Source organism: Lygodium microphyllum, chromosome 11 (assembly GCF_053477565.2).
Source record: "Lygodium microphyllum isolate KBCC chromosome 11, Lygodium_microphyllum_v1.1.10, whole genome shotgun sequence".
Classification (NCBI taxonomy): Eukaryota; Viridiplantae; Streptophyta; class Polypodiopsida; order Schizaeales; family Lygodiaceae; genus Lygodium; species Lygodium microphyllum.
The window spans coordinates 122,240,037-122,312,125 of record NC_141145.1 but is presented as its reverse complement, the minus strand read 5'-3'; the positions used below and the strand labels follow the sequence as shown (position 1 = coordinate 122,312,125).

The 72,089-nt window shown below is 40.6% G+C and overlaps 2 protein-coding genes across 2 annotated transcripts; both read left to right on the top strand.

Moving 5' to 3' along the window:
- The first annotated feature begins 21,564 nt into the window (after positions 1–21,564).
- LOC148029317 (gamma carbonic anhydrase-like 1, mitochondrial) lies at positions 21,565–40,346 on the top strand. Its single transcript, XM_087688092.1, has 2 exons — positions 21,565–22,039; positions 39,512–40,346. The coding sequence occupies exons 1-2, from the start codon at positions 21,661–21,663 to the stop codon at positions 39,886–39,888; spliced, it is 756 nt and encodes a 251-aa protein (XP_087544218.1). The 5' UTR covers positions 21,565–21,660; the 3' UTR covers positions 39,889–40,346.
- Positions 40,347–59,655: 19,309 nt separating this feature from the next.
- On the top strand, positions 59,656–63,036 carry LOC148029316 (uncharacterized). The gene has a single exon (XM_087688091.1). It carries the CDS (start codon positions 59,676–59,678, stop codon positions 60,198–60,200), a length of 525 nt encoding a protein of 174 aa, XP_087544217.1. The 5' UTR covers positions 59,656–59,675; the 3' UTR covers positions 60,201–63,036.
- The last annotated feature ends 9,053 nt before the right edge of the window (positions 63,037–72,089 follow it).

Genomic DNA, 72,089 nt, shown 5'->3' with positions numbered 1-72,089 from the left:
AGTTAGGGGTTCAACTATGAGCTTTGTGTGCTCTGGTGTTGACCTTCTGATATCCACATGGATGTACACACATGTGATGGCTGTCAGCTTGTGATCAAGCTTCATCATGCACTTCATATTTGGTTCATTGGTCAAATGCGCCATCTCCTTGGCCAAATCTTCAAGAGAATTCTCCTCAAGCCTAGGCTTTAGGTACTTGAGAAGTGCTGGAGGTATCAAGGATATTGGTTGAGACATCTCTTTTGCAGGTGAATTGCTAAGGACACGTTCTGCAAGGGGCATCGCCACGACCAAAGGTTGTGACTGTTGTGATTCATGATTCGAAGTAGTAGCAGCTAGTTCGATGGACTGGCTACTATTGGTAGACTGCGATGTCAAGTCCTTAGATAGATCGGAAGTTGTCGTGTCTTTTTTTGCCCTTTGAGCGTTCATTTGTGCCGATCGAGCACCAGTTGAGCTAGCCACAGTGGATTTCACAGGCATATCCTTAGACTAAGAGCTAAGGGTGGTATCATGTCCTGCATCTTGGACATTTGGAAGCTCAAATGGAGATAGAGATTGGGATTGAGTAGTTGCACTTGATGATTGCTATTGTGCTTCTTGTGTCCATTTAGAGAAAGAGGGTGTAGGAGATTTGGGACTCCTAGGTGGACTTGGCACTGGCCGAAAGATTTGCTCGTGGCTATTAGATGATTCTGCCATTTCTTTATTGAGCAATCAACCTTATCATGAGCAGCATTGTGCTTGTGCTTGTGGGAAGCCAAAGGCTCCTTGGGTGCTAATGGTCTTTGTGCATACTCGACAGTTATATCTGACATCCGCTCCTTAAACATGCTAGATTGAGGATCTACCTTTCAAATAGTCCTGTTTGGTCTCTTAATTTCACTCGTGAGGGGATCAGTCACACCAATGTTGTTGACCTGAGACTTGGATTTTTGTTTAGATTTCCTCTTGCACTTCTTTGCTTTTGATACATTCATTGACTGAGGTGGTTTAGTAGGGGGTTTTGGTACCCAAATCCATCGGTTACCTACGTAATACCCTTGAGCACGTAGCAACACTTTGGATATCCATCACGGCATTGTGCTGGCTCTCCATCGATACCTTTGTCTATAAGGCTTGGGTTTCTTTTGTGTTCTTCTACAATATTTGTAAGTCCAAAGCCTATCCTTGGCATTGTCTCATGACCTTCTTCTTTCAAGCATGGCCTCACTAAACTGGTTCTCTTTGTTCAACATGCGCTTCTATCAACTCTTTCAACAAGTCCTTGCTCTCGTTACTAGGCTTGTCTGGTATGTCAGAACATTCTGTCTTTCCCTCGAGGTTTGATGAGGTCACCCTTACTAAAGATTATGATTATCCTCACACCCGGTAGTGTTAAGTGTATCCTCTATGCTACATAATCGGCATCACACTTCGTCGCCCTTTTGAAGGGTCTTCCTAGGAGGGTTTCCTTTCCACAATTAGCACTATTTGGAGGAACATGTATTAGGATAAACAAACTTTCAGTTTCAATAGTTACAAGGATTTTGCACTTCCCTATAAGTGCTTGTGGGTGTCCCCTGTAAGGATTAAGAGTTGCATTAGTTGGTGTGAGCTCTGGTTGGCCTAGTAGGGTCCATGCTTCATAGGTCAAGATGTTAAAATCATCTCCTTCATTGATGAGAGCATCGACACAGTGCTCTCTTTTTGTGGTGAGTTTGACCCTAAGGTAAGCAGGTGATACTATATCTTCATCTTCCAGGTATTGGCTTATAAATTCAAGCCTTTTGATACATGCCTTTGAGTCTCCAATTGCACAACCAAATGTGGATCCTCCAATGGTGTCTTGGGTCATGTGTGCAGTGTCATTCAAGGTGCATCTATCGTCAGGACTATCATGTCTAGTCATCCTCGTAGTTGTAGCTTGATGTTGTTGCATTCCACTTTGACTAGATGCAGTCCGAATGCAACATATACATGTTTTTGTGGTGTGGCCTTTTTGCCATTGTTGGCTAGATTACCCCATTGAGATTCTAGGGTCTCTGTTTGTTTGGGTATGGGCTTTTGGTTGCTCTTTTGCAAGTGAGAATTTATACTTGTGTAAAGCCATTACTACACTAGGATCTAATTTGGAGGACCTATCACGGCACGTGTTTTCTCTCCAGCCTACTTGGGGGAGGTGCAGAGGGGGCAAATCCCCCTCCTCTAGGGGAGGAGGGGGAGGGCAGTTCCCCCCGACCGGTAGGGCCGTTATGCTAAATACCATGCACGATTTGAAGGACTGTTCATAGCCAAATTTTGAACTACTTGCTCTAGATTTCAGCCCAATGATAGATTATGATATGCTTTCGCCTCTATACAGTCTTTGGGTCAGTTTCAGGGCTTAAATGTGTCAAATTTGCATTTTGTTCACCTGTCCAATTTTGATAGTTTTCTGTCCAATTCTAAGAGGTCCGATTATCAGAATCGGACGTCCAATTCTAGGTTGGTCCAATCAGTCGATCGGATCCGAGTGGTCCGATTTGATTGGTCCAATTATGGGTTGGTTCAATTTTCATGCGTCTGATTCTAGAAGTCAGACGTCCAATTTGACAGGTGTCCAATTTGAAGTGTTTAATTCTCGTGCATCTGATTCTGGATGGTTTGATTTTCGCGTCCAATTCTAGATGGTCTGATTTTCGTGTCCAATTATGGGATGTTCGATTTCAAGATCGAATAAGGTATGTCTAATCAGAAAGGATGGGTTGGCCCGAGTCCGATTCTAAGAATCGGACCGTCCATGTCTAATTTTGGGAATCGGACCCATCCGAGTCCAATTCTGGGAAATAGACTCTAGTAACAGTGTTTGATTCCTCTACGGACGAGTTTCCAACGATAACAAAAATCAACATTCTAGTGATTTTGGTTATGAGGGGTTACACTAACTTCCAAAATGTAAGAATAGACCCTAATGAAGGATTGTATATACATGGAATAACAAATAAACTCTAAAATACAAATCGGCAACAAATCAAACCCTCTTTCCCTGTTATGACAGTAGAAACCCTAATGCATGTTTTCCTTTTTTTTTCTTTGTTTTTTCCTACCCTAATACATCCAAATCACAAAGAAAACACCTACACTACTCCATCCATTGCTGCCTACCTATCTACCTTAAGCATCAGTTCAGGGAAAACCCTACTTCAATGCTCGATTTAGAGTGCGCAAGCACTTAAGGCTTGAATCTATTGGTCCCGACAATGGAAGCAAGGCTTGAATCTGTTGGTCCCGGCAACGGAAGCAAAATGTTGAGATGAGCTCACACTCAACCGCCAAGACCCACAAACCACTTATTGTTCCAAGCATTTCAAGCTGAGCACTAATGGCTACCTCTCACATAGCCGACACGGTATCTCTCTCTACAAGTATAGTGAGCTTACCTCCATGCCTGATTGAGATGCCCCCTCTCCCAAGCACTCCGGTAGCTCCATGATCCAAGTGCAAGCTTCAAGCGAGCTCTATCCTCAAGCTCCATGCTCCAAGCTCCGTTGCCACGAGTAAGAGAAGAGAAGAGAAGAGAAGAAGAGAGGAGAGAGGAGGAGAAGATGGAGAGCTTCTCCACCATTATTCCTCACCCTCACACATTCACTCCCTCACACTCTCACACTCCCCCTCTCAAGCACAAGCTCAAGCAAGCAAGAAGAAGAAGAAGAAAAAGAGAGCTACTTTTGGCCACATACAAGAACGAGCTTCTCATTCACTTTTCAACTTTATATACAAAACCCTAAATCCCTTTTGGATGGTCATCCCCTTATCCCCTTTTTTACATGGGCAGCTGTGGCCTAGGCCCTTTTTCCCATTGTCCTCCTATCTTCCTAGCTTCCTTCCTACCGCCCATCTACCTTTACAATTTGCATGAGTGAGAGCTCGACGCTATTTAAATAAAACATGATGTGCCTTGCACTCTTTTACAAAAGTATTGACTTGCGCTTTTTCTTGTGCGACTTTCTCCTTGATTTAGGACTTTTCTGCACTTCTTGTGCAAGCCATACTTCAGGGCTCTGGTGGCCATCTCTAACTTCTTTCTCATCCTCTCCACAGAATCCTTGCTATCCATTGGTGTTACATGGAGCATTGTACTTAAGTAGCTTGGTGTTACGCATCTAAACTTGCTTCTATGGCTTCGATTTTGGCCTCTGCCAACACCCACTCGCATTCTGCTATGGCCAAGTACTCGGCAAGTCCAATATCATTACCACCTACTATTGTTCATTCCATACTTCTAGCATGTGTGCTTTTTCCTTGTTTCGACGGTTAAACTGCTCCTTAGCTATCTTCTGGGCTTGTTGCACCATGGAGAGTTTCATGGAAGTTTTTGATAGCCTTTTAAATAGATCTACGTTCTTCTGCGTGTGGGCTTCTTGCCTTCCCTCATGCCACTGTCTTTCAAATTCAGCCATGGTTTTTATCTCTTTCACCTCGTGCTCTAGGTTCTCTAGCTCTTCTTGTAGCCCTTGGGTTGCTTCTTCGATGGTTCCCCCTTTCTCTTTCTCCAAGCATTCGATTTCCCTTTCTAGTCTCTCCTGTTCCTCCAACTCTAGGGCAATCCTCTTATTCAAGTTTTCTATTTCTTCTTGATATCTGTGTGCCCTCTCTTCTGTTGTTGCCTCTAGCTCCTCCGTGGCATCTAGGACATTTTTCATATCTCCTTGCAGCTCTTCATACATCTAGGCCAGCTCCTTGATGCATTGCTACATCCTCACCTAGTCTTGTGTCTCTTCACCTAGTTTTGTTTGCCAACTTGCTTCTCCCTTGTTCTTAGCTTTGAGCTACTCTTTTAGCTCTCGAATTTCTCGTTGATGCTTTGTTGTCTAGCGGGTTGCTTCCAACTTGAGTGCGGTTGAGGTTTCTCTTTTAGTCTCTAGCTCGCTGCTGCTACTATCACTCTCTTCTCTTCCTTTGCCTTTTCTAGCTACGCTAGAAGCTCTTTGACGTACTCATCATATGTTGTGGCCGTAGGTGTCGTGGGAGGTGCTGTAGTCGTAGAGAATCCTAGATTTTGCCTCTTGGGTATTCGGTGTCGGTTGCATGGTCAGTCTTTTAGCTCCTACGGTGGGGGGACCCCTGCTCCCGAATCCTGGGCTATCTCTTGCATCTTTGTTACCAAAAATAGCATCATGGACATTAACTTGCTAGTGTCCATGGCAACTATAGTTTCTTGGGCAGTCAAGGTGGTCGTGGCGTGGGACGTGAAGATTGATGGGAGGCGGTGCATTGGGGCCTTGTCCTTACTTCCTAATACTATCGAGACTGCTTCAACCTCTGAGGCCTTGCCGCTACTGCTTGGCTCTCCTTCCCTTTAAGAGGCTCATGGTGGCTAGCTCTTCTGTGCCAAAAGTCTCCTCCATTGACCTGTGCATGGCCTCAGCCATGTCTTCATCTTACTTTCTCCTCAACTATGTGTACGATAGCCTTGCTCACCCCCAACATGTTATACACATCCCTCCTTGGGTGTTTCTTAGTCATGTTGGCTAAACCCACGGCCTTCTCCACCATCACAAGTCTCAACTCCACCTCTACTTGGTGACTTTCTTCTCCTCTTCTTACCATCACCATGCCACAACTTCTTTTGGCATTAAAGCTCCTCAGAAATTTTGTGCACTTGATGTAATGGATGGCCTACCCGACCTTTTCTACATACTTCTGTAGACTGCATTGGTCCAAGAGTTGTTTTACGGCTGGTTCCTCCGTGGTGGTGTCTTCTAGGTTTAGGGTAAGCTTGAACGTGAACTAACTGAAACCCCTCGTTCAAACAATCCACATGAAAAAATATCCATGATAATTTTTCCCACATTTTGAGTCTTGTCATTTAAACATTGATTGATGTTTAAGGCATGTTTGTTTTCTTTTTATGCTTGTTTCCTTTCCACCTTACCCCTCCCTCCCCCAGGAATGATTTGAATCCTTCCTAGGATTGGAGAGCAAAGGGTTAAGGGCATAAAAGCGTGCGTGGGCAAGACACTACCTTGCTGAAGCCAGGCATAGAATTGTGGGTTATATTCCAACTCAACGTGGTGGTCCATATCGTGAGGTGGTCTGATGCCTATGCATGTGATATAGGTGAGGACATCAGTGATAAGATCACCAAAGTCGATCATGCTAGCAATGTATAGCTCTTCTTTAGTAAGGACTCGATATAGGTAAGGGTGGCTCATGACATGATCTTCCAATGATCAATTGCAAGTGATGGCCAATACCCTAAAAGAGGTAGGAGCTACATAAGTGGAATCATACTTGGAGGTCTTAATGGTGCGTTGTTGCTCAGCATTGGTCATGATTTGGCAGCCTTCTTATTCCCACTGGAGTCGAAGAGCATACCACTTGCGTAAGAAGGATGAGTCATTATCGGCTAGCCTACGAAGTTCATCTAACTCTTGGCTCATGGTGGCAGTGACTCTGCTCTTTCTATAGGAGGTGATCAGCTGTTGTTTAAGGGCTTGGTCTCGAGATATCTTAGCATTGGCGATCAATTCCTCTAAGACCATGGGGTTTTTTATTGTCACAAATTCGTATTCCTCCCAAGTGCATGGCAAGGAGCAGACATTCGACTCTAAGGATGCATCAAGTAGACCTAGGTCTAAGTGCTCATAGCTCTTAGCAAGTAGGGTGAAAGTGGCATCTAAGCGCTTGATGCAGGTGACCAGGTTGTCTCCTATGTTTTCAGCTAGGTCTTTAGCCAACATAAGGATCGATCGTCGTTCGTAGGATGGCTTAAGACCTACTGGTAGGTAGGGTCGAAATGAGCTAGACAAGGGAGCTTCTAGTGGTGGCTATCCTTAGGAGTAATGACATCCTTAGCGACCATGGGTTAGGCTTGTGGCTCAGAGGATGTGCTCAGCTTGAGAAGTAGCTAGGCCACTAGGCTCCTTGCAGTTGTAGTTTTGGTCAATGGACTTACTATAGTGCCGATGGCTTAGTGATCTTACGCTCTATGGGTTTAGTAGCTCTAGGCTCAGCAGGCTTGGGTATGAGGGTCTCTTTGGGGCCTTACTTCCTTAACTGTTGTTCGAACTTGTGTAGATGGGTTTGAGGGTTGCACTTGAGTAGTGCCCTTAATAGTTTTGGCTTTAGGTACCCATATCCAGGCATTGCCCTCGTAATAGCCCTGTGCTTGCAAGAAGGTTTTGGAAACCCATCGTGGCTTGACCGTTTATCTTTGCATATATCGCCTATTCTATAGCTTCCTAGCTCTTGGGTGTGAGTTTCTAGCGTCGGAGGTTGTGTGTGCCTGCTTCTAGGAGGTGGGCCTTTGTGCTTAGGCATCCATTTGAGCTGTGGTTCCTTGGCCTTAGCTTTGATTTCAATGGTTTGCTAGCTTTGAGGTTTGGTGGGTTGTGACAAATCATGACCCCCCTCCTAAGGCTTTATGGTGGGTTTCTCTACTGATGGCTTGGTGAACTTTGATGGAGTCACGTAGCCCTTACTGAAAATCATGACTATACGTACATTGCTGACGATGGTTAGGTGAATGCATTGTGACTGGTAGTCGACATTGCACAGTGCTTGCTTCTTAAATGTATGTCCTAACAGTGATTTTGTACCCACATCCTTCGTATTTGGCAACACATAAAAGATCATGGGCATGCTTTCAAAATCAATAGAGATAGCAACCTTGCACTTTCCCAGAAGTGCATATGGTCAGTCCCCCATATGGGCTAAGTTTGGCGTTAGTGGGTTGTAACTGTGGTCGGCCAATTTGAACCCAATGATCATGAGTCAAGATATTAAAATCAACACCCTCATTGATCAATGCATCAAATGTATGTGTTTCCTTGGCAGTGATGACATTCATGCATAGATAAGATGGAGCTATGGCTTCCTCATCTTCTTCCTCAATTTTTGTTAATGTGGCGACTTGAACTTTCACAGGGGGCTCTAGCATGGGAGGCTCGTGCAATGGATGCGTGGGAGGGTAACACTTTCTAATGTGGCTCCCATTAAAGAAGCCTATGCCCTCTCCATCTAGGGTTTCGAGATCTACCTTGCCAGTCTCCTCTTTACTGTCCTCCTCTTTACTATCTTCATTCATGGAATAGCAGTCTTTATAATCATCATATGAATTGTCCTCATCTGACTTCTTGTCATCTCAAAAGTCTCGTTGCTCCGTTTCTTTCTCATCGGTGACTAGGGCCCAATGGTACATCAAGTTGAGATCGTGCACCTTGGTCCACCTCCACTTGGGTTCATCCAAGAGATCCTTGAGGGGTTCAAGTTTGGCTATTGGGTTGCCGACTAGCTTGTTCATCAGATGCTCTAAGATCTCAAGGAGGTCTTGCTTGTTGTTCGGGACATGGAATGAAACAGGGGTGGGTCGTCTCTGTGCAAGCTTCTAGCAATCATACAAACTAGTACACTGAGGGCATGTCACTAGGTTTACCAGTTGCCTTAGCAGCTTGCTTGTACTCCTCATTATCTGAGAATGGCAGATCGATCATGGCTAGCACGTGCATCCAATCTTGCTTATTCTCAGGACAAGGGATATACTTGGTGAGTGGCCCGTAAGAGTTTCTTACTTGTGCATCGCCCTTCAACATGGTAGAGATGGCGTCCAAGTCGATTGAAGTGGTCTTCCAAGTGTCCATCTCCACTCTCACTACTTCCATTTGGTTACCTAAGAAGATTAGACAGTCGCCTAGTCCTCTATGACTCACACATTCCTCATCCAGGGTTGGCCTAGCAAGATATCATAGTCCACTCCCTTCATGACAATGAAGTTCATAGAAAACTGGACACCTACGATCTTCAACGGCCAGTTCTTCAACATTCCGAATGGCCTAACCTTCATTCCATTGGCCAGTGTAACATTAAACCTAGCATTCTTGACAAGTGGGTTACCCCAAGCCTCGAGTACCATGGCTAAGCACACTAACTCTTGCCCTTGTGTCCACGATCCCTTTTTGTGTGGCATCTCCTAATGCTAGGACTAGTAGAACTGCATGCATCTCTGTGCCCTCCCAAAAAGCATTTACATGTAATGAATTGGGTACTGAGTGCAGTGTTAGACTGGGTATATGAGTTACCACATCATGATCATGTAGGTCGGCTGCCCCTTGCTCCATTGGTCCTTCAACCCACTGCTTCAATCCTTGCCACAGTGTTGGGTGCTACCTAGGGCGAAGAGGAGCCGCCAAACCCTTCTTCGAGCCTTTACGGTGAGTGCATTGTCCATTCTTGCTTTGCTTTTGTGTTTTCTCTCTCTCTTTTACTTGTTTTTTTGTATAATTCGTGTGTATTGAGAGAGGGAGAGGAAATGAGAGAGAAAGAGAGGGAGAGGGAGAGGGAGAGGGAGAGGGAGAGGGAGAGGGAGAGGGAGAGAGAGGGAGGAAATGAGAGAGGGAGAGGGAGAGGGAGGGAGAGGGAGAGAGGGAAACATTAAACATAATAGGGAAAGAGAAAAAGAGAGGGAGAGAGAAAGAGGGGGAGGGGGAGGAAATGAGAGAGGGAGAGAGACATTAAACATAATAGGGAAAGAGATAAAGAGAGGGAGAGGGAGAGGGAGGGAGAGAGAAAGAGAGGGGGAGGGAGAGGAAATGAGAGAGGGAGAGGAAGAGAGAAAAAACATTAAACATAATAGGGAAAGGGAGAAAGAGAGGGAGAGGGTGAGGGAGGGAGAAGAAATGAGGGAGGGAGAGGAAATGAGAGAGGAAGAGGAAGAGAGAAAAGGAGATGAGAGAGGGAGAGGAGAGAGAAAAAGAGAGAAAAAGCATTAAACCTAATAGGGAAAGAGAGAAAGAGAGGGTGAGGGTGAGGGAGGAAGAGGAAGAGAAAAAAGGAAATGAGAGAGGGAGAGGATGAGGGAGGGAGAGGAAATGAGAGAGGGAGAGGAGAGAGAAAAAACATCAAACATAATAGGGAAAGAGAGAAAGAGAGGGTGAGGATGAGGGAGGGAGAGGAAATGAGAGAGGGACAGAAAGAGAGAAAAGGAAATGAGAGGAGGGAGAGAGTGAGGGAAGGAGAGGAAACGACATAGGGAGAGAAAGAAAGAAAAGGAAATGAGAGAGGGAGAAAAAGAGAGAAAAAACATTAAACCTAATAGCGAAAGAGAGAAAGAGAGGGAGAGGGAGAGAGGGAGAGAAAGAGAGAGATAGAAAAGGAAATGAGAGAGGGAGAGGAGAGAGAAAAAACATTAAACCTAATAGGGAAAGAGAGAAAGAGAGGAAGAGGGTGAGGGAGGGAGAGAAAGAGAGAAAAGGAAATGAGAGAGGGAGAGGAGAGAGAAAAAGAGAGAAAAAACATTAAACCTGATAGGGAAAGAGAGAAAGAGAGGGTGAGGGTGAGGGAGGGAGAGGAAATGAGAGAGGGAGAGGAAGAGAGAAAAGGAAATTAATTGTTGTTGTTTGTTGTTGTCGTAGTAGTAGTAGTAGTTTTTTCTTTTCTTTTCTTGTTTATTGTTATTTAGTTTTTTTTTGTAGTAGTAGTAGTAGTAGTAGTTTTTTCTTTCTTTTCTTGTTTATTGTTGTAGTAGTAGTAGTTGTTGTTGTTGTTTTTTTTTCTTCTTTTCTTGTTTATTATAGTGGTAGTGGTAGTGGTAGTCGTGGTTGTGGTTATGGTCGTTGTTTTTTCTTTTTTTCAACGTTTTATTATACTGGTAGTGGTAGTCATAGTCATGGTTGTGGTCGTGGTCGTGATCGTGGTCGTCGTGGTCGTCGTCGTCGTAGTCGTGGTCGTGGTCATGGTCGTGGTCGTGGTTGTGGTCGTGGTCGTGGTCGTCGTAGTCGTAGTCGTAGTTGTAGTCGTAGTCGTAGTCGTAGTCATGGTAGTGGTAGTCATAGTCTAGTTGTAATGGTAGTCATAGTGATAGTCGTAGTCGTGGTTGTGGTCGTGGTCATTGTTTTTTCTTCTTTTCTTGTTTATTATACTGGTAGTGGTAGTGGTGGTGGTGGTGGTGGTGGTCGTGGTCATGGTCATGGTCATCATCGTCATCATAGTTGTAATCGTAGTCATAGTCGTGATCGTTAAAGAAAATGAGAGAGAGGAAGAGAAAAAAGAAGAAGGAATGAGAGAGAGAGAATAAACATATAGCATAATAAAGAAAGAGGAAAAGAGAGAGAGATGGAAGGAGAGGAGATAATGAATGGATAAAAAACAAAGAGAGAGTGGTGGCGAGGTCCGGTGCAACACCACAAGACGGGAAACACTCTGACATATATACATTAATTTGTGGGTGTGTGGGTGGAGACTTTACATACGTTAATTTTTACTGAGCTACAAGAGAAGAAATCCCTTCTCAAACAATTTAAGAAAGGAAAAAAGAATGATAACAAAAACAAATTGTTTGTCGTAACATAGACAAATGGAAAAAGATGGTCTTGTTGTTCAAGATTACGAGATGTATCTTAATCAGCGTGTCCCATGTCCTTACTCTCAATGCAAGCTGGCAATTAGACGAAAACATCGATTGTCTATAGAACACGTACGACGCTTCGGCGAGTTTCAATCTAAGATCATTGATCATGCGATCTTGGATTTTCAACAAATGGTAAGAAAAGTTAATATCAATCATGCATTGTACTCGCAAGCTAATTGAATACCATATACAAGAAGATTGGGTGTGGCTGGCAAATTTTCTATCCAGGGAGGTGATGTCTCGTCCCAAGGAGGAGTGCACCCTTTGCGGCCAATTAGAAGAGTTCGTGGGCATGCAATGGATGGAATGCCTAAGCCAATCCACCACTTGGAAGATACTACCCAATCTATACCGTCAATACTAGAGGAGACAGGTAGCCTTCCAGACCTACCTACAATCTTGGAGTCTGAGATGGAGGCAATGATCGATGCATTGATTCCCATGGATGTCGAGACTTCTGATCCGCTTAGAGAGGAAGCATCCATACCATTATATGATGGGTGCCGAGTATCTCGCCTGAAGACACTGCTTTGCACTCCTAAGTGTGCAAGCAAAGTACGGGTGGAGCGATGCGAGTGTGACCGAGTTGTTCAGGTACCTTGTACGTATGCTGAGTTGATTTCTTTTCGGCACTATCATTAAAAACATTTGTGCTTTTTCAAGGTGTTTTATGATTTTTTTTTAAGGTTACTGAAATATCATATATTACCACTCGCAAATACCATACCTTGGTCTCGTGATGATACACAACATATTTTACGAAAGCTTGGCATGGATTACAACAACATCCATGCATGTATCAACGATTGCATACTGTTTCGAGGAGAATACGAGACTATGGAGACATGTCCAAAGTGTGGTGCTCACAGGTATCGACAGGACTTGTAAGGGCTAACCATCCCTCAAAAAGTTCTTAGACACTTTTCACTTATCCCCTGTATAAACCACATGTTTCGTACGTCTGGCATGGCGAGCTTGACAATGTGGCATGCGCAGAATAGATCCACAGATGGAGTTCAGCGGATTCACGCGCATGGAGCCACATTGACTCTACCTTCCCAGGCTTTGCCCAAGAGCCAAGGAATCTTCGGCTCGGTCTTGCAATGAATGGCATGAACCCATTCGGTCTACGCTCAACTTCTTACAGTGTGTGGCCTATAGTCCTTGTCAACTACAATATCCCTCCATGGCTTTCTACGAAGAAAGGACATCTCATCCTTAGCTTACTCGTCCTCGACCGCTACAAAGTCAAAAATATGGACGTGTATCTTCGTTCATTAGTCGATGAGCTTAAGATTTTGTGGGAGAAGGGGGTCACCGTGCAAGATATGAGCAAGCGCAATGGTCGACGGTCCGCCAATATTCGAGCCATTCTCATGTGGACGATGCATGACTTTCCGGGATTTGGAGAGTGCTCAGGTAAATAGGCTTCCGTTCTCGTTGGTAATATCTATCATAGCTCATTCAAGTTTGTATTCACTGGATAGAGGTGTTGGAACAGGTCTGGTTACCTCAGGTTATCATGCATGTCCATTGTGCGGGCCATAGTTAGACTCCCGAAGGTCACGAACCATGAAGAAGATGGTATATCAAGGACACGTCGCTTTCTTACCAGAGGATCATGAACTCAAGGAAGGTTTTCTTGGATGACCTCAAACACATATAAATGCCGCAAGCTTGTACGAGCTGAAAATGGTCCACGCGGAGTCACGTCCAAACAGAATGCGACGGTTCTCAGTTTTCTATAAGTTGCCATATTGGACCCACTTACAGATCAACCACTTGTTGGATCCCATGCATATTTTCAAGAACATGGGCAGCTTGCTATGGGACCACATCACCGGAAAGAGAGACATTATAGGGGCACGAATGGATTTGAAGGAGATAGGTAAGATGGAGGCGCTTTGGCCGCAGTCGAGTGCTGATGGTCGCATGCAACTACCTCGCGCTCCTTGGGTTTTGTCCACTAAAGAAGAGCGCATTGTGAAGCAAATAGTCAAGTCTATCTGCACTCCGATGGGTATGATGCGTTCTCTCAGGTCTGCGTTTTCTAAAGATGACCAATTATCAGGGCTAAAATCTCATGATTAGCATAAGATATGCTAGGTTTGTACTACAAATGGATTGTAAGTGGCATGCGCATTTTGCTATTTGGAGTGTAGTCATTGTTCATAATGCTTTCTCATTTGTGGCAGTTTGTACTACCGATCCCGATCGCAAGATGCCTTACTCCAGAAATACGCGGGGCTATTTACAGGTTGTCGAATTTAGTGCAATGGATCTCACAGAAGGAGATTAAGACGTCCTCTATTGAATCCGCGAGGCGAGGAGCAGTGGAGACGGTCTATCTCTTTGAGAAATACCTGCCTACCAGCATGCTCACGATACAAATCCACCTTCTTGTGCATCTTGTAGATGAAGTGGAGATTGTTGGACCTGTCCATACGCGATGGATATTCTTCTTAGAGTGCTTCATGAGAACCCTGAAAGGCTTTGTGCGACAACGAGCTCGGTCAGAAGATAGCATGGCTGAAGGTTGGTTGGTATCTGAGGCGCTAGTACATATTTCACAATGGCTACCAACAGTGGATCCAAACAACAAAATGCTATGGTCGTTGAAGGACGATGATAGACTGACCGGAGATGTGGTGGTTGGAAACGGGGTAGAAAAAAGAATGGATGTTGTAGTGGAGAAGAAGGTGAATCGCTTTTGTATGTTGCACTATGCCTCTATGGAGACGTGGCTCGCCAAAGTACTAGCAAGCTAGGCAAGATCGAGAGGAAGCGCGATCTGAATTTCAACGTAGTACGCGCCATTGACCGATTCGATATCCTGAGGGCATGGAGAAGATGTCGTGGTTCATGTCAACATGATGGTTGCAGGGAGCTTTGACCGCATCGTCTTGCGAAGGGACGGATGTCTTAATTAGGAGTGGGAATTCTCGAGGGGATGTAGTCCAAAGGCGATGACGTGTTTAGGATTTGTCGTATCTATATTTTATATGCGACAACTAATTTGAGTGTTTCAATGTACAATACAAAATATATAGTGCAACGTGATCGCACAGACGGCATTTTCACATAGAGCATATTGACAAAATGCGCTCCACAATGGACTGTGGTATCATGGCAAGGTTCGAGCAAGAGAGCCGACGACGAGCAACAGATCCAAACACGGTTATAGATGAGATGGAGTATTTTGGAAACTTGCAAAGTATTATTACGGTGGATTACCGTAGCTTCTCCATGATACTATTCGATGTGTAGTGGTTCAAAGTGGTACTTAAAGGAGCTGGAGCAACAGTTCGACGAGGTCCATTTGGATTTCTCAAAATAGATTCCGTTTGCGCGACACCTTTGTGTTGCTGGTCCATTGTGAACATGTGCATGAACTCATTTGTTTGTTAATTGTATTATGACATGGTACATGTCACAATAGTTTAATCTCTCTTGTACGTATTTGTGAACATGTAATCTTCTATCCAAACCCCCGACAACCTCGATGGTGGTATGTTATATCTTCAGCTCCCCGAAGTGCGAGAGTATATTATCAAAGCGATGTTCCAAGCATAGATGAGGACAATATGCAAATAGAGTGGTCGATATTGCAAGGGGTGGAGGCCATCGAAAGCTTAGAGCATGTAGAGGAGCCAGCATCAGGTAACAATGATGGAAATACAGGAGTCCAAGAATTCTTTGAGAACGAGGTGGACTCATCCTTTTGTGGTGACATGTCTACTATCAACCTTCTAGTGTATGCAGAGTTGTGCCAGGAGATTGACATGGGACCATAGGATACTTCATACTTGGAGCATCCACTTACTCAATTTGTTGACTAATCGCTTATAAGGGTACATAAGATATGCATTTTAAGTGAGATCATTTTTTAAGGATTTATATTACCATGCTTTGTATGATTTAAATTGATTATGCTAACATCATTTTTTGTCTGTGCAACTGACCTTTTTGGATACTTAGAGGCCAAGAGGGAGGGAGTGCTTCAGGGTCAGGGGGATCTGTAGAGATACAGAGGCAGTAAGCCTACGGTTGGCATGGGATACAGGTGCTACTCCTCGCTCTCGTGGCGGTTCCAAGGAGCGTAGCTCAGGTGGTTGCTGTGGAGGCACGGACACGGTGTCTCTGTCTCGTTGTTCTGCTGGTGGAGTTGCGTCACCTCGAGGATTTGTTACACTTGTGGGGACGTCTACTCCAGTTACTTCGGCTTTTGCTCAGCCGTCTGCAGGTGGCATCCCTATGGGTGTTACACTGATAGATACTACTCCGATCGGTACACCAGATGTACAGGGGTCTCCAGGATATGCCCAAGAGCGTAGTCGCAAGTGGAAGAGGACCCATCTTAGGCATACCCTAGAGGGATATACCTATCTTATCGATGATAGGTCAGGAGCCATCATCATGAATGATGAGGGGAGGAGGGTGATGGCTCGCATGAGAGAGTTGTGCCAACAAGTTTTTCGGTACAACGTCTTAGATCATTAAAAAAACATACCGGAGGAGAGCAAGGACTACATAGTAGCATCCTTGCATGAGGAGTTTCTGGTTCCAGCCCACAGCAGATAGATTTTCTACGAGCTGGATGATGGACTGCATGCATGCATAAATGTCACACAGACGATCGGACGCATACAAGGCACTCAAGAGTGGGGCTGCAAAGCCCAAGTGGCTAGACGTGGACGACTAGTGCCGATTGAGAGAGGAGGCTACAGATTCTCCAGGACGTTGGAGTCAACAGCGCGAGGCGACGAGGGCACGACTAGAGGCCGGAGTGGTCAATCATCTTGGGAGTGGCAGCCACAGGACATATCTAGAGAACTTTGTAAGTTTTTCTTTTGTTTTGCTTGCTTATTTTTTTGTAATATCCTTTGTACTGACAATCATATTTCTAACAATTAGTATTTTGTTTTCTTTGCAGCACTCCATTACAAATTGCGATCCAACCGGCCTTGAGACTCGATATGCAGAGAGGCACGGTCTCACTACATTGATCGACCGATTGTATAGACGCGGCGGCCCTGTAAGTCACTCATCTTTCTTGTCTGTAGTTACCATGTTTAATTAGAATGCATTATTGTATGGTGGACTGATGTGTAGTTGTTTCTTTTTTTGTAGAGTCCGTTCGATACTCCTTTGTGGCGGGACGAGCTTTCAGATGGCGAGGATGTATAGCTTGACCTTGGATCCCTGGAGCTCACACACCCTTCTTTTTTTATCGCCTGATCTATGTAGATAATTTGTACGTAGTAGTGATATCTTGCCATGATTGTACCAATCGCTTTCATTATGCGATCATGTATTTATTTCATGTATCAGTGTTATGATTTAAGTACACTTTGTTTTTGTTTACACGAGCATTGTACACAGCGCAGAAACTATTTTGTATGGCCCAAATAAAGCACACAGTGCTATATGTGGCAGGGCAGCTTGCTGCTCATATCCATAAGCGTAAACCAATGTGCGTGAGCAACACATATATAGGAATCTTGAAAAAACTTAATTAAAAAATCTTATGCAGTCTCCTAGATGCAATTGAGAGCTGTCCTTGTCTATCTAAAAATAATTTTTTTCCCTGTTACCGTCGACATTAGTGTCGCAAAATAACCTACACGCGTCGTTATTAGTGTCGTAGAGCGTCGTTATTTGCACCGGTATCGACGCTGATACCGACGTAAATAGCGAGCTGATAACGACGCTAACACCGACTGTTCTATGGCGTCGCCAATAACGACGCTTTTTTCGACGACGGGAGCAAATTTCTTTATTTATATTTTTGTCACTTTTAACGTTAATATAAGGCCTATATCTTGTAGTGACACTTGAATAAAGGGAAAACTGGTCACACTTTGTGATTGTTGGAGTTCCCATATCTTGTGTATCTCTCTCTCTTACTCTTACTCCTTCCACCATAGCTCTTGCTTATGCTCTGTGCTTCCACCTCAAGGCTCACTCCCTTCACTCTTGTGCCATATTACCTTTTAGCCTTCACTTGTGTTATGGCTTACACAATAAATTAGCTCTTAATATTTGCCTTTGTACCTTGCTTATGTGTTTGTAATTTTATTTCCATCATAAGCTATATCCCTCTATGGAATAGTTCATTGATATTCTCTTATTATTTATGTTTGCTTATTCTTTATGCACCTAACCAGATCCCATTAGTATTCGAGCATTGTGTTCACGTTTCTATTATTATCAACATCGTGCTGATCATTGCTATGGAACCCACAACTCCCATTATGGAGGGCATGGATCATCATTGTTAGATCATATGCCATTGTCTATTGAGGCCATGTTGTGTGAACTGCCACCTTCTCTTATGAGGCATGCTCCATGTATTCATTTGTTTTCAACTCACCACATCATGGACATTGACCTACTAAGGCTAAAGGGAAGTGCACTTTAGTTGAGGAAATTAGTGTGGCAAGATTGTTGAACTCCCAGTTGGGGAGATAGTCTAATTTTGGGACAACTAGCAAGTCTTCTTATGAGCTATTGAGCTAGGCCTAGTGGAAATTTTGTATATGCATTCTTGTTTGTATAAGCCATAACATTTCTTTGTTGCTTATATTGATGTGCATATGTATAGATTCCAAGTCACCCTAGAGACATGGACATGTAGCAATATGTCAGCTTAAAAAGAGGTAGAAGTACTCTACTAGATCTCAAAGTTGACACTATACTTCTTATGAGCATGTTTAAGTGCATACCAATTTTAAATACCACCACGCCCACCTTCTGTGCATAATCAAATAGAATCCTTGGCTTTGTCTATAGGCTCCTTAACTAGTCAACCAAGGACCCTTGAATAGTTGTCCAATATGACCCTTGGCTAGACCTTCATTAAGATCCTTCTAAGCCTTGTAACCATCGTTATTAGCATCACAAATTTACTGCACGCGTAGCTATTAGCATCGCAGTTAGTGTTGCAAATCGTCGCTATCAACATCGCATATGTAACACAAATAGCGACGATAATAGTGACTGTTCTATGGCATCGCTAATACCGATATTTTTTGTGATAACGGGGGTAAAGTTTTTTATGAACATTTTTGTCACTTTGAATGTCAGTTTGAGGCCTATATCTTGTAGTGTCTATGCCATAGTTGGAAAATTTTATTTGGAAAAACCAGCATCATAAATTCTTGCAATTCTTAAGACAAAGAGCTAAGCATATAATGCAATGAATTGAGTACACAAAAAGATGGGAGCACATGAGAAACAACCACAAATCATTATATAAAATCAACAAAAATCTTTCATATATAATATTAAAGATTTTGAGAAGATCACTCAAATGGGTGTCATGAATCACCATGGGGCTTTCCCCATGCATGCTCGTTATAGCTCCACACGTATTTGTGTTGTGTGTACATACTCTTAAAAGATAAAATTAAATGATGATTAACACTATTATTCCATGTTAACTAGTATAACTCTCTCTTATAAATATTTTAAAATAATATGATCATGTAGTGCATTTAAAATAGATTTTGGTACTAAGAAATGTCTCATATGCTGTAGTGATAATGAGCCAAAACCCCGTTTGATGAGTTAGTGAAATGCTAACTCTTAGGTACTATAATTTTTGCAACAACTCATCCTTCCCTTCCATTTAACTAGCCTCAAAAGGAAAGAAATCATGCTTGCGACCGATATATATGGGATTGCTCCAATTATCAAGAATGGGATGATGACTTACTATTATGGCATATAGTTCAAAAGAAATAACAAAGTCTTTGAACTCCTTAGGTGCTAAGTTTGTCAATGCCCTAAAATTAGACCTTTTAAATGTAGGTAGATTCCAAATGTAAGAGCCTTTAAGATCGATATAGGTAGATGCTAACTCTAAGAGCCCAAAACATGAGCATGAGAAGAGAATCAAGCTCCAACAAATCGATGGAAGAGAGAATCCCATCCAAAACAACCAAATTGAGTAGAATGCAAATTAGGGTGCTGCAATCTTGATGGAGATTAAGAATTGGATTCAGCCAACAAGACAACAAGAGAGTTACTGAAGTGAATCATGTCTATGAAGTCATGATGCTAACTTTCATTAGTAGGCTCTCCTACAAAAAACCCTCTCTGCCTACTCTGTAAATTCTTACCTTTCCTACATATTTTAAAGTTCCCGCAAGAACATATTGATTGCATAATTTGTGGTGTTTGACACTTTGTATATAAAGACATGACTATGAGCCTTGAGGCCTAATCTGTCGTGTTTGATGGCTCATATATAAAGACATGACTATGAGCCTTGAGGCCCTCAAGGCTCATAGTCATGTCTTTAAATTTTTGAAGGGCTAGTCCATATTTTCTCCTAAAGGTCTCTTTATGATCTTGCCCTTCCACATGAAGGTCACTTTTCAAAATATGGCCTTCGAATGATGTGTGCAATAGATATTATCTTTCAAGATCTAAACTTTGTGCAAGGAAGATTTTTAATCAAAATCACTTAACAACGATAAAATTCTAGCAATATAAATTTTCCATTCAATTTATACTATACATATTCAATTTAATCAGCTAAGAAATCAATGATTTCTACAAAATATATGATGCTACTTCTAAGCCTATCTCCCTTTACATGTTTCCAATTGAGATGCACTCCTCTTTATGAGGTACTCGACACCCTTATTACCAACATTGACTCTATTAGTTGATGCTTGAATGACTTTATGAGAGTATTGGCCTCGCTACTTATCCTCCTCCTTTAGCATAGAATTAATGGGGTGAGAGGCTATTCTTGGTCATCCTTCGCCTTCACCATAAACTATATGGTGAGTTGGGGCGTTTCTCCCTCTTTTTACATGCTAGTTTAGTTTTTTGTGTCTTTAACATTGGTACATATTATTTTAGTCTTAAATTATTGCCCACACATTTTGTAACGAAAAACTTATGTGTCAAGTGAAAACACCTTGAGGGCACTAATCCCATTGCAAACCCAGTGCACAAGATGCCCCAATTTGCATTTCCCTTACATTGAATTAAGTTTGTGATTTTGGTTCTTGGTTAGTTAAAAGTCCCATGGGCTGGCCTTCTAATAAGTAAAGCCATTGTATGTGTACAAGCATTCTCCTTGTATTACAAGCTATTAATGAGTAGTCAAAACCCCATTAGGTGGCCTTCCAAGTAAAATCCTTGCATGTATGTAAGCATACTCTTTGTATTGTGATTAGTAGTCATTGGCTTCATTGTTTCACGTACTTTACTAGAGCAAGCACACTCTTCACTTGGACCACATTCACTTGCCATTGCATTTGCTAATCACCTCCTTGCTCTATTTAAGGCCCATCGGAAGTGCTTGCTACTATTGGCTAAGTTTAAGTTGTTCCAGTAGGAAGTGAGGCTTGTTCAACAGTGGTAATGATGATTAAAGCACATGCAATGATATTGGTTCAATATCCATGCTTGTACTTGAGGTTTGTACACTAGTTTGTTTTGTACAAAGTGACGAACCATTCTAGCTAATTATCTTAATTTTAGTATGTTCCATCCTTCATACATGAGAGAGAGAGAGAGAGAGAGAGAGAGAGAGAGAGAGAGAGAGAGAGAGAGAGAGAGAGAGAGAGAGAGAGAGAGAGAGAGAGAGAGAGAGAGAGAGAGAGAGAGAGAGAGAGAGAGAGAGAGAGAGAGAGAGAGAGAGAGAGCCCCATGATTTTTTGATTGTAAAATAGGCGGGCAAATGTTTTGTTGATCAAGACAATAGAAACATGGTGAAACATTGCTAAAAACCTTGATTTTGAGCGCTTTGGGGTGAATCTTTGGCAAGAAGAAATTCTACTTTTTTGTATATGCGGGCCATCTTTCCAGTCCTTAAGCCAAAGAATGTAGTCATCTTGTCAAGCAAGCCTCCAAAAAATACAATTCGATTAAAATTTACCTGCAATTTTTACGATAGTGGTAGGGGGAGGTAGGGAGAGAGCAAAAGCAATCCTACCTTGCATTTCAAAAATATAATTAGTGTTTGCACGAAGAAGCATTCAAAATAATAATTAGCATTTGGACCATGTAGCATTAGAAAAACAGTAGCTAATTTGTATGAACTAGCATTTAAGTTCAAACCAATGATTAAAAAGGATAATCGTCATTTTGTATTGTGATACTAATTAGAGATTGGGCTAAGTTAGTTCACACGTCCAAACAAGAATTAGCGGTCGAGGGAATGAAATGGCTACTATTCCCACTTGGCCTTACGATTGGAGCTACATTCCTGTGCACTGGCTCCTCGCGAGCGAAAATACTCTCGCATTGTTCTTCTGCCCGAGAGCCCGATCATGGCGGCAGCGGCGCGCGCCATAGCTCGCAACTCCAAGCTAGCAGCCTCTCTGCTGCGCCTGCCTGCCCCCCGCTACTCCCCCCGTCGCTCCTTCTGGGCCTACAACTCCGCCTCCCCCGTGAACGCCTCCGGCCATGTGGAGTGGGACTACCGAGGCCAGCGCCACATCCTCCCCATCCAGCACATCGTCCCTTATGTCGCCGTGGACGCTTACGTCGCGCCGAATGCCGTCATAGCCGGAGCTGTGGACGTGTACGACTTCTCCTCTGTGTGGTACGGCGCCGTCCTGCGCGGCGACCTCAACAGGATCACCGTTGGCCCTTTCTCCAATGTCCAGGACAAGTGCGTCCTTCATGCTGCGCAAACTTCACCTACAGGCATCGCTTCTCTTTCCTTACCGTTATCGTAGTTTTTTCTTTCATTCTTTTCAGAGATCTTGCCGCATTGGCCCTTTGTGTCACGTTTTTGTGCATTACTGCCATGTGAATTCTCGATCCGACCATGGAAGTCGTGGTTGTGCTGCCAAAGTTGACTCCCTAACATTGCATTCGCTTTCCAATATCTGTGCAATCAAGAAACAGCGAAACACTGCACGTTAGTTTTTTACCCCGCTTCTCACAATCGTGCTACATTGCTTTCGTGTCATGATTTTTACAAAAGTCTGAGAACACCAAACCGCTGGATTTTTGGTTTTTCCTCTCCTTTCCACAATCATGTCGCATAAACACTGTCATGCCACGATGTTTGCAAAAGTCCAGTCTCAATCCAACCCCCGTGGATGTGGTTGTGCTGCTACATTTCATACTTGAAACACGATCCACGCACTGTCAAGGAAACAATAGAGCATTCTGAAACAACAGTAGGTTTATTTGTTTGATCAACCGACATTTCAAAATGTCATGGTTCGGAATCGCAGTGCATTTCTTGGATTTATCTACCTTCAATGTAGTAGCAGTCCATGCAGAATCTTTTAACAAACACAATGGAAACACTCCATCTTTTTTGATTTATTCACATCAAATGGCACAAAATGTTGAAGCTGACATCAAGGATTGGAGATGCATTGAGAGCTGAGAGTAATAGCAATCTGATTGGACAAACTGTGCCAAGCATTATGGACACCATGGAGACGGGACAGGGAGCAACTTGATGCTTGATAGATTGCTGATGACATGGTGTCTGATGATCTGAACAGGACTTGACCTGTTGGATGGAGGTGGAGGAATTCATTCATGGCAGTAAATCATCACTCTTTGCTTTCCATCACTGTTACAATTGCCTTTATGATCATTTCTTTCCATACATGAACAGCCCGACAGGACACTTTACACAAAGCACAGTTTCCTATGACTATGACACAGTGGACATGATCTGCTTGCACGAATGGAGAGGTAGAAACTTAAAGCAAACTTGTACAATATGTTTGGAGGGTTGAATGATTAAAAAGGGCCAATTTTTTTTACATTTAACATTAGTGCATTATAGTAGCATTCGGCCTCTTATATGTTACATACACCAGATTCACTGAATCTCCCCTCAGAAGCTGTGTATACTGTAAGATATGAGTGCTATTATATGACACTCTTGTTTTGCATAGTAAGTTAGTCAGGAACATTAGGAGCTCTATCTAATTATGGTCACTTAGTTCAGTTTGGTTCACTGGCTAGTGTCATTTCTTTTGGACCTTCTCATGTTGTCAGGGCCTTGGGCACATTTTGCACTTGTATTTAGGCCTGCCTATTTATAGGACAGCCTGTCGGTTGGGAGTGCAGGGTGCCTTGGTCTTCAGCACAGATGGTGATTCGGAGCTGATCTTGATCTTCTTTGGGATTCTGCAGCTGGATCACTATTCCGAGGTGGTGCAAGCATGAGTGTGGTTTGAGGAGTGCGGGCTGGTGTCTGTGACAGAGAGACTGAGCAGAGGCTGAGTGTCACTGATCAAGGTACTATGCTGAATTGGACAGGGGTGTTGTATGGATATATTGTGTGGGAGTGTGCTGTATAGCACATGGGGCTCAAGCATAGTGTGGATACACTGCTAGCAGCCATACTGCATCCACACATGAATCACTACTGTAATATGAGAATTGAAGTTTGTTTTCACGTCTGGGTCCTCTTATCTTTCCTTGAGTTTTGCATTTAGAACCTAGGGTCCTACGTAATACTTCATTCAAGGGTTTTTATGGCAAGAAGCCTTCATCTTCCCACTTGTGCATCTTTGGTATTGTGCCTACATGCACATGTGATAACAAGCAGGGCAAGCTTGAATTATTCATCTTTTTGGGTTATTTTTCCAAATTAAAAGCCTATTGGGTGTTTGATCCTTGTACAAATAGGTCTTGGTTTGTAGAGATGTGGTATTGATGGAAGGACATTCTATATTCTCTATTGCCCACTCTTGACTTAGACCCCCTTCGTGTGCCTTCTTAGCCTTGTTCTCTTAAAAGGGAGGAGGAAACACCTCCTAAAGAGGGGAAAAATGTGCCTCGGTGGTCATTAGTGTGTTTACATACATCACTACCAAAATATAGCAACAAATCCCCACGAAGAGTGATGCGGTGAATAAGAGCTGGCACTTATGTATAGAGAAGTGCCATGCCTAGTGGATTAGATTAGTCCACAAAGGGAAGTAAGCCCAAAGCTTTGTGGAAGGCTTTGAACTTCTCACGAGGCAAAGGCTTTGTGAAATGACTTGCAAGGTTGTCTTGTGTTGGCACATAGACCAAGCTGATCTCTTCTACAAAGAGTCTCTTCTTGACATAATGATAGTACACCTCAATGTGCTTAGTACGTGCATGGAACATTGGATTCTATGCAATTGTGAATATACTCTTATTGCTAGTGAAAATGGTGGTGGCAGATGACAGTGGGCTGGGCACAATAGAGTATTCTAGGTACTTTTTTGGTTCTTATATATGAGGTTTCTAGCATTTGTTGGCTAGCAGATTGCATTGTGAGGCCATTATTGTACTGGTCGACCTGATGCTTGTTTGGCATTATTTTATGCCTATTTATTCAGGTTCTATCTCCTCCCGTGTCATTTGCTCATCTGTATACTTCCATAGCAAGTATAGGTGGAGAGAGAGCCAATGCAAGTGTTCCACACAATTGGTGACTCATGTTGTTTCTGTATTGTCTCGTCTTGGTATATGGATTCCATTTCCGGAGCATCTCTTTTTTTCTGAGTTCTTGTCCAATATTCTTTTTTTCTTTGTAGTGTCTCTCTTTTCTCTTTTCTTGTGTTACGTAGTCTATTACAATAGTGTTCTATGCTTCTATTGTTGCATCCACTTCAGACAATGACGACCAGTTGTATATTGGTGATTGACATTTCTTTATTATTATTTTGTCGATTATCAAGTTGGCGTGCATTTTTGGCCCCAGATTTTTGTAGTTGGCCAATGTTGGGAAGATTTAGCTATTCATAACTGCCCCCTACTTGACTGGTCATCATTCTTTTGTAGATCTTTAGTACACTCTGACGTCAAGCACATTGGGGATCTTCAATAATGGGTTCCTTTGGTTCTGGTCCTATGTAAGGTTTTAGCAAACTTACATGAAAAGCATTGTGTATTTTCCAATGAGCAGGAAGCTCAAGTCGATAAGAAACTTCATTTATTTTCTCAATCACTTTGAAGGGTCCAAAGTATCTATTGGAGAGCTTTGGAAAAGATGAATTTTGACCGGAACCTTGTTTGAGCCTGCTTTTATCAAACTTTAGCAAGACATATTGACCTTTTTCAAAAGCCAAATGTCTTCTTCGTTTATCTGCTTGCTTCTTTTGTCGCTCTTGGGCAACTTTGATAGTGGCTTGAACTTGATCCATTGCTGTTTTTAAATCTGAAGCAAACTCATCAGCAGCAAAAATCTTATCTTTAGTGCGAATAATTGGAGGAGGAATCACTTTACCCTGTACTATTTCATTTGGAGCTTTCCTTGTGGATGAGTGCACTATATTGTTGTAAGCAAACTCCAATAATGGAAGATATTTCTCCCATTGTGACTTATGTTCACTAACATAAGCTTTCAACATATCCAAAAGAGTGAGATTCATCACCTCTGTTTGGCCGTCAGTTTGAGGATGAAAAGTTGAGGAGAACTTTAAAGTGGTTCCCAAATTCTCAAATAAAGCATGCCAAAAGTTACTTGTGAATTTGGAGTCTCTATTTGAAACGATCTCAGAAGGCATACCATGTAATCTGAAGATATGTTGAATGAAAAGTCTTGCAGCTTGTGCGGATTTCAATGTTTTATGACATGGAATAAAATGTGATTGCTTGCTGAATCGATCAATTATGACCCAAATCATATCATGACCTTGAGGTGTTTTTGGAATACCTGAGTTGAAATCCATTGTGATAGATTCCCATGAATCTTTGGGCACTGGAAGAGGTTGCAATAATCCTGGAGTCTTCTGCCTATCAAACTTGGATTTTTGGCATACTAGACAAGCCTCAATGAAGTTATGTGTATCTCTTCGTAATGTTGGCCAATAAAAGTAGCGCTCAATTGCACTTAGAGTGGCTGCCCTCCCTCTATGCCCTGCATAAGGGGGTTCATGACTTTCTTTAAGCACCTTTTGTCGAACAGGAAGAGTGACACAAAGGCGATTGTTCATGAGAAGCTAACCGTCTTTGATGGAATAATTTGGATGAGAACCTCCTTGCTGTAAATTTGACCAAATTGTTGCAAAATCAGTATCTTCATCATAAGTATTCTTTATTGTCTGAAAATCTTCATGATGAGCCACTATAATAGTTGCAATGCGAGGCACTCTAGAAAGTGCATCAGCAACTACATTTTGTTTCCCTGAAGTGTACATAATTTGAAAGTGAAACATAGACAAGAAATTTTCCCATCTTGCATGTTTCTTCTGCAAATGCTTTTGAGTCTTGAAATACTTCAAGCTCTGATGATCAGTTTTAATGAGGAATTCATTGCCTAAAAGATAATGTTTTCATATCTTCGAAGCATGAACCATTGCTAAGAGCTCATTTTCATAAATGTCATACCTTTTCTCCACATCATTTAGACGGCGGCTTTCAAAGGCTACGGCATGGCCTTCTTGATTTAGCACTGCACCAATACAATCACCGCAAGCATCTGCTTCCACCACAAATGGTTTTACCAAATCTGGAATGATAAGAACAGGTCCAGAAGTAAGAGCTGTTTTAAGCCTTGTGAAGGCTGCCTTCTCTTTTTCCTTCCATTGGAAAGAGGTCTTCTTCTTTATATAAGGTCATGAAGTGGAGAAGCCATTTGTGCAAAATGCTTGATGAAGCGGCGGTAATAAGAGCATAAGCCAAGAAACGATCGCACCTCATGTACATCATGAAGATGAGGCAATTCTTGGATTATCTTGATCTTTTCAGGATCCATCTGAATCCCTTCAGAAGAGATGACATGCCCCAGGTAATTTATTTTATGCATGAAAAATTCACTCTTTTTATCATTTACCAAGAGTTGATTTTGTTGAAGTAATTGTAGAACAATCTCCAAGTGTTGATGATGCTCCTCTTCATTCTTGCTAAAGACAAGAATATCATCAAAGAAAGTACCGACATATTGTCGATGCTCTCTAAAGATGTGCTCCATCATTCGATTAAAGGTGGCTGGTGCATTGGTTAATCCGAAAGGAACCACCAAGAATTCATAAAGACCGTATGAAGTGCGGAAAGCAGTTTTGTGTACATCTTGTGGTATTACCCTAATTTGATGATAACCACTCTTTAGATCAATGCGGCTGAAAACCTTTGAGTCTCCTAGACGATCCAAAATGTCGTCAATTCTGGGAATAGGAAACCGATTCTTCACAGTGATTTTGTTGAGGGTTCGATAATCAATGCACATCCTGAATGTGCCATCTTTCTTTTGAACAAGAAGAACCGGTGAACAAAATGGTGAGCTACTTGGCCTAATTAGCCCAGGGTTGAGTAGGTCTTCGACTTGCTTTCTGATTTCTTCTTGTTGAGGACGGCTCACACGGTATGGTGCTATATTAGGAGGAGAACTGCTCGGAATAATATCAATATGATGGTCTTCTGGCCTTTCTGGGGGAAGCTGATAAGGAAGATCTTCCGAAAAACAATCTTTATACTTTTCCAAGAGCTGAAGTCGCTCTTGGTTTTCAGCATTCATATTATCTTTTACATCAGTGACATAAAGCAAACAACATTGAACACATTCCTTAATTGCTCTAGAGACTTGCATATGGCTTACCATAGATATGGTGTCTCCAGAAACTCCAGCTTGGATCTCGTACTTCTTGCCTTTGTTGGTGAGTTCTACCTTCTTTTTCTGAGAGAAGATGGCTGAATGTACTCTATGATTCCAGGGCATGCCAAGAATCACATCGCAACCATCAAGGTCTCCGATACAGAAGGTATCTTCGTCACTGTAGCCTTGAATTTGAAACTTGAGCTTGCCAATGTAGGGTGTCACAGTCTTCACTGTGTCACCTTCATTTGCATTTAAAGCTTGGCGAACTTCTGTCGGAGTGTCCATCTCTTCATTCTTTAATCCAAGCTCTTTAGCTAATTGCAAGGAAATGACATTTTCATTCGCCCCAAGATCTATCAAGAATAGTGCTTGCTTACCTTGCAACTGTCCCCAAGCTTTTAATAATTTGCGCATCTCTGGATTGTGAGTTGTGTTTGCAACTACATCACTGATAGCATTGATTTTCACTGGCGACTTAGGCTTGTTGTCAGAAACCTTGCTTTGCCCTTTGTTTGGACATTGCTTCGCTATGTGGCCTGTTTGTCCACATTTAAAGCACTTCCCTTCTTTCATGAAGCGCTGCTTTTCTTCTTCGGAAAGTTGCTTTGGTCGTGGGTATAGATTGGAGCGAAATTGAGGAGCATTAGGAGGTGCATAGGGCTTCATCTTCTTTTGATTTGATGGCTGCTTTTGCCGCTGTTTTTGTCCTTCATTTGGGGCTGAATACTCCTCATCATCAACTACTCTCTTCTTATCATTCTTTTGGAATGATTTGTTACCATTGTGCTCCATTTCCCATGTCTCAGCTGTCAGAGATCATAGCCTGTTTTCAGGCAGCAGGTGCAGGCAGCAGCTGCACAGTCCAGCTGCACAGTCGGACTGTGCAGTCGGACTGCCACGTGGCAGTCCGACTGCCTGCAGCCATTTTATTTCTGGCTGCGCCCTATTTTGGCGCCCCATCCTAGGCAGATTTTCGCCTATTTATTGCTGACGTTTTCAGCAGTCTGGCATTCATTCTCTGTTGCAGATTACAGACCGGTGCCGTGCAGATCTCTGTCTCTGTTCGCAGATTTCAGACAGCAGACAGTGCAGACTGCAGCAGACTTCGAGGTGGACAGCAGGTCGCATCGTCGAGGTGGAGACACGCAGTCCAGCGCACTGCGCCCGTGTATATCTTTGTATTCAGCATTCTTTATACAGCAGATCTTCAGTGTACACTGTCTCTTTCTCTCCCTTCTCTCTCTGCGTTCTCTCACTCTCAGTCCTACGCTTCCGCACCGCTGCACTCTGACATGGTATCAGAGCAGTGTTTGAGGGCTGACTGAGCGCAGAATCAACCTGAAGAGGAGTTTCCATCGCGACACAAATTTGCGTTTTTTGCGTTTAAGGGCAGACAGGAGGGCTGCGCCTTGGAACAAGGCTGAAACGAGTGTGGGCGCACAGGAAAGGAGTACAGGTGGTGGATTTGCTGCTGTTTACTGCTGTTTGTCGCGGAGAAAGTTTGAGTTTTCAACCTAAAAGTGCAGGTTTTGCTTTTTCATCGCCTCCGGCGGATGAAGGAGCTTCGGGACGCTGAAGAGCCTTAGCAGGCTGAGTCTACTCAGTCAGAGGGGGCTGCTTTTTCGTTTGAGAAGGCATTGCAGGTGAAGATGTCTACAGAGATGGACTTGGAGTTCCAGGCGATTATGGACCGGAAGGTGCCTGTCCTACCGGCTCTTCCTACAGATCAGAAGCTCGACGGCGACAACTACCGCATTTGGCGCGTTATGATGTTGGCCATTCTGGAGTCCTATGATTTGGCGGAGTTGGTACAGGAAGATATTGACCGGCCCTCGGTAAGAGATGAGTCCAAACTCTCTTCCGATGCTCGTGCGGAGTTGGCCAGGGCCCAGTCTCATTGGGACAAACTGAATGCCAGGATTCGATCCTTTCTCTTTCTATCATGCACTACAGCCGTGATCGCTCACATCGAGCACTTGACAGTGGCTCGTGAGATATGGCTGGAGCTTGATCAAATGTACAATCGGATGACCCTGATGAAGAGGGTTTCTTTGGAGGTACAGATGCGGACCTTGTCCGTCAATAAGTCTTCTTCGCTAAGGGAACACATTAACAAGCTAAGGCAGCTACAGATGCAGGTTCAGAATGCGGGGAAGCCGATCTCCTCCGAAGACATGGCGATCACACTCTTGTCCCAGTTGCCGCCACGATTCGGTACATTTTACTTTGCCCTTATTGCTTCGGGGCGAGAGTCTACTCTTCGGTGGGAGGAGTTGGTTCCTATGGTCTTGGACCAAGAGGAACAGTTAAAGGGACAGAATGCTTCCAAGACGGAGGCGTTGACAGGTCAAGCCTCTCAGAAGAAGGGGAAGGACCAAAAGAAGAAGAAGGGGGATAACAAGTCCAAGAAGGACAAGGAGAAGGACAAGGACAAAGACTCCACATGCCATATTTGTGGAAAGACTGGCCATTGGAAGAAGGATTGCCCTGATAAAGACTCGAAGGACACCAAGAAGAAGGACACCAAGGATTCTGGAGCGGTGGCTGCACCCTCATCAGCTGCATTTCTACATTTAGTTGTCATTGAGGACGCTTCACCGAATGCTTCTGATGCTGCGATGGCGGCTTCCCAATCTCGAGAGTGGATTATTGATAGTGGTGCCTCACGGCACATGACTCCTTCATCAGATGGTGTTGCCCAGCTGCGACCTTCGCGTGGGCAGGTTCTCATTGGAGACAGCTCTTCAGTTTCTATTGCAGGTCGGGGTAAGATGCAGCTTATTCCGGATGGACGAGGTGGCACCCATACTTCAGAGGTTTTGCATGTACCCGGATTGGGGTACCATCTCCTTTCAGTCCATAAGATTTGTTCCCTTGGTCTTCTAGTGGAGTTTGACAGTTCTACAGTGCGAGTCCTTGATCGTGAATCGAGGAAGGTTCTATCATGTGGATATGAGGAGAACGGCATTTACAAACTAAAGTCTTCCACTGCCCTCTCTACTCTTCTTCTTACCTCACAGTCACAGTCTGAATTATGGCATGCTAGGTTTGGTCACCTGAACTATGACTATCTTCGGAAGGCGTCACGGGGACAGCTTGTTCGAGGGTTGCCGGATATAGTGGTGAGCCAGCAGCCATGTGTCTCCTGCATAAAGGGGAAGCAGCATAGGGATGCAATTCCCCACACCGCTTCGCGGCGGTCTACTTCACCGATGGAGTTAGTATCTACGGATCTATGTGGCCCTATGAGGAATGAGTCCCTGCGTGGGAGCTCGTACTTCATGCTGATCGTGGATGACTATAGCAGGATGACATGGGCCTACTTTTTGGCACTAAAATCAGAAGCTTTCTCACACTTCAAGGATTGGCTTCTCTTTGAGGAGAACCGATCAGGCCGGAAGTTGAAGACCTTGCGATCCGACAAGGGAGGTGAATTTGTCTCTAATGAATTTGCTCGGTTTTGTGCAGATAGAGGAATTCACCAGGAGTTTGCCAATACAAATACTCCACAAGAAAATGGTATTCTCGAACGGAAGAACCGCAGTGTGATCGAGATGGCGCGCACCATGATGGAGCACCGACAGACCCCCCAGGTTCTGTGGGCCGAGGCTGTGGCTACTGCAGTTCACATCCTTAACCGATCTCCTACTTCGGCCGTGGAAGGGATGACTCCATTTGAGGCGTATTTTGGAACGAAGCCAGATGTTTCTTACTTTCGGGTCTTTGGGTGTGATGCCTATGTTCACATTTCCAAAGCTCACCGTGACAAATTCGAAGCGGCTTCCCGCAAACAGGTATTTGTTGGCTACAGCTCCCAGTCCCAAGGCTACCGACTCTATGATCCCGTTAAGCGGGATGTATATACTAGCCGTGATGTGCGGTTTGTGGAGGTTCCGACTTCTTCAACGGGTGAGGAGCATCCCGTTCTTGGAGATCCAGGGGAGAGTTTGGCTCCTTCTACAGTTCCACTGGAGCCTGTGCCGTTTGATTATGATTCTGTTTCTGACACAGAGTCTACTGTTCCACCGGATCCTTCTGAGGAGTTACCACTGGTGGACATTCCAGAGTCTTCTACTGATGGAGAACGACGAGGGGAGGTTCGGCCTCCTCCTCGCTGGGCCCGTGACACACTCCGTGATTCAGGGATCGAGGGGGTTCCTGAGGAGTGGGGACCGCAGAATGGTCCGCGGTGGTCACGGAGGCACCAGGTGCATTCTTCGGAGCTTGTGTGCTCCAATTATTGTTTGATGTCCCGAGTTTTGCAGGATCGAGAGCCCACCTCCGTGAAGGAGGCTTTACAGTCCGCCCCATGGAAGAAAGCTATGGAAGCTGAGTTGGAGGCTATTGAGAGGAATGGCACTTGGTCACTTGTGCCACGCCCCCCGAAGAAGAAGGTGATTGGAGTCAAGTGGGTCTTTAAGACCAAATATCTCAGTGATGGTACTTTGGATAAGCACAAGGCTCGCCTTGTTGCTAAGGGTTTTGCCCAGCGCCCAGGGATTGACTGTCATGACACCTTTGCCCCTACAGCTCGTATGGCAACCATTAGAGCTGTTCTTGCTTTGGCTGGCCATAGGAGATGGCCTGTTTATCAGCTGGATGTGAAGTCGGCCTTCCTGAATGGTGATTTGAAGGAGGAGATCTACGTTGAGCAGCCTCCTGGCTTTGGTTCTTCAGATGGGAAAGTCTACAGGTTGAAGAAGGCCCTGTATGGTCTCAAGCAGGCCCCGCGAGCTTGGAACGAGAAGATTGATTCGTTCCTCCAGACTCAGTTGGGATATCGGCGGTCCAAGGCCGATCCGCAGCTGTATGTTCACACTTCCGAGGATGGTTGTGTGCTGTTTGTATTATATGTTGATGATTTGATTGTCACAGGTGATGATGCACAGCAGGTCCAGGAGACAAAGTCAGCTTTACATCGGACGTTCGAGATGACGGATTTGGGGCTACTCCATTTCTTTTTAGGACATGAGATTTTTCAGTCTCAGAGGGGGATCTTTCTCTCCCAACAGAGATATGTTCAGGAGCTCTTGGTGTCTTTTGAGATGGAAGATTGTCGGGCCCTTTCTACTCCTATGGATCCGAACTGGAAGGCCACTTCCCATTCAGCTTCTCCTTTGGCGGATGCTTCCCGCTATCGACAGTTGATAGGGTCTTTGATTTGGGTTCAACACCAGGGTTGATCTATGTTTTGCTGTTGGGCTCTTGGCAGGGTTCATGAGTGAACCTAAGACGGTGCATTGGCAGGCTGCTCAGAGGATACTTCGGTATCTGAGGGGGACGTCTGATTTGGGGATTCATTACCCCGCAGGGACAGATGGGTCAAATCTTGTACTTGCAGGTTGGAGCGACTCGGATTGGGCCGGTGACGTGGACCACAGGCGGTCTACAACAGGTTACTGCTTTACTTTGGGTGCAGGAGTTATTTCATGGAGTAGCAAGAAGCAGCCCACGGTAGCCCTTTCGTCTACTGAGGCGGAGTATCGGGCCGCGTCTTCCACTACATGCGAGGTTGTGTGGCTTCGGAGACTGTTGGAGGAGCTTGGGTGCCCCCAGACTCGTCCTACATTGCTGCGATGTGACAATGAGAGTTGCATTGCCTTGGCAAGGAACCCTGTTTTTCATGCCCGGACGAAGCACATTGAGATCCAGTACCACTTCATCCGAGAAAAGCTTCTGGATGAGACCATCACTGTGGAGTATTGCAAGACGGAGGATAATCTTGCGGATTTGTTTACGAAGGCGCTTCCTCAGGCTCTACTTCGGCAACATTCCAGATCCCTCAGGCTTCTGCCCTGTCCAGGCTCTGAGAGGGGGTGTCAGAGATCATAGCCTGTTTTCAGGCAGCAGGTGCAGGCAGCAGCTGCACAGTCCAGCTGCACAGTCGGACTGTGCAGTCGGACTGCCACGTGGCAGTCCGACTGCCTGCAGCCATTTTATTTCTGGCTGCGCCCTATTTTGGCGCCCCATCCTAGGCAGATTTTCGCCTATTTATTGCTGACGTTTTCAGCAGTCTGGCATTCATTCTCTGTCGCAGATTACAGACCGGTGCCGTGCAGATCTCTGTCTCTGTTCGCAGATTTCAGACAGCAGACAGTGCAGACTGCAGCAGACTTCGAGGTGGACAGCAGGTCGCATCGTCGAGGTGGAGACACGCAGTCCAGCGCACTGCGCCCGTGTATATCTTTGTATTCAGCATTCTTTATACAGCAGATCTTCAGTGTACACTGTCTCTTTCTCTCCCTTCTCTCTCTGCGTTCTCTCACTCTTAGTCCTACGCTTCCGCACCGCTGCACTCTGACATCAGCATGGTCCATGAGTTCCTTGAGACTAGAACAATGATAATGATTAAGGGCAGTACGAAGTTTAAAATGCAAACCTCCTTGAAACTTCCTAAGCTTTTCTGAACTACTGATCTTCTTGAAATGTTGGACCTTCAAAAGTAGCTCCCAAAATCTCTTGGTATAGTCACCAAGTGACTCATTTTTCCTTTGCCAAAGCCGATCCCATTCCATTTTTACATCTCTTTTGAAATGAACAGGAAGAAATTGGCTTTGTATCATACAAACAAAGGACCGCCATGATTCTAGGGCAACATGATCATATTCCAACCCCGTCCACCAAGTATGGGCTAAGTCGGTCAAATGTAAAGCTGCAAACTTAATCTTTTCTTTCTCTTTATACTTGTTACGACCATACAAAATTTGAAATTGACGAATAAACTTCAGAAGAAGATCAGGATTTCGGAAACCATCATATATACTGAACTTGATCTTCTTTTCAAGTTGAGATAGTGACTTAGTCTTCTTCTTCTTCTTATGCCTTCGTCCATGCCCGGATCTTGAGGTTGAAGATGATGAAGTGCTTGATGGGGATGAAGATGGAGACGAGGGTGAAGAATGTCGACGCCTTTGACGATGATGAGGTCTTCCACGAGAAGGGTGTGCTCTTCGTCACTAGAAGAGGGTCCATCAGAGTAGGCGCCAGATGACTTTGAAGAAGAGGATGAGCTTCGACGCAATCTCTTTCTTTGTCTTGAAGTAGAATGGGACTGCCTCTTAGAAGTAGTTGGACTTCTTGATCGGCTCCTTTCATTGGTATGGCTTTGTCTCCTTGAAGCAGATGGGCTTCTTTCCTTGAATTCTTTGGGATTCTCAACTTTTTCTATTTTGAGAAGTTGCTCACGAATTTGTTGATTCTCCTCTCTAAGACTTTGAATGGTTTGAAGGATAGCACTCGACTGATCCATTGAGACTCTAAGAAAAATATGCTCAAGCACTCAATGCAAGGGCTGAAAACAAACAAACTTATAATTGTAAGCACTACCAGTGTTGGGGTAAGGACTGAGCCAAAGCTCTGATACCAATGTAAACACCCCGAACAACGTAGTATGCTTAACAATTATGATATTCGCTTGTTTTCGAGATTTAATATAAAAGAGAATGAACACTTAAAGCTGAAAATGAAAATTACTCACAAAATTACAGCCATGAAAATGTAAAAGGAATGGAGACAAGATTGAGGGTTGAAGATGGGCAAACCCCCCCCCCCCCCCCCCCCCCCCCTCCCCCCTCGAAGGAATGTATTTCTGCTCAACCCAAGTCCCTTAGGGAAGAGCTCAGTTACAATCAACCTGAGAGTGAGGAGAAGTAATTCTCACTCTCAGAAGATCATGCAAAGATGTACAAACACACATGCATTATCTATTATGCAATGATAAGAACTGATTTCTTTACAGTATGAGAGAAGAAAGAGGGGAAATCAGCCTTTCTCCATCGTTGATCAGCAGTACATGGATAGGGCTTGCTTCTTGTTGCTAAAATGGAAGAAAGAGCTCGAGAAGGAGGTGCTGTAATGAATTTACCGGCTTGCTGTCCTGTAAAACAACAGTGATAGAAGAGGGAATATGGAGGAATTTGATAATGGAGAAGTGGGGGATGATGATGGGGATGGATGGGGCCAGTTTCTGGCTATCTGTGGGTGCTGTACATGAGTTTACAGCAAAGAAAAATGATGCTGAATGAAGAAAAACGAGCTCTTATTTATAGGAGGGGGAAGAGCTAGTACAAAAGGGGAAAGTGGAGTAGCACAAGACAAGTGTCCAGCCACATGTCATGAGATGTGACAAGTGGTGGGACACTTGGAAACTTGTGTGACAAGTGTCTTGACACTTGTCTCTTCTCTATGGCCTTCCTTTTTGGGCTGAATACTGTCAAGAATAGAAACAACCAAATTTAGTAAGCACAGACAGAGTACAGAATTTACTATTTTTAGAATGACATCCGTATTTTTTAGGACTAGCATTTTTAGGCTAATTCGAGGCTCCTAAAATTTAGGGACCCCCCAATATGGGTGTCATATGAAAGCTTTTTCCGTGTACATCGCAAAAACGGTATGAGAATCTTCATGTGACTTTCCTATGCAAAGAAATGTGCATTTCAAGCTTTCAGCCCACACATGCACATTATACAAGCATTTCATGATCATGCCATCTTGTTGATTGTAACTGTTTGTTCTGGCGGATCTAGCCCACACTTCAAGGCATCAATCCTTTCTGTGTGCGAGTCTAACCCTGATATGCGTGAGTTCTGGTCACAGCCGCCCAATCGGGCCATATAGGTGGAAGTGTGAACTATCTTTTCTCTAACCCACCGCGTGGGTCCACCATAACCTGTGACCACTCATCAGTGGCCAGCTCCAATGCACTTTTCTTTATATCTAATTAATGCAAAGGAAACAAATTTTTAATAAATCATTATATAGAAAAATTAATGAAAAAGGATATAAATTCTGTTTCTATAGAGTTGTGACAGTACATGGCACCTTCTACCATGAGGGCAATTACTTTTTATGGACAGCTTGAGTAAATTCCGTTCGAGGTCAAAGATACTATCCAGTCTTTTCTACTTCGTGTAACCCAGATCCAAGACCAGCTTCGGCAAATGCAGTCTGTCCTATTGGTCTCGTACTCTCCAAACTTCGTCCTGTGTGTTTGATGGACCAGCGAATGCTTTGAAGGCGTAGACATCATTGTCTCTTGTCAGTTTTACACATATGACCTCGATGCTTCTTGAGCATGAGGCATTATTGCGGTTACAGGGGAGGCTTTCGTCGGGTTCTAGTGAGACTCTTGTAGCTTCAGAGAGGGGTTCAAAGAAGTCGTCGAAGACCCAATGCTACCATTGTGGGAAGAAAGGTCATTTACGGAAGGACTATAAAGAGTTAAGTGGTTTCCAAGAAGAAGAAGGAGAAGCATATGAAGCGGGATATGGACTCCTCCGACGAGTCATCATTTATCTCAGACTTAGACTCCGATCCTCCGGCCAAGAAGAAGTCCGAGGCGTGGAAAGGATCAGCTTCTTTGGATCGCAGGAAGGGATTGATGGCCCCTTCCTCAGCTACTTTCTAGTGGTGATGATGACAACATCCCTTAGGACTCTTCAATGCTAGAGGAGTGTGAGAGGGTGGTGAGGTGGGGCAGCCGCGTCTTGACTATATATCTATATAGATGCACAGGATCTAGAGAGGAACTTCCCTAATGCATCGATTGAAGTCTGGCATGTTCAAATCCTGGAGCTAGGATTGACATCTAGGTTCATGATGGGTTGTCTGACAGAGAATCGGATTGGTTCCTAGTCACGAGTTTACATGAGACGAAAGGCGGGGAATCCATGGGCACATATGTTCCAGAGGCATTTTTGACAGACTGTTCATGTAAGCTACTAAGCGACATTGGGACAAACACAGAACTATGCTATGATCTTGTCTATTTTCAGGAGCTGGTACGATCGGTCTCGACGTCAAGTTTTCTTTGAGGCACCTTGGTGGTGGCTTGATCACCCATTGGTTGGGTATCCATGGTTCTACTTGGTGGTTCTATATTGTATGGTTTATGATTTATTTTCATTGTACCATTGTATTGTATCAAATCACCCATGATCTAAGAGAGGGTGTTAGCAGATATGTTGCTCATGTGTGAGATTGTTGTGCATGCAAAGGCTGGGCACATTATTTAGGATATTTAGGCATTTTTTATTTGTGCCATTTTATAGTTATTTGTAGCATTTATGATTGGCCGACTAGCATTTTATGCTCCTCCTTTTTCAGCCTATATATTGAGGCTCCTCACTCAATCACTCATTTGCCATCACACGTGTGGAGACTCCATGGAGAGAGAAGCCAATGCCGGTGCCCATGCAGCCAGCGACTCACTATTGTATGTGACTGTCTCGTGTTGGATATGTGGATTCCATTTCCCAAGCATACATTTGAGTTCTCATCTGTATTGTGTTCTTCAATGTTCTTTCTTTCCCTTTCTCTTTTGTCTTGTGTTTCAGCAATTTATTACAGCATATGTTTACGCTTCCATTGTTGCTCCACTTCTGACACCTTGGCCTTCCACCACATCCAGGATCTGAGAGGGGGTGTTAGTAGTCATGTGTGTCATGTATGGTCATCTCTTACATGTGAGCCTCAATCTACGTCAGATGAGGGCTAGACACTTTTGGTGGAGGCCATGCCACTACATTTCATTGTTGGCAGGGTGGAAACTTTGTCAATGGGTGGGTTGACTTGGGGGGCTATGTTTGGGCCCTGACCAGCTGGTGTGATAGTTGTGGCATCAATTGGCTATTTATAGCCTGCCCCTCACTCCCATTTCCATTGACCTATTCATTCAGCTAGCCCTCCTCATTCTTGTCTCATCGTTCTCCCTCTGTTTGGCACCCACATTGTTGCTCTGTGCTGTTGAACAAGCTCCATGCACAAACTTTGGGTTCCAGGTATTACTAACTTCAACACCTCAGTCAAACCTTCATCAGATAAAATTCCTGCCCAAACTTACATTTAACAAAAGTATTTTAACCCTAGAACTCATAGTTTCAAGATTCTGAGCTCATTGCTTGGCCTTGTGCCACATTGCTCAGACCTTGTCCTTTTCATGTCCACTGCCAGTGCAATGGTCACCGTGCCCAAATCTAGTGGTACTGGAATTGAAGTATTCTAATAAAAATCTTGTGTGAAGTTTAATTAGAATTATTAAGAACTCATTCACATTTCACATTATTGCAACAGCTTCCATATCTCAAAATTTGTATCTGTCAACTTGATGTTGAGGATGAATGCTGATACCATTACTCCAACCAGCCCGATGTTGAGGATGAATGCTGATGTCAACACTTCAACCATGAACAGGTGGTTGAACCTTTGGTGATGGTCTTTAATGGCAGGATGTAGACTGTGCTTTGATACCATGAAGAAATCAAAGCAGAGGAGGAAAGAAGTGGACAGCATCAGACAGAGATGAACGCGAGAGAATGAGAAGGCGAGGACCCCCCAGGCTGTAAATTAAAATATTGAGTGTGCATAAAGTATGCAGTGTGCACTAATCTAGAGTGCTTGCCTGTACATAGGCATAATGTGAAAACTGGCTGACCTCACATGCATGAAAATGGTGCTGTTGTAATGTGTTCTCTCTATTTCTTGAATCATGGCTGAATTAGGCCAAATTCAAAATTGTAATTTCATGATATCTTTGATTGCATTGTAAAAATTGTAATTTCATGATATCTTTGATTGCATTGTAAAAATTGTGTGATGCTATGGCTGATTATCCTGCAAATCTCGTACAGGCCTTCCTGCAGAAACTGAAATAGGCAAATATGTGACTATTGGTGCATATAGCACATTACGGTCTTGTGTTGTGGAGGACGAGGTGCTTATTGGACAACGTTGCGTATTGATGGAAGGTTCACTCGTGGAAACGCATGCCATTCTGGAGTCGGGCTCTGTTGTGCCACCAGGCCGACGGATTCCAGCTGGTGAAATCTGGGCTGGAAACCCTGCAAGATATGTGAGGCAGGTGACATATGACGAAGTTAGCAGTATCAAACGTCTAGCAGAGGAGATGAGGCATGTGGGCAGGGCACACTTCATGGAGTTTTTGCCATATTCTACAGCTTACTTGGAGGCGGAAAAGATTAAGAAGTCCCTCTCACTTCCTGCCTGAAATGTGGATCTGCTTTATTGTCTGATCGATGTGTACATGCTGGGCCAGCTGCTTAGAGTTGACACACGCATGTTCAGCGGTCCACTCGGGAAAGATAAAGACATTGGTCTTGCTCAAGAATACAGAAATCACAGTTCTTCTGACAATAAAGAGGAGCATGGCAGCTGAAAGCCTAACTAGGACTATAAGTCGGGCATATACCCTTTCTTATTTCTGTGAGGCCCATTTCAATCAACTGATTCATGTCGTGCACCCACTTGATTTTTGTAAACCGCACTTGGCTTTTGAAGAAACAGGTAGTTCTGCTTGGAGGTGCAGATTCTTTATATCACCCTTCCGCAGTTCTGAAGTTTCTGTGGGTTCCAGTTTTGCTTGGTGGACAAAGATATACTCCTTTTCATGTATGAAGTTTTGTTTGTAGTATTTGAAATAAAGCATTATGATGCAAATCTCATAAAGAGGCTCATCTCACCTTGGTTGTGTAATCTTGATTGCCCTTGGTCATAGTCCACAAGGGCATATGCTTTTGCAAGATTACGGTGGCACGGCTAAGAGCTTATGCTTTTACCATGTTATGATGCCTGAAATGTTATTACAATGGCATATGGTTAGGGCAATGTGGTAACATTGATATGCCTTTATTATGTTAAGATCAGCACTTATGTGACGTTGGCATTGTTGATTGTAGGTTTTACAATTAGATCGAAGAGCTGTGCAGTCTTTGCCAGGACCAGTGGGACAAAGTGAGAAAAAGATAGCTCTTCTTTTTGGTTTTTGATTGCATTCTTCTCTCTCTCTCTCTCTCTCTATATATATATATAAACATTTTGTTGATGATGTCGAAACCCATATTGATGTGTTAAAAAGCAAAAACAGTGCAGGGTAAATATTGTTTCTTCTTCCATAAAAATTACAAAATCAGAATTTGCTAGAATCAATATGATCAGCATATTTATTGTACATAATACAGAGTAAGGAAAATTTTAGTCTGAACTTTCTTTATGTAGACCAAAGAATCACATTGCATGTGCTGAGATTGACAACATTAGTGGGCGAAGGAACGCCCAGATCACCTCTATGATCAAAGAGAATAAACAATTATTAAAGAACTGTTAAACAAAAATGTAACGAAGTTTGTGCAATACACAAGTTTTAACAAACAAAAAACCATACCTACTCGCATAGCATGGGAGAGACGTGGCACAATGCTCTCTAACAACTTATAAAGTGGAAACGAACCTTCACCTTGTTCAAAGCATTGATATTTGTACTATATTGTTCGGTTTTGTATTGTACTAAAAATACATGCAGCAAATGAACCATCACGCTTATCTAAAATTCAATCTCAAGTTCTTACATTGCTGTATATTCAAACTCGACTTTTTGAATACATAGTAGTAAACAAATAGTATTGATGTAAAACATGTATGGAAAACGTAGCGTAAGCAGTTCATTCCACTTACATAAGTATAGCTGACAACCTTTGCACCAACATGTATTGCTACTTGTAGTGCCTTCATTTGTAGTGTTACTTGCATGTGAATGCATGCACTGCCTTGGATAAAATGTACATGATTGCTTTAGTCAACACTCCTTGGATAGTACCGTTAAAATATCAATGTATTGCTAAAATGTGCACTCGTAGGACTGTTGTTGGCAAACATTAAATCCACATATTGTCACGGTTCACTTGTCTAACAAGTGGTCTTCTTATGGATCCATTTGCCTTTGGTATGTGAGGAGGGGGGATATTGGAAGGTAGCAAGAGGATTGGGATAATCCGAGAAAGGCATCACTAAGAAATGGTAGAGACCCCTCTTAGTGCAAAAATCTATCTTATTCTCATTCCCCTCTTTCATTCTAATTTGGTGATAACTTGAACGAAGATCAATCTTGATGAATACTTTAGCATCTTTGAGTTTATCTAAGAGATCATCAATGCAAGGGATAGGGTATCTATTCTTTATGGTGTATTTGTTAACATCCCTACAACCTATGCACATATGAGAGGATCCATCCTTCTTCTTAACTAATAGCACTAGTGAAGCAAATGGAGATTGACTAGGATAAATGAAACCCACATCCAAAATCTCTTTCACTTGCCTTTCCACCTCTTCTCTTTCACACTTGGATAACCTGTAAGGTGGCTTATTGATATGCTTAATTTTAGAAGCTAGGTCAATCAGATGATCTACTTCAGGTTTTGGCAGCGAAAAATAAGGAGGGTGAAAAACATTTTTATACTCTTCCAACATCTTACAAAGGCAAGGATCCATTTCTTTGGAAGAGCTAGAAGATTGTTCTTCATCCACTTTTAGCAAGAAAAGTGCAAAGATACATGACTTAGCATTGATCTCCTTCTGAATCTTCTTTAGGTTGATTAGTTGCATGCTTTTCTTTTCAAGACCATGCAATAATACTTGCTACCCTTTCCACATAAACTCCATATGTTTCTTTTTTAGGTCCATTGAAAACGTGCCAAAGCATCTAAGCCAATCACATCCAAGCATTATATCAATCCAACCCATTTTTGAAGCAATGAGATTGATATGAGTGGTACATGTTGAAGATAAAAAAATAAGAATAGGTGGGTAAATTTTATGGCTGGTCTCATGAGCTCCATTAGCTACATGAAAGTGTGAGGAAGATTCCATCTCAAGAGGAAACAATTTTAGTCCTTCAAAGGATTTAGAATTCATAAAATTGTGAGTGCTTCTTGTATTGATGAGGATATGAGTAACTTTGCCATTGATAAACCCCTTGAGTTGAAGTGTATTGTCTCCCTTAGAGCTAGTCCATGCTTCATGAGGAATGGAACACAAAATTGGAGAAGAATGATCAATGCAAAGATCATGTATGCAATAATCACCGGGGCCAAAGGGAAATCCATCCATGGGATCATAATACCCATCATTTCTGTCCTCTTCATTCCCATTCACTACTTCACAATTTGTCTCATCCTCATTTTGCATGATAGTAGCATGTGGCTCATCTTCAGAATCATCCTCAATGATCATACTAACTCTTGCATACTTTGTCTTACACTTGGATTTATGATTAGCTATCCACTTTTCCCCGCATTTAAAACACAATCCTTTAGCAAACATGTCCTTCAATGCCTGTGCTTGGTAACATGTTTCCCTTGGGCATTATTGGCTTAAGCTTTAGTAGTGAAATAAGTTCTCTTTTGATCAACTTTCCCATTAGCATTAGGTTTGAAATTTTGGCCATGTTTGGATGCATATGGTGTAGGAAAAGTAGGAATTTTGCTATATTAAATGGCTTTTCACAATTTCTAATTCCATCTCTTGGCTGTCCATATTATTATACACCTCTTGTAGGTTGATTAGACTGGTTTATACCCCTTGTTTCAGATTGGAAACTTCTATATTTTAGGCTGTACTTTTCTACCAATTGAATGGCCTCATGTGGAGATAGGCTTCATAGCTTCAACTTTAGATGATAGGGTTGGATCAAGGTTAGAGCTATATTGGTTTAGCTTTGCTCCATTTGAAATTCCATGTAAATACATTAACAAATTGAGGAATTGGTTGGAATAACCTCTAACAAACTACCCCCTTTGTTTGTAAAGAGTGCCAACACCTTTTTAACTTTGTCTTTTCCAATGATGAGATAAAAACTTCTGTCATAGCTCTTTTCAATGCTTCCCAAGTCAAAAATACTTGCCCTATTTTTGTCATATTTTGCCACCATGTATGAGCATACCCCTCCAAATAAAGGGATGCATAACACACCTTTGCTTTTTCAGCCTGTGGATAAAGAGTAAAGTACATCTTTAGCTCATCAAACCACTCTTCAAGTTATGTGGATGATGGATTATCTCCTTTCAAGTCGGGAATGTCAGTATTCTCTTTATATTCCTTGTCATAATGGTATGGCTGACTATGTAAGACATATGGTGCATTGTTATATATCCTCATATGATGTGGCCTGCTCATATCATTGCTCCATGATCCTTGAGCATTAGGTGCATGTCCCATTGATTGATTAACTCTAACATAATCTTGTTGTTGTCCAAAATGAGTGTGTGGTATAGGCGATTGCTTGAAATGATTAAAAATATTGCCTTGAATATGTGGTGGACCATATGGGTGTCCATTGGCATGGGGTAGTTGATGTCCATAAAGTTTACTCCATTTCCATGATCATTGCCAAGAGGGTTTGCTACCCAAAGAAGTGTTGCTGCCCATAAGAGTATTGCTATCCATTAGATAATATTCTTTCTTCATGCCTTTCCTCATGTCGATATTGATGATTAGAATCAACTCTTCTAGGGGTATTTGATTGCTATCCATAGAAAGACTTGTAAAAGGGGTCACACTCGTGAAAGTTTTCATCTTGCCTTTGACTTCTATGAATCCCTTAAAATTGATCATTGGATCTTGAATTAATAGGACCCTTTTGCTTATAATTTGGTTGATATGGTTACGTGAATTCCTTGACTTTGGAGGGATCCTCAACCTCAAATTTAACTCCCATTTCCTGAGCATTAGTCCTAGGGGGGACTGAAATTTCTTGGATAGTAGAATCTTACACATTGGGGTTTGCTATGGGAACCAACCTTTCACTCAACAAAGTCATCGCCTTATCAAACTTGGAATTAAGTCCCATGCTAGAAAGCTCGAGATGCTTGGAAATGCTTTAAAAATGAAATATCCAGCTATTGTTTTGAATCATAGACAAGGAAGAGAGAGATCTTCATCACTACCTTTTTGATGCATGGAAGGAGGCTTCAAACCTTGTTGATTCTTCACCTTATATTGCTTGAGTAACCATATGAAGCATGATAGATGAGATAATGCTTGTGATTGCTATTGTAATCATGCTCGCAAAATGTAATGAAAAATGCACTGGTAGAATAGCATTCCACATGGCTCCTAAAGCATGAGATATGGTGCTTCTCTTGTTGAAAATGACCTCAAGAATCAAGCTATATAAGTATTCTCATAATCAAGAAGCATGGGAAGAATATTGGAGCCAAAACCCTCCATGAAGCTTGAAGAAGAAGAGGAAAGTGAAGGTTTCCTGAAAAGTAACCATAGTTCCAACATTGTCCAAACTCTATGAGTGCCACTTTGTCCAGGTTACTTTAAACTTGGTTCTCAACAAGGTCATGACCTACTAAAATAGTAAGAAGTTTTCCATTTCTTCAAGAATATTGCAAATGACCACCAAAATGATCATGGTTTGTTGTAGTAGACCCTACCTAGTTAAGGTTACAAGAATTAACTAGGCATGTGACTAAAATCTAATTGTAGTCATGTGTCCTAGTCTCTACAACTAAATCCATGGTTGACAATGACAACATACATGATCTAACCTAATACTCTAATACCAATGAAAAGAAATCTTGCACTAACTATAAAAAACTAACATTTAATGACTAAGAAACAAGAAAATGGACAATAATTGATATGCTTCCATTGAAAATTCTCCATGAATCCATGGTTGTTGCAAGATACAATGGAGAAGAAAACCAATACTAATGCTAAACAGTTCTTGATGGCTTGTTAAATGATCAATAAGTGTTTAAAATGCTAGTGTTTACAATGCCTCAAGGATCCATTTATACTCCTCCAGTAATGTGTTATATATATATATATATATATATATATATATATATATATATATATATATATATATATATATATATATATATATATATATATATATATATATCTCTTTGCACAATTGTCTTCCTTCCAATTTAATAATGATCCTCAAAATAATCCTCGATAAAAATTTGTAAGCATTTTTCCTTCATTACAACAAGGCCCAAATTTGAATCGACTATAAGGCTTCTTGGAGGATCAACTTTGAAGTTGAACGTAAGGAAGGAGCAGAAGGCTTAATTTTAACATTGAGGTTAAGGTTTCTTAGAGGCTCAATTTAAGAAGAGAGAAACCACTTAGAAGCTCAATTTTTGATTTGAAAGTAGAGAGGAGATAAAGCCCTCTAAGAGGCTTAATTTTGATATTGAGCAAGAACAGAGAAAGGTCTTTAGGATGCTCAACTTGAAATTTAGCCTCATCAAGCACTTGTAGGATTTTTAGAGACAAGTTTAAAATTGATCCCAAGGAGAGAGATGCTAGATGCCCACTTTTGAAATTTAGCCAAAGTAGAGAGAAGTGAGAGTTCTGTTGGTTAATTTTAAAATTGAGCATGATGAGGGAGGAGTAGGTCTCTTAGGGGTTTAATTTTGAAATTGAGCTTAAGGATGGAGAAATATCTCTAGGATGTTCAACTTGAAAATTAGCCTTATCAAGCACTTGTAGGATTCTAATAGGCTTAACTTTAAAATGGATCCCAAGGAGAGAGATGTTAGATGCTCACTTCTAAAATTTACCCAAAGTAGAGAGGAGTGATAGCTCTCTTGAAGACTCAATTTTAACATTGAGCGTGATGAGAGAGGAGTATGTCTCTTAGAGGCCCAATTTTTCGATTGAGTATACATTACTAATCTATAAATTAGATGGTGCTCTTAGACTTATGTTTACACGTGAAATGTACAAAGATTGCATTTAAACAAAACTTAGCGAGAAAAATAATAACTATATGAAAATATGAGTTAATAAACAATATTATCTAAAAGTTGAGCTAGTATATAGTGGTTGTCTAAAGAGAAATCATGAATAATACACACAAATCAAAATCTTGCGTATGAATAAGGAGTAAGCTAATGAATTGTCAAACATGATGAACTTACATGAGGCGTTCTAGAGCTTTTAAAAAATGGTGGAGATGGGAAAAAGTGGTTATAATATCCAAAAAATTTATGCACCATCCAATTTAGGGAAGCAGAAGGACATTAAAGAGAAGTGAATTCCGAGCTGTATGAATTTATTTTTGGTTTGTATGATGGCTATTTAGTTACTCACCCAAGCAAATCTTTCCTCTCTCTTATAATTAGGAATAAATTTATTTAGTTAAATGATATTAAGAAATTCACAAGGCTTATGTTAGGACTATTGTAAGAACTGCTATATAATATCCAGATATTCATGCAATGTATTGAGTCAGATCAGACTCTGATTATTATAATAGATTTACTTTTTACAAAATTAGCTAAGTACTTTTTTAATGCTCTTTCCATTCTCTTCATATAAATAATATGATCAATGTCACCTTTTAAAATTGAATATGCACTTTGCACCAATGTACATATCTATATGTGTTTTGATATTGATATTTGTGTATGATTACAAAAGCATGAATATCTCTTAATGCCATAATTGATTTATACATCATATTTGTGATCATTGGTTAGACTTAAAATGCTTATCATTTAGAGTTTAACCTATAATTCTTTACATCTATTGCCTATATTATAATGCCTAAGAGAAGAATGATCATTCTCTTAATAGAAGTACATAGTATATAAAGATCAGGAAGGGAAGTATATCATTAATATGTATCATTGCTCATCTTGGTTACACGTGTGTCCAAGTATGAAGGGAGATTTTAGTGTGAAAGAATATGCAATTGTAGATGTATCAAAGCACTAGAAGGGTAAAATTTTAGCTCTCAGGATGGCTGATTCTCATACTATAACATGATGGACTTAATGCTTGGTATTCAAGTATTGCAAATAGAGGATTCTTAAGGGTGAATAGCAATGCCTTAATTAAGACACACATGATAGTACAACCTTAGATGCTATTATGATTTGTGATAGGCCTAAGTGTTACTAATGGAGGATGATTAACCCTTCAATATAATGCGGTAGGAAATCACAATGTTAATGGAGAACCTACTTGTCGACCTTTATGTCAAATTAGATGGTAGAAAGATTTGAAGTTGAGTTGAGAATACTTTTATGAGTGGAAAGTGTGTGGCTCCACACATTTTAGAAATTGTGAAGTCTCCTTAAGTATCCCAATTTCACAACTTGTAACATCCAACACTTGTAAATTTTGGATTTTGGCAACTTTTTGTAGTATCTTACCCTTACAATATCTTTATTTTTTGCTATTTTTCAACTTGTCATATATTCATGCCATTATATTTGGAACTATTTGAATATGTATACATGCTTTTTGAATTTGAAGATAAATTGCATTTGCCCAAATGCACATTGAGAGAAGAGAAACATCTCTCCTAATTTTGATTTTTTTGAACATCTATGCATATATTTCTTTATTGTGATAAGACACATGCACTCAAACATCCATTTAGGGAGGGGGCAAGGCGCCTCTTCTTGAACATCATTTGATAGTGTGTGTATTCTTACACTTTAGGATTTTCTAAACATGTATATGCATCCTTTTTTTGAGATACAATGCATGCACATGTATGTCACAAAGAGAGAGAGAGAGAGAGAGAGAGAGAGAGAGAGAGAGAGAGAGAGAGAGAGAGAGAGAGAGAGAGAGAGAGAGAGAGAGAGAGAGAGAGAGAGAGAGAGAGAGAGAGAGAGAGAGAGAGAGAGAGAGAGAGAGAGAGAGAGAGAGAGAGAGAGAGAGAGAGAGAGAGGCTCCCTCTAGATATTAGCTAATATAATAGGAAAGTGCCACATTAACACATTTATACATGCATGTCAAATTTTTAAAGAGGTTAGTTGAAAACATATGTAAATATCATGTGTAAACAATTCTCTAATGTGCTAAAAGTTATGGTTTTTAAGATAGAACTAGTTTAGTTTACATATGTAAATATCATCTGCAAACAATTCTCTAATGTGTTAAAAGTTATGGTTTTTAAGATAGAACTAGTTTAGTTTTTATTTCATTATTTAATTTCACATACTCTCCATTCATTTCTTCACATTTGTCACATCCCTCCTACTTGTTGCAATGTATGCTTTCATGTACTTTGATGAGAGGATCAATGTCACTCACTTTACCAGCTAAGGTGATGAGATCTTTGAGATTTTCTGAAAGGTCATGAATATAGAATGCATACTCTCACCTTTGGATCTCCTCTACAAGTCTTGGAAGACTTTGTGAATAGCTTCGACAGTCACACATTTCAAGTTTGGAAAAATCACCAAATAGAGACTGAATTTGAAGTGTCATGGCTTGATCTTTTGAACCAAGGCCCCATGTTACAACAAGGGAATTTGTCAATCCCTTTGCCAAGAAGTTTGCCTCATTGATGTATGAGGAGATGAAGATACACGATGAGTTGGAAAAGGTACGTTACTATACATCTTCTTGCCAATGAGACTTGACCATAGCTTGTATTGCATCTCATGAGGCCACAAGTGAGCCATATGTGAAGTCTCAAGTCAAAATTAGGCATGGAACATCTTGGTGGTCTAAAGTCTAGCATTTGGGACTACTTTCTTGGGGACTTGGTGCATGTTACGATCAAGTTTCATCGCATTTTGATAACTCTAGGCTAGTTAGTAATCATGTTATTCATTTGACCATGTGGTTTAGGTAAATAGATGAGTTTGCATCAATGATAAGAGGATCTTGGCATGTGGAGCAATGGAAAGATTTAGCTTTGAGGGAGTATATCGACAACCTTATCATCAATGTGGTGGTCTTCCACTAGAAGTGCTCATCAACAAGAGGGGAGGAAACAATAATGAAGATTGGAGCATTGACCAAGTTTGCATCCTTCTAAACAATACTTGTAACTTCCAGCTTGGAGAATGTAGTGCTTATCAAGTAGTCAAAGCTTCTTTACTACTTGATCAAGTGTGCTGTGGAGCAATGTATGTGCTTGCTATGTTGGGAGAGCTTACCAAAGTGTCACACCTATTCTCCTAGACGAAGACTTTAAGGGGAAGCAGATCATTTTTGAAGCAAAGAAGGAACTTGTTTTTAGAAGGGCCCTCCTCTCCACTACTAAAAAAGCCAAGGAAAGAATGAGAATCTTTACTTGCATGTTATTGTATTTACCCTTTCTATTAGTCAATACGATCATCTTTTGCATGTATTCTTCTTGATGAACATAATAAATTTTTATTTGTTACAATAAATCTAAATCTTCAAGTAAATGAGTGCTTCATGTAAATGTGACGGTAATGTGTGATATGTGAATGTCTAGTAACATACAATATATTTACATGTAATAATGTATAGTGCATTTACATATGATTCCATAATTCGCTTTGATTATGTAAACAAGTGATATGTGCACATGTGATCATGCATATGCAATAATGTAACTCGTACTTGGTCAATACACCAACGGTACACTATGCGATGAAATTGAGTACACATGCATGAGACAAATATAAATATAAACAAATATGTGTACGTATGTGTGTGTGTATATAATTATTAGAGAATATATAAATGATTTTGGATTTTGATTTGTACTAACATATGGCATGTATGGCAAGACCTTGCATCATATATATGATAATCTTATGAGGGAGGTCCCTTACCCTAACAAAACTAAGTAATGAAGTTGATATTTTTGTTAGTAATAATAGTGACTCGCTTCGCATGGTTGGTGACTAACTGTGAGTTGATGAGGAAGCCCTTTGCCACTATTTGTAGGGCCTCCATGGCTACAATAGTCCACTTGCATGGCAATAGGACAAGATATTTGCATCTAATACCTTCCAAGACTGGTCAATTGTATATCCTAAAAAATTTACTAAACCACATTTTGGAAGGATTCTTTCAGTATGAGGAGCTCATAGCCACACTAGATTTGCCTAATCTCATGTAAAGAGGGAGTGTGAGAGGTGATGCAAGCAATCCCTCATAACTCTCTGGTGCTAGAGAGAGAGTGTGAGGTGGTGGTGCGATGGGGCAATTAGGCCTCATCTATAGTTTTCTACAAGTGCATAGGATCCAAAGAGAGGTTTTCCCTAACCCATCAACCACACAGTCTAGTAGTTAGAAACCTTGGATTTGGGATTGACATCCATGTTCATGATGAGCTATTTGATAGAGAGTGAGATTGGCTCCTAGTTCGAGTTCACAAGAGGGGGAACTTTGGTAGTTTTACCAAAGGAGGGGAATTCATGGTCCTTTATGCATGTTTATGGTCATGTGTGCTACTTCAGAGGCATTGTTATGGTAGACATAGGGAGTTGTAATGATTCTTCTCTATTTTTAGGAGCTAGTATGATTGACATAGACATTACGTTCTTTCTGAGGCACTTTGGTTGTGGCTAGTACACCCATTGCTTGGATATCCATGGTTTTATCAGATGGTCACATTATATGTACTATGATGAGTCCTTATCATTACATATTATGTTATCCTATATCATCCATGATCTGAAAGTGGGTGTTAGCAAATTAGTCAATTCATTTGTAAGTTTGTGCATATCCAATGGGTTGAGTATTTGATTTTATTTGTGATATGGTCAATGCATGTTTGGGCACATGATTTATGGCCACATGGCATCATTTATGTTGGATGATTTCATTAATGAGGCCTCATTAATTAATAATGACCAACCTAATGAAAAATTTGGCCTATTTATAGGTTGGTAGCTTTCCACTTCTAGTCATTCATTCAATAAACACCTATAGCCATTCTGTTGGAGCCAATGCCAATGCCCACATAGTTAATAACTACCATGGTTTTTGTGCTATCTCATGTCTTGGTATATGGATTCCATTTCTCGAGCATCTCTTGTGTTCTTCTCTACTTCGTGGTGTTTCTCTTTTGTCTTCTATCTTGTGTTGTACATTCTATTACAATAGATTTATTTACGTGCTTTCATCAACGCACCCACTTCTAACAATATGAACCTTGAGTTGAGAGAGTGAGGAGGTTGGGTAAATTAGAGGGTCATGAAGGGCTACTTCAACCATGAGAAAGGGTTTTTGTTCATCAATGACATGATCAAAGTGTTAGAACATGACTTGGTATATGGATTCGATTGCCCAAACATCTCCTTTGTTTTGAGTTCTTCTTTTCTTCGCGTTGTTCCCTTCTCTCTTCTCTTTTGTGTTGTGCAGCATATTAAAATAGATTTATGTGCTTCCATCAGTATACCCACTTCTGACAAAATGAACCCTAAGTTGAGATAGTGAGGAGGTTGAGTGAATTAGAGGGTCATGAAGGAATACTTCAACTGTGAGAAAGGGATTTTGTTCATCAATGATTTGATCAAAGTGTTAAGAGAGTGGGGGGATAGAGTGGAGACTTCCTTTCCCCAATGATAAGTGAGATTTTGAGAATCGTTCATTAAAGTTAGATCCTTTATTCTCAAAATCTCACTTCTCATTGGGGAAAGGAACATTTGTATCTTGCATTGATGCATAGAGCATGACATTATAGTGTAGGCTAGGCACAACCTTTTTCTACTGTATCCATCTCTTTGTATGTAGCATTTAGTTATTTGTTTGCAAAGCATGATCCTTTAAAAAGACCCTCTTCAATAAGTATGAAATATTGAGCATGGAGTAAATCTTCTTCAACAAGATTGTTGCTAGGACACTCTTGCATAAAACAATTAGGGGCAATTGAAGATGAATACTTTATTGAAGACTTAAGAGGGATGTAGGATGCTATTGTGCCCTTCTTAGAGGGTCCCTTGGACTTCAAGTGCATCTTGCACTTCACATTTTAGATGGTTCATGATCATTTGATGCTTCAAAGGTTCATTTGGCATTTTACTTGCCTTGAGGTGTAGGTGCATTTGTATCACTTTAGCTTCTTTAATCCTTGAGGGAGGCTCCACTTTTTCTTCATCAAAGGGTTTTCAAATAGTTCTTGTGCACAAGGCATCTCTTTATGTTTATGTGGGTAAATGCACCTTCACATCCCTTCATTTTCTTGTGGTATTTGCAAAAAATGGAACAAAAAGAAAGGCACAATATCGAAGGACTATGTGGCATGCTGCAGTGTTTAAGTGGAAAGTGGTAAAAGAAGAGCTAAAAGGCCAACAAGGTCATGGTGTAGTGGATCATGTGTGGTTTGAATTCAACGAATGTGTGAATTCAATCCCCATGTCTCACATCCCCAAAGGAACAAATCTATTTGCATCCAATGAAGAGCTAAAAGGAAAAGCTAATGCAAGCTTGTTACTTTGCCAAAAATAGGGCCTCTGATCCAAGATTGATGAAGGCTAGCTAGTGAGAGTGAAATGAGGGGCCAAGGGCTTTTGTATTTTCTATCAATATTGGTATTGTACACATGTTAAATGATGGGGTTTTGATGTTCTAAATGCATTGTTTTGGACAAATTTTTTGGATGTATAAAACACGATTTCGTCAAGTTTTTTGGTTAAAGTGACATGTGAAACATGATTTTATGAACTGTGAAGTGGTTTGGATCATTGTTTTCAGTTTCATGAGTCGTGAATGTAAAACAAAATTTGATCGATGAGACATAGAATTTCATGCTTTCTTTACTGCATAAAGGGAGAATTCACTTCATTCATCTTGCATTTCTAAATCTCTAACATCACAAACATGTTGAATTTGTCAAAATACAAAAACAGTTCCTTGTAGGTTTTGACTAAATTTTTTTAGCAATCTTCCTTTAGTCTTCTGGATATGAGCAAATGTGGATTAGTATATTATGCCCCTAATTTTAATTTTTTTATTTTCTAGATTTGGTTTTGTGAATAATTAGGATGACTAAAAGAAAGTTTTCTTTAGAGGGAATGGAGGAGGAGGATCTGGAGGATACTTGTGATGAAGAGCTCTTTGATTTTCTTCATGTAACTGGAAATTCATCTATATTTGTTTACATCATAGATATGCTCAATGTTTCCTTTGATTTGCAAGAGCTCTTGAAGGATCTTGAACATAACTTGAAGGATTTTAGAGAGTTTTATGATAGACATGTGGAAGGCCTAGAGATTGAGGGATTTGTCAATTATAGCGATGTAATGGAAGCTACCAATGCTGCTAGAACAACTTTGCAAAAAAGGTTTAGCCTTTTTGATGAGAAATTTAAGAAGTGGAAAGCAGATTGCCATTTTCATCAGAATCAACATCAATGTCTTCTTGTATAGAAGGATGATGGATTTCTTGTATATCTTCAATATATGGATAGTTGTTCTTCAGATACAATACAAGAGAAGACGATAGAGGATATTGCAAGCAAAGACAAAGAAGTTGAAGAGAAGGGGGAAATGTTTCAGGAGGATATTGAGAACCACTTAGTGTAGGGATTTGATGTTGCTTTGTTTAAAAGTGAGAACATTATATAAGTGGAAGAAAAGGACATAGAGTTGAGTGTAGAGATTGAAACAGGTCCTCTTGAATGTGTCCCAACATTTCCCAGTTATCTCATCAACAAAAAGAGATATGTATTGCTGAATGATATTCAACACCTTTTTGATCTTAGAGAAGATTACTGCTTGGCAATCCTTGCAGCATGGGGTCAAAATGATAATAATTCTGTAGGTTATGAAGAGGAATTGCTAGCAACTCTTGATGTTGAGGGAGAGAATTTTCAAGCCAGCTCTGTAGCCTTGCATTCTTGTATTAATCAAATCGTGGAATATGAAAAGGGGGGATGCCTACAGAGGAAGAGTTCTTACAAATTCAACAGAGACTTGGTATTGATAACATGGGGTATGAAGAGAAACTGAATTCTCCATTAGAGGAGAAACCAAAAAGTTCAATAAATCTATATGATGATAGTCTTCTTGAAAAATATGAAAACCCTAAAATATGAAAGATAATTCTTATATTAGAGTATGTTATGCATTATAGACAAATATTATTGGATATTTATCTACTGACATCTTATACTATTGTGGTTTATTGTGCAGATAGGAATTGAAGATGCAGAACAACTTTCTTGGAAGAGCCAAGGGCCCAAGGCCATTGAAGCTTGGTGGCAAAAGTCAAGGCCTTGGTCATTATATTGGAAGCTTAAATAATCAAACAGTTGAATTTATCATAGCAGGTTGTCAAGCTCTCCAAGCTTACCAAACCAAGGCCAATAGCATATTTGTGATTGAAGATTTAGCAGATCAAGATGAGGATCCAAGTGTTATGATTCATGTTGAAAATGAAGATTATGAGAAAGATAATGGTCGAGAATAGTTTTATGATGCATGTAATGGCTTTCCTTTTGACCCCAGTCAGCATGTACCTTTTGGTCTAGGTGAAAATGAGTTTATAATGTCATCGCATATTTCCACTTCAATTTTCTCAATAGATGCATAGGCAAGTTTTGGGAGACTAAGTACACTTCAAATCTAAGGGAGAAGACATGGAAAGAATGTTCTTATTCTAGTGGACAATGGTAATACACACAGTTTCATAAATAAATCATCCATGTATTGATTGAAGCAACTTCCCATTGATTTGCACAGCAACCAATTAAGATTCATTGGTGGCCAAAGGGGATGAGGAAATCAATACCCAAATGTGCTCAAAGATTCATCTATGTATATCTAAAAATTTTGAAAGTACCGATGAACTTCATCATTCTAGAAATGGACCCCATTAATACTATCTTAGGTTGTGATTAGTTGAAATAATTAGGTAAGGTAACCATGGACTTGTCTCAAAATTACATTGAGTTTTTAAGTGATAGTGGATAGCTTCTACACCTAGAGGGGGTTCAAAGTAAATCATATTTCTACCTTATCATAACATAGAAAATGAAGAAAGAGTTTAAGTAGTCTCAAATCTTTTTGCATTTCAACAAGGAAATTATAGATCAACCTAAGAATTTAGCAACAAATTTAACTCTTAAAGTTCTATTTCAAGAGTACAAAGATCTGTTCCATGTGCCCACAAGCCACCCTCCAACAAAAAAAGTGGATCATCCTAGTGATCTAAAGTGCACCTCAAAGATTGCCAATAAACCTCCTTACAAGCTTTCAAAATGTGAAAGAGAAGAAGTAGGCAAACAATACCCAAATGTGCTCAAAGATTCATCTATGTATATATAAAATTTTTGAAAGTACTGATGGACTTCATCAGTCTAGAAATGGACCCCATTGATGCTATCTTAGATTGTGATTAGTTGAAACAATTAGGCAAGGTGACCATGAACTTGTCTCAAATTTACATTGAGTTTTTGAGTGATAGTGGATAGCTTCTACACCTAGAGGGGGTTCAAAGTAAATCATATTTCTAGCTTATCATAACATAGAAAATGAAGAAAGAGTTTAAGTAGTCTCAAATCTTTAATATTGCATTTCAACAAGGAAACTATAGATCAACCTAAGAATTTAGCAACAAATTCAACTCTTAAAGCTCTATTTCAAGAGTACAAAGATTTGTTCCATGTGCCCACAAGCCACCCTCCAAAAGGAAAAGTGGATCATCCTAGTGATCTAAAGTGCACCTCAAAGATTGCCAATAAACCTCCTTACAAGCTTTCAAAGTGTGAAAGAGAAGAAGCAAGCAAGCAAATCAAAGACTTGTTAGAGATGGGAGTCATTAAATCTAGTTCATCACCATACACCTCTCTAGTGTTATTGTTCAAGAAGAAGGATGATACTTTTTGCATGTGTATAGACTACATGGATTTGAATAAGGTTACCATCAAGAATAAGTACCCTATCCCACAAGTTGATGATTTGTTAGATGTGCTTAATGGGGCTAAGTACTTTACTAAGATAGACTTGAGATTAGGCTATTATTAGATCGGGATGAGAGAGGGTGATGGGATGAAGACTACTTTTTGGACCAATAGGGGGCTTTATTACTTCTTGTTATGCCATTAGGGTTGAAAAATGCTGCAATCACATTTCAAATTCTTATGAACAAGATATTGCAACCCTTCCTTTTCAAGTTTGTGTTGCTGCTAGTTAATGATATCGAGATGATATCATCATCTACCACATATCATTGGAGAATCATCTGATGCAGATAAGGAAGGTGTTTGATGCTTTGAGGGAACATAGGCTCTTTGCTAAGGAGACCAAATGTGCATTTATCCAAACTGAAGTGGAAAATTTGGAATATATTATTAGTGAAGAATGCTTATAGGCTGACCCAAAGAAAGTGCAATTTGTACAAAGTTGGCCAACACCTATCAATACCACTTTTCTTCATGGTTTTCTTCATCTATCCTCTTTTTATCTAAGATTTATTAAGCACTCATGTGTCTCCACCACCCACCCTTCCTTGGACATTTTCATGATCCCACCAAACAAGGGTAAATGTAGTGTTGTGTAAAATTAGACCAACTTAATGGTTAAGTAAGGAACTTGAGCAAGAATAGTTTCTTCTAATGGATAAATATAAAAGTTCTAACTTTCAAACATAGATGCTCATGCATACATATACATACTTACACTTGCTCACTTGTAGAACTTCTTAAAAGCACATACCTACACTATCATTATGGACATTAAAACTCTTAATTTCTTAAAATCGCATACCTACATGTTTGCATGTTCTCACTTGTAGAAATTCCTAAATCCACATTACCTTCACATCCATTATGCTCTCTCTCTCTCTCTCTCTCTATATATATATATATATATATATATATATATATATATATATAAAATATATATATATATATATGTATGTGTATGTGTGTGTGTGTGTGTGTGTGTGTGTGTGTGTGTGTGTGTGTGTATGTGTGTGTGTGTGTGTGTACACCCCTCCCATATTGACACATACATGCAAAATTACACACCCAAGTTGGATATGCTTCAAATACAAAAGCTCTTTATTATTCATTTCTACTTTAACTAATCAATAGAGTTGAGAGTTTGTTGTTATGATGTTTTATTTATTTTGTGACCAATATTATGTAGCAAATAAACAATTGAAAATTCACAAGTTAAATTTAAAAACTGTTATTTTCATAGCAATAAAATTAAGAAATTGTTATAACCTTGATGGCCTTTAAGATTGGATCTATGTGCTTGCTATGCTACTATATGGCTAGCACACTTCCACTAGTTGCATAAGTTTTATCACAACTCGTAATACCCTTCCTTGGCACTGCCCAAATAATCTACGGGCCCAACTCTCTCATCTAGGATGCTCTTGTTTTACCATCTTATGGAAATAGTAATCACTAATCTTTATGAATAGTATTCAAGGTTAACATTTTTCAAACATCCTCACATGCCACATTTCAAATCTAGACAACAATGTTTGATCTTATTGAATTTTGATGGACACAATTGTGTGTGTGTCCATGTGCATGCATGCATGTGTGTGCATGTGCATCTGTACATGTGTGTGTAAAACATAACAAGTGTTCTTGGGAACTTTTTGTGATGTTGTTTGAGTCCACCTTATAGAGGAGCTAAAAAAGGCTCATCATATGGATTCAAAAAGAAGTAGCAGCTCATTCATAATTCTACCTTTCTCCTACGAGTACTCCAATGCTTTACACTTCAATGACGCTCATCACTCTAATCTTCCCATGTGAAAATCCAAACATTCTATTCTCCAAGGTATGCACTTGTTTGGATGAGAGAGAGAGAGAGAGAGAGAGAGAGAGAGAGAGAGAGAGAGAGAGAGAGAGAGAGAGAGAGAGAGAGAGAGAGAGAGAGAGAGAGAGAGAGAGAGAGAGAGAGAGAGAGAGAGAGAGAGAGAGAGAGAGAGAGAGAGAGCACATTTGCATATAGCGAAGATTAAAGAGAAAACAAAGAACTTGCATTGAGTGAAACATCAAATAAGGAGACAAGGATAAAGACAAGAAGAATAAGAATAAGTAGAAGAAAGGAAGACACATGTTTATTAATGGCATGGAAAGTTGGGATGTAATGCACCTAATGTAAGTCAAGAAGTGGCCTAGGGTAAGTAGCTAACATGAGCTCTCTTCCCACTTTAATTCCTAGAGCTATAAAACACTTTCCTTTTGCGTAAAGATTTATTGTCTAAAGAGTTTGGTGGGATTGACAAATTATTAACAATTTTCATGGAGACATATATGATTGAACTCATGAGTTTTGGAGAAACGTGTGTGCAAGTTGTAAGTTTAGAATCCAAATAACTCGCTAAATTTATGTTTTGGAATTGCTTGAAGTAGTAGACCTAGAGTATTATTCATCACAAGCTTCCCTCTTTACTAAGTTTTGTAAAGTCATGGAGAGTGAGGCTCATAGAATTGTTGGTATAGTATAGGGAAGCCTAAACTATTCGTGTCATTGAGAATTTGGAAGAGGGAGGAAGAGTGTACATATTATATAACATGTGTCAAGAATGGGAAAAAGGTGCTTATTTAGAAGGATGGACTTGAAAATGAAGTTGGGTCATAGTGTTAGTGAGGGGAGTGGGGTTCAACTACCCTCGCTAATCCTTGGTCACATTGAATGTTAGTAGTGGGGTTCAACTACGCCTCGCTACCCCCATTAAACCCATGAAAAGATGTAGTGCTACTGCAAGGGTAGTGGATTTAATGAATAGGAGGTGAAGATGAACTTGTAAGAGTCGTAAAGTCAACAATCCAACCAATCACCATTACAAGTCTCTCCAATTGTAGGCTAGTACATTGTGGTATTTTGTTTATTAGTTTTATAAGCATGCCTAGAAACTTCCAATTGTAGGCTAGTACATTGTGGTATTTTGCTTATTAACTTCATAAGCATGCCTTGGTACAACTTGGTTGCAACTCCACCTTCGGAGATCTCTTGTGACACGTGCTCCCTTGGGTGTGGCCCTGCCCTAAGGTGAGTGTGGGTTGACTAGTGATTAGAGAGTGAATCAAATTATTCGTGCATGTAAGGTCTTGACCATTGGATCCCATCAACACAAGGTTGGGGTGGTTGGACGTATAATTGGTAGACATGTCTAAGTTGTTGGGGGGGGGGGGGGGGGGGGGGGTAGATATAATCGATTTTATGGATGTCTTTAGAGAATGTCTTGACTGCACCTCTTTTTGCCTTTGAATGTCTCTAAAATAATGTGCAATGTATCGTTATGCATATTTTGGGTGGGGGGGGTATCGAGAGGTGGGGAGGAGGGATGCAGGTCTGCGGGGGGACGGGTGTAGCAGGGATCCTCTTACAACCGCTAATCATACTGGCTTGTACGATGAGCATGTGGGGAGGGGCGTCCTCCTCCTCCCGATCTTCTCCGTCACGCCACGTGCCATCCCACGCCGTCAACGAAGCCTGCGGCGCCCGCCCTCCGCTGTCAGCATCCCCGTCAGCTTCCGGCACCAGCCTCATGCAGGGCCGCTGGAAGGCGGCCCCGGGTAGAACAGGTGGCGGTCGCGCCTGGCTGACCGGTCTCGATGAGACCGGCACCTTCCAGTTGGCTACCGACCAGGCTCTGCGCGCGCCCGGGAGGAAGCAGGCCGCCGCCGCCGCCGCCGCAGGGGCGGTGGTGGCGGACGTGTCCGGCCATTTGTATTTGGGCAGCCCGGGCGTTCGCCCGATCCCGCCGCCCCTCATCCTGGACGTCCGCGGGTACTGGCACGTGTCCTCCGGCGAGCTCTGCCTTGCCTGCTGCCGCCGTCAACAAGCTGCCGCCTCGACCACAAGGTGAGATAACTCCCCCTGCTCATCTCCGTCAATTTTGCCGGATCGCTCCGTCACCTTGACTTGTTTAGAGGTCAGTCCATTCCGTTACTTTTGCCGTCACTCGTACCGCGCCTGCTGGGTGGGAGGCTGCTCCGCTCCGTCACTTTTGCCGGACGGTCCGCTAGTTCACCGCCACTGTCGAGACGCGTCACCGCCAGGTGTCTCCCATTGAAGCGTTTGTTTCATTCAGCCTTCGGAGAAACCGTAAATGCGGGTAGTTACAAGGAGTAAATTACAGCTCGCTGGTCTTTTTTTTCCCAATTTAATGCGGAAATGTAAAATTTCCTTCTAATAACTTAGTTCTAGATTTTTTAATTGTCCTAAGGATTAAACCAAAGTTTGTTAGAGGGTTAAAGTCCTCTCGACCAAGTAAATATATATGTATGCTAGGTATGTACAACACCCTTATAAGGTTGCTTCTTTTCTAGTTCTCTTAGAGGAAGAAGTCATGCTTCATAGCATTGAACCACGCGTATCAAACACACTTGTAGTTGCCTTCTGAGTTTTTTCAACTATGCTAGTTGCACACACCAAGGTTGCCTACAACAATAATATCGAGTGTTGAATGCCATTGAACAAACCTCATATTATATTCGCCCCTTTACATTATGATCATATCTTTTCAAGACATTTACTAGAAGTTCATTGTATTTCATCTTACATGTTGGTTGGAATAACTTTTCGATAATTGCAATAGTGATGATGAGGTAGGGTACACATGCTAGAGCCACAAGCCAAAAAATCCTAAAGCACACTAGTTTTAGGAAACAAGGTGAAAACTTGCTAATGCAGCAAGTAATGAATTATTGAACCTATTACTAGTGAATCATTGAGGTCCATGGTTTCCCTTCTATACCATCCTTTTGATAGGAAAGTAGACTCAAGTTCTCATTTCTAAACAATTTCAAATATCTATGGGCCAGTCATTCCCGCTATTGGTCTTAAGTTTCCAACTTTTGATATATTCAAATGTACAATTATTTGGAAAAGCCAAAAGCCCTCCTTAAACCAAAATTGTCAAATAGTGCACCAAGGTCAATGCTTACCTTAAAGTGCATCGAAAAGCTATATCATTGGAATGGCTTTTGTATCGAAATTGATTTCCTTGATAAAGGACCAAATCAATGGCCCTTAGGTTTGACTTTAATGTCCTATTCTCACTTTTCAAGATTATTTTTCTCCCTTTCTCTTTGTTTATTGACCTTGTTTAAAAGAGGGACAAGAGGACAAGTGAGGAGTCGAATGGCTTTAACAATTGGCATGTGTCCCCACCTTGATGTGTAGACTATTCTCTTGGTGTTGACTCCCTCTTCTCTTTTGGGGTGCCCTCTAGGCTCTCTTGTCTCTATAAGGAAGGGAGAAGCCTAAGAGAGTGTCATTACATTTGCAATTTTGAAAGTTGCATATACATTTATCTTAATCCTTTACATTGAGGATTGGATTTTAATGTCTCTTTTGACGAATTCAAAGTCAAAAACATGTTTGCATTTATTGAAATGTCTATTGGATCCTTTTTTATGGGAGCATTTGATAGGCATTATAATAGGAAAATGTTTAATAGTAGAAATAGGCAAAATAAATAGGAAAAAAAATGCCTTTAGAAACGTAAATATCATGCCACATGCAAGTTGCTTTTATGGAATATTCAAGTTCCAAGTTCTTTCATGGAACATGTAAGTTGCATGTCATGAACTACATTGGTCATACAATATTTATGATGCACTTTTTGGCATGATATTAGGTTGCTATAGGGTTACTTCTTTTCTCTTTATTGAAAGGGGGGAATCAATTTTGATTCTATTATTATGAGTATGTTGGCTTCAATGTGAATGTATGTACAATTATTATCCAACAATTTACATGGATCATAAATCAAAGAGCAAAATTTCTTTTCATGTGTTTCTCTTGGGGGGAGAAGGAACAATTGTGTGCAATTTGTCGTTATTAATGTTTTGTTTTTCAACCAAAAGGAATCAAAAAGTCAAAAGAAGACAAGTCATACGCCTTCTTCTTTATATCATTTGTTTCCTTGTGGTTTAAATTTTTAAGTCCTCAGTTGAACCCTTGCTTTGTCTAAACTCATTTTCCATTGACCCATTTTTGATTTTGTTTTCTCTATTTTCTTCTCACTAAATTTGGACTTTTGACTTTTCTAAGTGATTATAACTTCTAAATGATTGAGAGTCTTAAATTAAACAAAGTTCATAGACATAAAAAATGTTATTTTTATTCAAATTTGGTGCATGAAACTGAGTAAGTTTAGCTTTTGGATTGATAAATGTAAAGCAAACAACCTAGGCTTTGTGAAGTGGCTCTAATTAGTGAGGTTTTGAAAGGTTGTTCGTAATATTATGCTTTTGATGCTAGGCTTTGTGAAGTGGCTGTAATTGTGAGGTTTTGAAAGGTTGTTCGTAATATTATGCTTTTGATGTAGCTGTTCGTTGGGAAGTTGACATATCTTGACAAGTGTTATTAATCATGTTATATTATAACGCATGTGTACATTGTATCATTAAGCATGTGTAATCTTGTGTGCATGCGTATGCACATGTGCGCGCGCGTGTGTGCGCGTGCACGCGTGCATGTGTATGTGCATGCATGCATGTATTTGAAACTACCATTCTTTTGTTTTAATTGTTGATCTTCAATGTTTGTGACCCCTCCTCCATCCTCTTATTTAAATCTTCAAATAAGTTCTCTCCATGTAAGTTTCCATAAATGTTTGTTAGTGAAGGAGGGAAAAGTTGATTAAATAATACTTTGCTTAATGCGTTAATTTTGTAACATCCATTTGTTCTTGATTGCAGTTCTCTATGTACTATTCGAGCTATGATCAACCTCCACTACCCCATGTTCTCAGAGCTAGACATTCCTATCACTGGAAAACTAGAGAAGGTCAATGGTAGCAACTATAGCTACCTTCTAGAGGGCACTATTGAGAATGTGGAGGGGAAGGCTCGAGTACGTGCAACCCTCACATGGATAGACATCTTGTTATCAATGGTAGAGCTCACTTTAGTTTCATTCCAAATAAGGCATGTTCTTGCAAACCCTGTATCCGCGACTACCCTTTCCCTATTTGGTATTGGTGTCCAAGGTGGCATCCTTTCTTTTCGGTGGTTAAAATCATATTGGAGGCCTTTCCTTTACCCTAAGCGCCATGTATATCGACTCTTATGGGCATCCGCCCCATGGGCAACCACTGCACTTGCTCATGGTGCCACAGCAATGTCTTATTGGGCATTAGTGGTGGTTGTCCTCACAAGATCGGTGTCTCTCCCACATGAAGTAGCATCATCCTTATGCACAATCTCCTCGTGCTCTAGCACATCCAACATATGGTTCATGGGGTTGTCAATCCCACCCTATTATTTAGCTTGGTATTTTGCCTTCACATGGAACTCTAGCCACCCTCTTCAAACCTTTGTAGAAATCCTCCTCCACCTTTGGCTTCTTCCACAAGTGATTTCCAACTTTACACAAAATCTTCATCCTCTTAGGCCTCTTTCTCTATGGTTCCTCATAGGTGTTAGTGCTTGTCATTTTCTTGCTCTTGTCCATACACACTTTCGCCCTAGGCTCTTGCATTACTTTGACCTCTTCCAGTACCTTCCCTACCAAAGCTTTTGGCCTCTGACCATCATCCTCCATCTTCTTGTTGCCATTGCTTTTTGTCAACAAATCTATGGTGGCCGCTTCTTCCTTCCACCACACTTTAATATGCAAGATTCCCTTTTCAAGAAAGATGAGCATAAACATCAAATAGAGCTACACAATATTTCGTGCTAAAGTTACTTCAACCACTTATTGAGTCACTTTCTTAAATTAGATCGATAGTTTTTTGTTTCATGTTATATCTTGCTAATGATGTAAAGAGTCAACAGTGTGTCAACCAAAAAGCATTATATGTTTACTTGAACAAATTACATATCAATTAAGTGAATGTGTATAGATGTTGTATAAACAAGAGCTATGCCAATTATATAAGCCTTTATAGGTCTCCAATATTCATTCACATCTATCCTCTTGGCTTGAAACATTTCTTGAATGTGCTCAAGCATACTAGCATTAAGTGTTGTATTTATATGATATATTTTGTTTATCTAGATTTAAAAGTTTGTGCATATAAGTACTAACACTTCTAGTTATGTTGTACAATAAACTCGTCAAGTGGCGATCCCTATAATTATACACACACATACGCAATTTGCCTTACATTGCAGTATTGAAAGCACCTTCATAATTAATAGTATAATACCCATGTGTGAAAATTATTTTTTCAAATATGCTCCCGCTATGGCAGGAGTTGAAATAGTGGATTGAAGGACCAATGGGGAAAGGTGCCGTTGACTTGAATGAACACGATGTATACCTCTATTATGCCATAATTTTTTAAAAAGTCTATAGCTTCAATAATTCTTACACCCATATACCAATGCCATGTGGAAAGGTTCCCATAGTCACTATTATGGGCATGGGAAGTGGAGATTGCTCTCACAACTTACAAGAGAAGAACTTGCAAGAGAAATTGAACTAGAACTTGATTGCAATATAACTTGATTCACTCTTTCTATTCGTCCATCACTTTGTGGGTGACTGGTTGAAGAAAGATTCACTTGTACTCCCAAAATTTTAAAGAGGCTTCTCCAAAACCCAAATATAAATTGGGGGCCATGACCTCACAAACAATATCATCAAGTAACATGTGGTGCCAATATACCTAATCCAAGAAGAGCCTTGCTGTCCCTTCTCCATTGATACTCTTGATTGTTCAGATATAGTGTTCCATTTTTGTGAATCAATCAACCACCACCAAGATAGAATCATATCCTCTAGAAGAAGGTAGTTTAAGAATGATATCCATAAATAAGGATTACCATGGCTTACTTGGAATAGGTAATGGTTGAAGACAACCATGAGGTCAATGATGAGGGACTTTAGCTTAATTGCACATGTCACAAGAATGCACAATGTCCTTGATTAGTTTCCACATTTGCAGCCACAAAAAATCCCTTGAAACTAACTCAATTATCTTGTGAATCTCAAAATGCCTTGCTAAGCAGAGATTGTGTCTCTTCTTGGGTATATCCACTTGCAAAGAACTGCGAGGAATATAGAGGAGTCCTTTATAATAGAGTAGCCCATCAATGTCCTAAAAATCCCTTTGAGTTTGTTATTGAACTTGATGTAAGTGCCTCCTCTTGTCCTTGGCAAATGAGTCTTTTGTAATTTCCTTCTTGGCCTTTGATAAGAATCCAAAGTCTTCTGGAGCTTTGATGATTACTTCAATGTATCATGTTTCAAGATTATTGAATTTTGTTGGTCATGGAATTCATTGCCTCCTTTTGGTGCCAGGTAGGATCTTTGAGATAAAGCATCATGCTTTTCTTGTTGGTGACTAGGCCTATAGTTAATGATGAAGTCAAATCTAGATAGGAAACCACTCCATCCTGCTTGGCAATGATTCAAGGCACGAGAGGTCATAAAATATTCAAGATTATTCTTGTGATCCATATAAATAGTGATCTTATGAGGGGCACCCTTCAAGTAGGTGTCACCAGGTCTCCAAGGAGTCCACAATAGCTAGAAGTTCTTTATCATGAATTTTATAGTTGATTTGTGTAGCAGAGAATTTTCTAGAGTGGAAAGCTACTAGATGAACTTGATTGTCATCACCGATCTAGGTAGAATAGCTCTGAGTGTAAATTCTAAGGCATATATCTTCATAATAAAGGGCTTTGATGGATTTGCATGGATGAGAATGGGTACCAAGGTGAAGGCTTGCTTTAATCTTTGAAAAGTTTATTTAGCCTTCTGATCCCATATAAACTTGTTCTTTCCAATTAGGTTCATTAGAGGGGCATCAATATTAGAGCAATCCTTGATAAAGGTTTGATAAAATTTGCAAATCTCAAAAAGCATTAAACATCTTGTATAAATGGAGTCTTCTATTCTAGAATAGTTTGTACCTTCTTAGGGTCCATATAGATTCCCTTCTCACAAATGATAAACCCCAAAGACTCAACTTCGGTTTGATGGAAATAACACTTTTCCAACTTTGTATACAAGCTTGCTTCCCACAATTTATTTAAGAATATTTTGATGTGATGGTCATGCTCCTCTTGGTTCTTGGAAAAGATCAAGATGTCATCCAAATAAATCACAATAAAGTTGCCCAAGTATTCTCGAAAGATATCATTCATCATATGTTGGAAAACTGCTTGGAGCATTCATGAGGCCAAATGGCATGACAACATATTCTAAATGCTATACCTTATGTGATAAGCCATCTTTCTTTCATCACTTTTCTTTATCTTGACAATATTGAAAGCTCCATGAAGATCTATCTTGGTAAAGACTTTGGCTTTCCCAAGGAGTTCTAAAATCAAGAAAAGAGGGTAGTAATTCTTGATAGTAATCTTATTGAGCCCTCCATAGTCCACACACATATAGAGGGATCCATCTTTTTTCTTGACGAATAGAATTGGAGCACCCGTTGGAGATTCTAAATAACATATAAATCCTAGGCAAGATTCTCATCAATATATTTCTTAAGCTTTGCTAATTCATCTTGGGATAGCTTATAGATGGGGTCAAAAAGAGGTTGAGCTCTTTCTTGTGAATCTATTGTACAATCACAAGGTCGATGTTTTGGTAGCATATCCGCATTCTTCTTTTTAAACAAATCCTTGAACTCTACATATCAAACTAGGAGTGTGTCCAGGCTTTTGCCCTTTAGCTTCTCCATTAGAATTGCATGAATACAAAATGATGGATTCTTTTTTACTTTTAATGCATGAACACATTTTCCCCAATGTATGTTGGTCGAGAATTCTTCCTTTTATTATTTTGCATACCTTTCTAAACCTCCAAGTGATGTTAAGGTTATGTAATTCTAGCCAGGGTAGCCCAATAATGATAGGACTATTTGGGCAATGGATGATATTGAAGGCTATATTTTATACAAGGCTCCTTAGGTTAAATTTTATGGATTGAGTCTCATACCTGACATCTCCCAAAGCAAGAGGTCGACCATCAATTACTTCTACGCATACTGGCTTTGCTTTCCTTAGAAGCTGTATACCATGTTGCTCTAGAGATTTCTCGTCCATGAAGCATGTTGTGGCTTTAGAGTCTAGCAAAGCTTGTCCGTATATTTGTCTTCCCTCTAGGTGAATCTTTAATAGTAACATAAAGCTAAATGTTGGATCTGCAAATAGAAAGAGACCTTCTTTTGGTCTCCTTGAAGCTTTGTCTAGTAGTATGGTCTCTATTAAGACTGGATGTTGACGTTTCCTGACAATGATAGAGTAGTGACACCATGAATTCTCATTCTTCCTTTATTATGACAATATTTAGCTATGTGTCTTGACTGACCCCTATACATGCATAATCCATTAATGCACCACCTTTGTTTTTCTTAAGCAATCAATATCTTGAATTGCGTGTTATCAATTTGCAGAGGCTTTGCCTCAAGTACTTGGCCTTGTTGGCTACTTGGGTCTTCAAAAGTTTTTTTCCTACTTGAATTCAAGGTGGCTACTTAATGTCTTTCTTATCTTCTCTCAAACAAGTGGTTGTCACATTTAATTGCTTGAGAGAGAAATTCACTAAGTGTATGCACTTTTGGTATAGTGGGCAAAAGATTTATAACATCATCTTTCAATACTCAATGAAATTGACTAATAAAATAATCATCATGCCATGTTAAATTGCATGTGAGATGCCAAAATTCTAATGTGCATACTGAGATGGGTCTCAACCCTTGGCATAGATTTCTAATCTTTATTTCATCTACTCTTGCTCTATCTACTTCTCCAAATGTGGCATATAACTCTTATACGAAGGTCTCAAAATTTTATAGCAATGGGGATTTCATTCTCAAACAAGGGGGGAAACCAAGAGAGAGCTCTACTTAAGAGAAGAGTTCCTATGAGGCTGACTCGAGAAGCATCATTTGGATAAGGATATGGTTTCTTATGTATAAATAATCATACCTGCTGTGCTTGTTATTGGAGGAAACCTCTAAATTTTGACCTTGTGCCATCAAATTTCTTTGTAAGACTAACCTTTGGTTTTTTCTTATGTTGATATCATGAAGGTTGCCACCAGTAATAGTTGATGGACCTCTGGCGGCTTGATGTAGGCTTGTCTCTTGAATTTCTTAAAGTTGTCATTATAGGTCTTGCACAACTAAGGCCAAAGCTTGTGGTTGCTTTGCTTGTAGCCGTGCATTACTTTCTTGAAGCTCTTGGATTTACTATTGGATGGTTTGTAAAGAATCAATGATACTTTCTATCATGGACTCCATCGTGACTAGGCAAGATCATACTAGGAGAGTCTTGCGAAACTGTTATGGGTACAACAAGTACTCTTCGAGAGTGAGGAGATTGCTCTAACAACTTACAAGAGAATAACATGAAAGAGAAATTAAACTAGAACTTGATTACAAGACAACTCGATTACAAGAGAATGCTTACAAGAGTGTGGCTTGATTACAAGACAAGATTAGAATAAGACAAGAACAAGAAGAGGGCTTACCTTGCATGAGCCTCACGACTAATTACAAGACAAGACTCAATACAAGACAAGACTAGAGCAAGACAAGAACTAGAAGAGGGCTTACCCCGCAAGAGCCTCACAACTGGTGTTGGCAAGATTGAAGGGATTGTAGCCCATGACCCCTATTTATACTATAGCCTAGGGAGGTTAAGGGGAACACATGTCGTTACAAGAGGATGCCACATGGCATGACATGCACATTAACACATGGCATAACATGCTACTGAGATATGATACACTGACATCAATGATGCAAATATCTTCTAGAAACTTCATGGAACTAGGGGCTATCCCAACTTGAATATGAGCCAAGGGCTGGCCTTGCTTGAGTGTCCTTTACACTCACAATCTTTGCATATTGCATGTCTTGATAGTATTTTCAAAATTCACTACAATCCAAGTGCAAACACACACATGCACACACGCAACTTATGACAGCATTGTATCATGTATGTTCCATAACAAAATCCTTCATTAGTATGCATACACTGGGAAGTTTTTGAACATAATTGATCTTGCAGATTGAAAAAATAAAATGTGAGATATCTAAGCTAGCTAAACTAAACCATGTTACCATGTGTAGCATGAAATACAATGAGATGGTAGGGCATGCGTAGGATTGAATATCTCAAGTGGCCCTTGAAACAAACAAGATCTTGCTCCTTGAAATGACATGACCTTGATTCCTCAACCCACACAATCCAAAAAGTGAAAGACAATGAGGCTCTAAGAAAAGATTGTTGAATAACGCATGCTCTTTTGGTAATGCTTAATATCACCCATGAAACCTATTTGCATATTTAAGAGCCACCAAGCTCATGGTAGCTCTCAATCTATTATTTCCATGAGGGCTCAATGTGAACTTTCTAACAAAGCTGCTACATGAGGATGTTATTTTAAAATGCAAATGACCCTTAAAAATCATAAAGCATCCATGGGACCCACTTCATTATGACAACCTTAAGCAAACAATCAATGTCAAAGATTAAAGGTTGTACTTTTCCTACAAAATAGAAACAAACACAACCTCTTCTACTCCAGTCCATGGGATGGAAGCAATCATCCCAATCGAGGTTTTAGCCTCTAAGATTAAGGATATTGTTTAGAAGCATCTACATGAAAAGCACCTACCTATAGACTCAAAGCACTAGTGATAATCATGAACATGATCAAGGTTATATCATATGTACATTGTAAAACACAAACACAACATTTGGTGTATCCCAAGTGAATAGTGTATCAAAAGGAAATGTGACTCTCCTTTATCATTTCCATGTCCTATAAATGTGAACTAGAATTCATAGAAGTAGGCCCTTATTGGGAAGCCATGCTTACTACGTAGAATATAACCCAAATATTTAAAAACACACCATTGCCAATTACAAACCCTAGATAAATAGAACATGAACAAAAACATGAATGAAGTATTGGTTATGCATGCCAACTCTTTGGGCCTATATAATAGCTCATAGATGGAAGATATAGAAGTTACTAAATAGTAAGAAACAAGCACATATGTATGCAAAAAAACAAGTATCAAGAAACTGAAAGCCAAAAACAAAGGTAGAGTAATAATTATCCTCTAGATGGTTGAAATAACCACATTCAAAGAACGATGAAGGATAAACTAATCCACTAACTAGACTCAACATCACCACTCCCTTCGAAAAATCATTAAATGTTGGTGCTAGAGAACAAAAGAACCAACCACAATGTCCCATGAACAACAATATGGTGAGGAATTGGTAAGCTAATTTCATAGCATATTCTAGATATATATCCAAGAGCCTGATACTCCAAGTCGAAACATTTGATTAGAACCATTCTACCCACATAAGTTCCTTTTTAAGGTTTTTGTTATGTGGACTATCGCTAAAAATCTCATCTTTGCTATAGATTGAACTCAAAAGAATAGTTTCCACCTTCTATGGGCATCATGGTGTAATTATTGTATGAATGAATGGTATGTCTATTGTTGTACCTTTATTTGAAGACACCTAAGGCCCTAGTAGAATTTATCCTATCTATTTTTGTCACAAGTTTCTTGCCAATGGAAAAAACCAAAGTTATTTGGCAAATATTTCAACAAAAACAACATGTTTCAAATGTTTAATCACTCCTAGCCCGCCTCATCACTTTCAACTAAACAATTAGCCACGTCAAACTTGACCATCCTCTTTCCAGTTGTATACTCAAACTCTTCAAACTTATTGTAAAATGGAAGTTGTAATCCATTTTGAAAAAATCATTAGTTTGCTTGAACAAAAGCAAAATCAAAACTCATTACGTGTGTCAGCTATAAACAATTTTGAGTTTTATCGAGTGTGACATACTATATACACAGAAAAAAGAATTCTACATGTTTGAAACAAAATTGGAAGAACAACCAAAGATGTGTTATGAGTTTGAAAATGTTGTTTGTCAAGTAAAATGATAGAAAAATAAGAGCCCAAGAAGGATTTTGAAAATACTTCATGGTCTCTTAATGTAAGTGAAAGGACATTTGAGGTCACTTTTGAATATATTTACATTTTAAGGGAGTTTACACCTCTAAAAGCATTTGTTGAAAGACTAACCACTAATTGATGACGAGAACCTAGTTCTAAACCAAGAAAAACAAGGGTTAAAACTCCATCTTCATTCATGCAAGGCATCTCAAGTGTGATGAAGAAACCATACTACAATTGAAAGACCATAATGCATGTTATGGTATATTCCAATATTTTTCTAACTAAGTTATCTATGCTCCTATAAAATATTGTTGAAGTGAAAGGCTCTATCTTAGACCTTGTGGTATCTATAAATGGATCCTCTCTTTTCTCTCCATAAAATTGTAGAATGTTCAATTTGACATGTGAAATCTTTTATGAAACAAGGTGCTAGTGCTAGTACATTTCTCAAACTAAAGCTCATATTCAAAATTGAGTTTCCTAATGTAGTGAGCAACCCAAGTTGACAAAAATAGAGCTTTCTACAAATTTTTACCCAAATTTATTCTCTTATATTTATCCTTTCATCATCTTATTAAGTTCTACTCCTCTATCCAATCGTGCTTTGTACAAAACATGGAAAACACCTTTCCAATTCTTTGCACTCCTATATTATTTATATATAACTAGTTATAATGGTAGTTCAAACTTGATTTGTGTAATGTAGCTAAACACCTACGTTGAGAAAAATAGAACTTTCTACATTGCAACTTCTCATTATGTTCTACTCCTTTGTAGAATCATGCTTTGTTCAAGACATGACAAGAGACCTTTCCAAATCCATGATTTGAAATCCTGTTCGG

What these genes read in the sequence shown, in the direction of transcription:
- LOC148029316 (XM_087688091.1), top strand. Translation starts at nt 59,676, where the DNA reads ATGCAGGTCTGCGGGGGGACGGGTGTAGCAGGGATCCTCTTACAACCG.
- LOC148029317 (XM_087688092.1), top strand. Translation starts at nt 21,661, where the DNA reads ATGGCGGCAGCGGCGCGCGCCATAGCTCGCAACTCCAAGCTAGCAGCC. An exon ending in TGCGCAAACTTCACCTACAG is followed by an intron (nt 22,040 to 39,511) that starts GCATCGCTTCTC and finishes AATCTCGTACAG; the next exon opens with GCCTTCCTGCAGAAACTGAA.